Source organism: Marmota flaviventris, chromosome 14 (assembly GCF_047511675.1).
Source record: "Marmota flaviventris isolate mMarFla1 chromosome 14, mMarFla1.hap1, whole genome shotgun sequence".
Taxonomy (NCBI): domain Eukaryota; kingdom Metazoa; phylum Chordata; class Mammalia; order Rodentia; family Sciuridae; genus Marmota; species Marmota flaviventris.
In genome coordinates, this window is record NC_092511.1 from 29390262 (window position 1) to 29462350 (window position 72089).

General features: G+C 42.5%; 1 protein-coding gene across 1 annotated transcript; it reads right to left on the minus strand.

Moving 5' to 3' along the window:
• Positions 1 to 5665: 5665 nt before the first annotated feature.
• Cdc42ep3 (CDC42 effector protein 3) lies at positions 5666 to 37439 on the minus strand. The gene is made up of 2 exons (XM_027933419.3): positions 37163 to 37439; positions 5666 to 7695 (listed from the first exon to the last, which is right to left on the minus strand). The coding sequence occupies exon 2, from the start codon at positions 7457 to 7459 to the stop codon at positions 6695 to 6697; it is 765 nt and encodes a 254-aa protein (XP_027789220.1). The 5' UTR covers positions 7460 to 7695; positions 37163 to 37439; the 3' UTR covers positions 5666 to 6694.
• Between the last annotated feature and the right edge of the window lie 34650 nt (positions 37440 to 72089).

The window sequence follows — 72089 nt, forward strand, 5'->3', positions numbered from 1 at the left end:
CTGTCATCTCCATCTGGGCTGGAGGGGAAGGATGGGCACTGGGAGGAGAAGATGTTGGCATTCACAAGCAAGAAGAAGGTGGGAGATTTCCTCCTAGGCATTACTGCTCCATGGCTGGTTAGAAAGGTGGGCACCCTCTTGGAAGCCCTTTTGCTTTCCATACTCTGTTTACTTCTGCTTAGAGCAACCCCCAGGAGTATGAGCTCTGATGGGAAGATCCTGCTTCCCTTGTGTTTTGACTCCAAGTTTGCCTCTTTTCTGTGTTCTGCTGCTACACTTAATTTTTTCTCTCAATTACCTAAGGTAGCTGATGAATATTTAAGGTCTTTATCTAGAGGGCCAGCTGTGTTGAAAATGCATGATTTTAATCAACAGTGAACCCAGCGCTTTGTTTTTAAAAAAACAGAGGGGGTTTACTGCAGAGTGAAGCACAAACAGTGCTTTATTTGGGCACAGGAGCCATGGTCTGATACTGTAATGGGAGAACTTTATTGGATGCTAATCTAATATCTAAGATCGGGTTCATCTGCTCTTGTTTCTTGCCATTTATGGTGAAAATTATGCTGCCAGAGCATCATAAATGTTTTTCTTCTTGTTTTTAGTCCCCTCCCAATTACATTTTCATGAAATAGGAGTAGAAGTTACAAGATAATTAAAGATTTTCTTCTCCCACTTTTGGCAACACCCCTGCTTTCTTTACACAGGTATGTCTGAACATTGCTGCTGACTGTGAAAATTCAATATGTGATTTTTAATGCCACTTTAGGCTTTTTTTTTTTTTTTCAAGTTTCATGTGTTTCTGAGGCATTGCCAATGGGTTGCCTTAGAATACAGAATTCCAGCATAAAATCAAAATCTCAAGGAAATTATGTCACTAAAATACTGCTATTAAGAGGAGGGAAAGCTGGAGGAAATACCAGACAGTGATGTAGAAACATCAAAATTTGATGTCAGAGCCATAATGCCTTGAAGCCTTCTGGCCTGTAGGGTGACTGGAACCTTGTCAGTCATTGAGAGCAGTCATTGGGAGCTTTATATTAATCTCCATGTGTTAATCTAATGTGTTAATTTGGTTGGTTCAAAATTAGATTTAATTGCAATGGTTGCATGTGCTCTTCCAACATCGGACAGACCAGCCAACAATATCCTTTATTGTCTCCTCTGGTGAGGGCCAATTCAGTGACAAGCAAATCTCCTAGAAAAACCAATTTCATTGTGTGTGTGTGTGTGTGTGTGTGTGCCTGGAAAAATTATACATTGAGTGACATGACTGTTTCTCCTTTTCCTGGTCTCTCTTGCTCCCTTGGCCCAAGCCAGTTGCTAGAGATTTGTTCTGCTACAGTAGGCCTCTGATAAGCAAACTCATGTCCCATTGTTGGTGGTTTTCAGATGCTCTTAGTCCTGGGATTATTCTAAGGGGACTCTGTGCCAAATGTAATGTCTCATCCAGAGGAACTCACCTCCAGTTTTCTAGCTCTGGAGCCTTTTCATTTTCACTTAGGGTTTACCTATTTCTTTGGTAAACAAGGCCCAGCCAGGGGTATGAAGAGAACATCCTTTGGGGGCTTTAATGCATTCTTCCTGTGAATATATTAAAGAAGGAATTTTTCATGGAAGGAGTATCTCAAATGCTTTCTTTGTTGGAATTTCCAAGATCCCAAATGTAATGGAAGGATCTGTCCACCATTTTATGAGGTATTTGTAGTATAAATGTTGGGGACCTTTTGCTATGGTGAGATGAGCATTTTCCTGATATGCCCTGTAGGGTAAGGGGTCATCCTGGAAGTGAATGTGGTCTTCCTTGGGCGGGGGTGGGGGTGTGGGGGGGATGGGGGAGAACCATCCAGAAATCACTCCTGGGAAGAAGCTGGACCTCCTAAGTCCAGGACTTCTGCCTTTCTCTGGGCCTCAGTTTGGTGAGTCTGAATTTAAGGAATTTGAGAGAACTTCAGGGGACATTTGCTTCTACCCTGTTGAGTTGGTTTTCCTGTTCCATTAGCTAGAATCCCTGACTCTCTCACATTCTGGAGGCCCAGTTTAGAAAAAGAATTCTCAGCTGAGACTCTTTAGTGATATTTGGAACCTCCTTATTATTTTCTGAGGAGCTTTCTCTCTTGGTCCTGAGGATATTGGGTCAGAGGTGATAAGCCAGTCCTGAAAAAGATGGGTTGAGAGGGGTGTGAGGAAGTTCCTGGAGGGAACAGCGGCCTAAGAGTGTTCAAGTCCTGGGACAGTAATAAGAACTTGTTCCATCTGGTGGAGTGCCTCTCATTTCATCGTCATCATGAATGACTTCCTGGACTCTCATGTCAGCCTCACTAGTGGTGTCCCTACTCTGGCCTTCAGTTCACAGAATATGCACTATGGACAGGGCATGAGCTTTCCCAGGATGGTGGCTAATTTTATATAATCATTTGACCCTGGGAATCATCTATTTGATTTCAGAATCTTTTCTTCTTCCACAAAAGGGTCTTCTCTGGAGTGGGAACAGTATTTCATGCCCAGAAGTGAGTATTTTAAAATACCAATTCTAGGTGGGGTAGAGACCCTATTAGGATGGGAGTGTATCCTTTTGTTTGCTCACGATCTCCTTCCTCCTAAGAATGTCCCTCATTAAAAAATTTCATGGGTATCCCAAGGTCCTCTTCGGGTCCTTCTTTGGCATGAAGCTGCCCCTGGTATCTCCCTCCCCAGAACTCAAAGCTTTTTCTCCAGTGTTCCTTTTGGCAGTGAATCACGCACATGTTTTGTGACATATTCCAGTAATGATTTTATGGTGAGCATAATACACAATTCACTTATTCAGCGTTGCTAATTTTGATGTATGGCAGACATCTCTGCATGATGAATCTCTGGAATATTAACTCTACTCTGCACGATGGCTTTGATTTGGGCAGATGTTTTTATCTTTCACCCGTGTCAATCTGCTTTCCATGAAGGGAATTTGGCTGACCTTCAAAGGATGATTATTGACTTCCATTGAAAGCCAATGGAAGTGACATCATTATCGAATTTTTTAAAGTAAAAATGGAAGATAATTAAATGCAGCACAGTAGTTGTAAAACAGATTTCATCGTTACATATCACTTCATAAAGCAAGCATAATTCCTGATCCTCCACATGACATTCTTTGGAGCATTTTACCACAGAATGATGACGCCCTGACAACTCAAGCAGGAAATATTTAGACCTACTTGTGCTAAGAATAAGGTGAAAATTAAACATTCTCAGAAAGTTCGCTGGATGGAAATAGTGTACCCTTAGAATAAACCACATGCTGCTCTAGGTATAGTCAGATGAAACAAATGTGTTAAATCTACCAGGGGGACTTTTCTTCTTTAGAAAATAAATGTATTGCTCAGATAGTACCAATACATTAATGTGTGAGAACAGTTTTGTTGTTATGGCTATCCTGAAACTCAAATAGCCAAACAGCCTGAAGGCTACTTATGCAGCCCAATGGTGGCTTATCATCTGACATTCAGAAACCTTTCTCATTTTGCTGGATCTGGTCCAAAAGTGTGGGTGGGAACACAGAGCAACACCCTATTTACATGGCTTACAGACCTAAGGCGGGGGAACGAGTTGTTTACTCACAATCTGGGGGAATAATTCTAAAATCTGAGAATTTTATCTGAGACTAGGTTGCTAACTTAATTTCCAAAGGAGATATTCTTACTAGAGAAATATCAAATTACCATGTTCTATTGTTTATATATTTCACAGTAAAATGATCCAATCTCACCTGGCTGTACAGTAGGAGGGTTAGAATCATTATCTAATGTATACTTTAATGTATACTCTTCTAAAATATTTATCAACTTCATTCAGGGACTCCTACCTTTCCTCCATTCCATGACATCAAGTGTTTGCAGGGAGCCTTCAGAAAAAAGGCAGCTTGCAGTAATATAAAAAATGACTAGACTGTAATTCTGGAGAGTCAGCTTCTTTTTTCTGTTCAACCAATTTAGTCCTGTGTGCTTGCAGATAGTGCTACTGGCTCACAGAAATGTGATAATTAATGACTTTATATTTAAGAAGGGCTTAGTAGCTTAGTACTCTGATATGTGGACCTTTTCAAGCAGATGATTTTAGGCAGAAATAACATAGCTTGTCATTTGTTAGGCCTTGTGTTCAGTAAAAAGTTCAGCCCTAAGAATTTTGCCTACCTTAACAAGAAAGGTCCCTCCCTCTCTGTGTGAATTGCATGCATCTTTACTGGTTGTTGGATCACAGGAAGCTTGCCATTCTCTTTCAGTTTGCAAATACAGTGCATCTTAGATTTCCTTATCTTTAAACAAGTGAAGATAAATTAGGTTATAAATGGAAGAATGTTCAGGGCTTGAAAACATCAATTCAGCTCTTGGCAGATGTGAGTCTAAAAGGCTTCTTTGTAGAACAGAAAGTTACCACCAGTTGTGCACCTGCTCCCTAGAAAAGGGACCAGGGATCAAAGGCTGCCTTAGGAGAACTAACTCAATACATGCTGGAAGTGGCTTTGTTTCTTCTTCCTAATAGGTGGCATGTCTGTTCACCTAACAGGAGACAGTGTGTGTGAATGGGCTTGGAGAAAGTAAAATGGCTAACCACATGCATGATGTAGGATCACTTAGACAGTGGCAAACAAACTCAGTACCAGCAGAGATGTTCTGCGTGGTTTGTGGTTGTGAGAGGCAGCAGAGAAAATGCAGAGACCTTGTTCTCCTCTCACGTAACAGTTGACCTTTTCCTGCAACAGATAAAGGGTATAACAAGAGTCTGAATATGATCAATAATAATTAAGATAGGGAAGGGGTGGAAGGAACCTTGTTAATACTAACTACAAATTCTGAGCTCGTCAGACTTAGCCTCATTGACAAAATTTAGAAGAGGTTGGGAAGTCTATTGGGAACTGGGAACTGTACATAGTGGGGTGTCGTCTAATAGCAAAGGAACACTGGGTAAGCTGTGGGGTAAAGACATACAGTTGGAAAGCACTCAATGCTCCAGGGAATGTTTCCTCCTCTCCTTGGTTAGTTGTCCTCAGTGCATCTCACCCACAGTTCAAAAGTTATTTCAGGTGATCAGGTAATAAAAGTTCAAGAACTCCAAGCCTGGGGAAAGAATCACTGAGATGGTTGGGAGGGGAAGTCCTTTCAGGGATACATCTCAAGGAGAAACAGAAGTTTCTGAGAGAGAACTGGCAATTATTGTGTGCAAGTATTTTCTTTGGCAGGGAAAGAGTAGTTGACAAGACAAGAATCTGTGTTTCCAGTTCTTGTTTCCTTAATCAACACCCTCAGGGCATCTCAGAGGCTTAGGTAAAGGGAAGTCTCTCTACTGCCTTCCTTGAGGACAAATCTTTATCCTACAGGATGAGATGGGTTTGTAAGAATCTGCTGTGGAGGGTGTTCAAGGGAGGAGATGCACTGAAATGAGCACTGAGAAGTTGATAATAATAATTTTAAAAAATTTCTGATCTCACATGTTCATTTCTCCTAAAATTGAGGGCAGGGGCTTCAGAATCTCAAGCCTTAGGGAATTAATCAAAATTACAGAATGGATGGAAATAATTTCTTACCTTGTTTTAAAAGTTCAGGAACCTTTTAGAGAAGGAATTTTCCTAGCTGGACTTAAAGAAAATATTCTTATTCTCTTATGTTCTTGTTTATTATAAACAAGCAAATTCATTTTAACATTTACTCTTTATTGTGTTGTATGAAGTACCTAAGTAATGCAAGTATGTACTGTACTAAAATACTCATATTTCCAAATAGCATTATGTGGTGTAGCCCACAGTCTCTGTAGAAGCATCATGAGTAACCTGTGCCTTTACACTTTAAAATCCGTTGTTGGCTGCTGTTAGAAGTATGGTAACAGACGAAGAAAAAAAAAAAAAAAAGCCAAGAATGAATATGCTTGTCTAAACTCACACATACACAGCTTACAATGGAACCCTAATGGAAACAAGTCAAATGACATTTGATGTGTTATCTATAAAATGTAGACTCTGCAATAAAAAGCCAAAGGCACATAAAAATATATTTTAACTTTAAAAATAACTTAGTTACAGTAATACCTTGCTTGTGTCTTACCAACATGTAGCTGACAGTCAAAATTTTGCAATATAGATATAATATATAAGGGATATATAAGAACTACAAGAAAATCCCCCAAACCCATAAAATTGCTCAAATGTGAAAACAGAGAAAAGTTTTAACACTGGAGAATTTGCTATCATGAGCCCAAACAATATCATATACAAAAGAGTCTAGAAAAAAAGGCTTAGGTGTTAAAATTTTGACTTTCTCTTAACTCATAAACTGTTGGAGTACTGTGAAGTTTCTTAGTGTGACTTGCTCAGCTCTCCATAGCTAGTGCCAATCCCGGCCAAGGCAGATTTCTTATGTGTCTGCAAACCAAAAAAAATGTTAGCTGAACATCAATCAGCAGTGCCCGCCAAAAATGAGTTCTGACTCATTTCCTCTTTTTGCCAGGATAGGGTTTTTGTTGTTGCTTTTTCTAAACTGTTTTTGCAAACAGGGCATAACAGGTAAAAAAATATTTTGTAGGAACAATTATTTTAGAAAACACATCACGTAACTGCAAAAAAAACAGCCAGGGAAGCTCTTCTCTTCAACTGTGGTTAGCTGAGTTTCTGTTTTTTTGTTTATTTTGGTACCTTTTACCCCAAAGGAAAAGAGCTGGCATCCTGTTACTTATTTTTATCCATGACATTCAGCACCTCATCCAAAAGCGAGGGCCCAAGATCCAGCTGGAGGGAGAGAAGGGAACCTGTGAGGTCAGAGAGGGACTCCTGGGATTTGGTCTTTCCCTTCACCTGCTCGCATGGGGAGGGATGGTCAAACATGTCCTCGGCCGGCCAGTCAGCATACTGTTCGGACAGGCTGGAGGAGTGGCTGTCCCTGCCCTGGCTGGACTGCGATGCTGAGCCACTGGAGCCCCACGAGGCATCTCCCTGGTGGATAGTCCCATTCTCCAGCACACGGCTTTTCTCCTGAGCTTTCTCCTCCATGACGGGCTCACAGCTGAGCCTGGGCAGCTTTGGTGGCCCAAAGGACTCCTGTTTGGAATTAAATGTCACCGGTGACAATAAGGGCAACATAAGAGCTTGGGACCCTCCGATGGTGGGGAGGGAGATGGCGTTTTTGAGCACTGGGGAGGGCGTTTCTGTGAACACGGAGTCCGAGGTGCTGTTGGCCCGGAAGAACTCGTAGTGGGCGGGGAGCTGGCCCGAGTGGGCCTTCTCCTGGTTGCCAGGCAGAAGCTCGTAGTTCCCCTGAAGGAAGGAAATGTCCCCGAAGACATCGTGCTGGCCCTCTTTGCCGATGTGAATGGTGTGGCGAAAGTCTCCCAGGGGGGGACTAATCATATCAGGAGACAAGATGTCCCTCAGCTTGAACTTCTTCCCTTTCTTGTTGTTGGCAGCTTTAAGGTAGATCGGGGTCTTGGCTGGCATTTTGGAATTTGAGAATGTCTATTTCAAAAAAGGGGAAAAGGGCCACTTTCTGCACAGATGTTCAACGTTCCCCCAAAGTCCTTCTGGCTAGGAACTGTCACATCATTTTCCTTGAGTGGCTCAGAAGTGGCTCTGAAATGAGATGGGGTCTGAGACACCTGGTTGAGCTCACGGCCACCTGGGGCTTCCTGGAGAGTGGGTTACATCATCCAATCCCTTCCAGGGCGAGGAGAGACCTGGAGAAGAAACCAAAGTGGTTTTAATCTTTGGAAGCTTCAGGGTTCACTCTGGCCTGTACACAATGGCAGGGCCACTTTCCACCTACAGCCCAACTTTATCTTGTTTCGCCGTCCTCTAAGCAGGATAACAACTTTTAATCTTAGTAAGGGATTTATTAATCTCAGTTGACTTAGTTTCCTGAAAACAGGAAAAAAAAAAAAGAGAGAGAATGAGGGACTTAAAAAACTATAAAACTATGACATCAATGCCCTGGTAAATTAATTTTTTAGTTATACATAATATTAGGCTTCATTTGACCTAATTATGAAAGTATGGAATATAATTTGCCCTAATTCAGTCCCCAATACTTCCCATTTCCCTTCCCTCTTCCTTCCCCTGTTCCCTTCCCTCCACCCTACTGATCTTTCTGCTATTTATAGTTCTTCTTTTTTCTTTTTTTCACTAGTGTCTTCCAGATATACATAAAGGCGAGATTTACTATGGAATATTCACATATATACATAGGAAGGTTAGGTCAGATTCATTCTACTGTTCTTCCCTTTTTCGATCCCTCCTCCTTGCCCCCTCAATCCCCTTTTTCTATTCCACGGATCTCTCTTCTATTTTGGACATATTTAAATATGGCTATGGACACAATTTTCTGAACATGTCTAAGGTTTTAGTCCTTTCCTTCTATTCTAAGAAGAAAGTCTATGACAACTTGTTAAGTATATTTTCTCTCTTTTTCTTTTTTGTGCTTTGGTGTATGCACAGTAGCACTGTCAATAGTACTGTTTTGTTGAGTTATGTACATAAATAAAACTAATGCAATCAAATGAATAGTCTAACAGGAAAGAGGCTATATTTCGGTTTGGATATGAGGTACACCCCTCCACCAAAAGCTCATATCAGGCAATAGAGCAATGTTCAGAGGTGAAATGATCATATTTTAAGAGCTGAAACCTAATCGGTGGAGCAATTCATTTGCTGGATTAAGCATCTGAAGGCTGTACTGCATGGCAAGTGGGGCCTGGCTGGAGTAAGAAGGTCACCAGGGACATGACTTTGGGGTTTATATTTTGTCCCTGACACCTCTCTCTCTCTCTTTGCTTCCCAGCTGCCATGAGCTGAGTAATGTCCCTCTGCCATGCCCTTCCACCATGGGGGTTCTGCCTCACCTCAAGCCCAGAGCAAGAGAGTCAACTGACCACAGACTGAACCTCTGAAACTGTGAGCCCAAATCAACTTTTCCGCCTCTACGCTGTTCCTGTCAGGTATTTTGGTCATGTTAACAAAAAGCTAACACAAACTGAAGTGTTAGTGACAATGACTATTATGTAGGTGTCCAATAAAATCTTCTTAAGATGCATTCCTATAGATGAGAAAATGGAAATTAGAAGAAAAAAAATGACCCTTTTTCAATAATATAATCAAAAGAGCTAGAGTTGGAATCAAGCTGTGGCAGAGTACTGAGCTGACAAGGATTTGAGGATTTGAAGATATTTTGAGGTGGAAAAAACAAAACTGCTCCATTTCAAAGAAAATAAAAACCATTGTTATTATATAAAATAGACTGGGCCTTCATTTGGGAATATTCTGAAACATTATTGGTAAGGCTTGGCTCTCTCAATGGGGTAGGAATAATTCTAAGAAAATCCTGTGATCTGCCTGCTGATATTAATGCCTCTGTGGGTAGAACCTATGACTTCTTTCTGTACAAAATAGTATGGTAAAGGTGATATGCCATACCCCAGTTAGGTTACAATGAGAAGAACCTATCTGAGCTGATGGGAGAGAGACCGCCATTGCTGATTTTGAAGAAGTAAGCTGTCGTGCTATGTCAGGCCCATTAGATGAATTCTGACAATGATATTAGAGAACATGTCATTCCCCAGTCAAGTGTCAGATGAGACATAGCCCTGGCCCACAGAAACTGTAAGATAACATGAGATAACAAATAGGGGCTGTTGTAAGCCACTAGGTCTGTAGTAATTTGTTACCAGCATAGAAAACACACTCTCCCTGGCCATACAGCATGATAAGATTAGAAGAGAAGAGCTACATGAAGGCTTTGGGAATGTCAGGCCTTCATTACTGATGAGAAACTCTTATCTCTTGAAAATAATCTTCCGATTCTTCAGCTGCCTCAGTTGACATGGAGAGGCTAAATTCTTCTCTATCTTTGTTGCAACTTCTCCCATATGGCTTTCCAGTCTTGGAAGCAGAGCCTGCCAATAAATACTCAGAGGGTTGGTTAGATGGTGGCTTGAAGAGAGCCACATTTGTTTTGTAGCAGCTGGAGGCTGTCTGCATCTGCTCCATATTTCTTTCCTTTCAGCAAGAGTTTTAAATTGACTTGCCAGTGGCAGGTGACAAGAACGGTGCTCCACCACCCACTGACAAAGGTAACAACTAGCTCTGTTAGGAAAGTGGCCTGCCCAGGGTGCAGCAGGCTGTCCAGCAACTAGGCCTGAGAAGGCCGAGTTTGATGAGCTAGACACCCAGTCCCACTGTGGCTCTGGGTGTACAGAGGCCCGGGCAGCAGCAGGAACGTATGCTCCCACTCTGAATGGGCTGACCACAGAGCTGCCAAACAAGACAGGATCATAGTCCTAGTGTTAGTTTTAGCTCTGATTTGGGTCTTGTCCCAGTAACACAAGTTGAGACCTTGGGTCTTCCTGCTAAAACATCAGAACTTCCTGCCTGTTTAAAGGCTCAATGCTGGGTCCCAGCCTAGGGTTCCTGGTACCACTGTCCTGCTCTTTGGGCACAGGATGGATGACTGCCTGCAGGAGCCAAGACTGCAGGAGGTGGTGAGCAGCTCTGAAGAACAGCTGCGCATGGGAGCAGTGGTCCTCAGCACACCAGGCTGGACGCAGCTGCTGTGGAGACACTGCGACTCAGGGCCACACAAGGGCTGCTTGTGGCCAGCTGGTGAAGCTGGGTTACTCAAGGCGGGGACCTTTAGAGGAGCTTCCAAATAAGTTTTTAAAAATCCCATGACTATGTAGCCAGAGAGCAGCAGTTCTTTGCCTCTCTGCTTGGGTCGCTCACACCAGCCCTTCCTTTAACTGAAAAAGAATCTGGGATGGTGAGGACGATGAGGGGATGCTGCTCTCGGAGGCACAGGGGATGAGCTCTGCAGCCCTCCAGGCAGAGGCTCCTGCAGCTTAGCAAGAGTTGCATTTTATGTTAGTGGCAGGAAGACAAAGGTTGGAGGGACATGGCTGAAAGCAAGGGAAAAGGTAAGAGAGCTTAGAAGCTGTAGGTGGTGATTCTGCAGAGTTTTTTCTTTTCCTTCTTTTTTTTTTGGACTACTTTCCATAGTTTTTACTGCCTGACTTCTAGGCTTCTAGGACTTTAAAAATAATAATTTATATATATTTTTTTTTTTTTTAATTTTTTATTGTTGGCTGTTCAAAACATTACATAGTTCTTGATATATCATATTTCACAATTTGATTCAAGTGGGTTATGAGCTCCCATTTTTACCCCATATACAGATTGCAGAATCACGTCAGTTACACATCCATTGATTTACATATTGCCATACTAGTGTCTGTTGTATTCTGCTGTCTTTCCTATCCTCTACTATCCCCCCTCCCCTCCCCTCCCCTCCCCTCCCCTCCCCTCTTCTCTCTCTGCCCCCTTTACTGACATTCGTTTGTCCCCCTTGTATTATTTTTCCCCTTCCCCTCACTTCCTCTTGTATGTACTTTTGTATACCTCTGAGGGTCTCCTTCCATTTCCATGCATTTTCCCTTCTCTCTCCCTTTCCCTCCCACCTCTCATCCCTGTTTAATGTTAATCTTCTTCTCATGCTCTTCGACCCTACTCTGTTCTTAGCTACTCTCCTTATATCAAAGAAGACATTAGACATTTGTTTTTTAGGGATTGGCTAGCTTCACTTAGCATAATCTGCTCTAATGCCATCCATTTCCCTGTAAATTCTATGATTTTGTCATTTTTTAATGCAGAGTAATACTCCATTGTGTATAAATGCCACATTTTTTTTATCCATTCATCCATTGAAGGGCATCTAGGTTGGTTCCACAGTCTAGCTATTGTGAATTGTGCTGCTATGAACATCGATGTAGCAGTGTCCCTGTAGCATGCTCTTTTTAGGTCTTTAGGGAATAGACCGAGAAGGGGAATAGCTGGGTCAAATGGTGGCTCCATTCCCAGCTTTCCAAGAAATCTCCATACTGCTTTCCAAATTGGCTGCACCAATTTGCAGTCCCACCAGCAATGTGCAAGTGTACCCTTTTCCCCACATCCTCGCCAGCACTTGTTGTTGTTTGACTTCATAATGGCTGCCAATCTAACTGGAGTGAGATGGTATCTTAGGGTGGTTTTGATTTGCATTTCTCTGACTGCTAGAGATGGTGAGCATTTTTTCATGTACTTGTTGATTGACTGTATGTCCTCCTCTGAGAAGTGTCTGTTCAGGTCCTTGGCCCATTTGTTGATTACCGTTTGTTCTCTTATTGTCTAATTTTTTGAGCTCTTTGTATACTCTGGATATTAGGGCTCTATCTGAGGTGTGAGGAGTAAAGATTTGTTCCCAGGATGTAGGCTCTCTATTTACCTCTCTTATTGTATCTTTTGCTGAGAAAAAACTTTTTAGTTTGAGTAAGTCCCATTTGTTGATTCTAGTTATTAACTTTTGTGCTATGGGTGTCCTATTGAGGAATTTGGAGCCCGACCCCACAGTATGTAGATCGTAGCCAACTTTCTCTTCTATCAGACGGCGCGTCTCTGATTTGATATCAAGCTCCTTGATCCATTTTGAATTAACTTTTGTGCATGGCGAGAGAAAGGGATTCAGTTTCATTTTGTTGCATATGGATTTCCAGTTTTCCCAGCACCATTTGTTGAAGATGCTATCCTTCCTCCATTGCATGCTTTTAGACCCTTTATCAAATATAAGATAGTTGTAGTTTTGTGGATTGGTTTCTGTGTCCTCTATTCTGTACCATTGGTCCACCCGCCTGTTTTGGTACCAGTACCATGCTGTTTTTGTTACTATTGCTCTGTAATATAGTTTGAAGTCTGGTATCGCTATACCGCCTGATTCACACTTCCTGCTTAGCATTGTTTTTGCTATTCTGGGTCTTTTATTTTTCCATATGAATTTCATGATTGCTTTCTCTATTTCTACAAGAAATGCCGTTGGGATTTTGATTGGCATTGCATTAAACCTATAGAGAACTTTTGGTAATATCGCCATTTTGATGATGTTAGTTCTGCCTATCCATGAACAGGGTACATTTTTCCATCTTCTAAGATCTTCTTCTATTTCTCTCTTTAGGGTTCTGTAGTTTTCATTGTATAAGTCTTTCACCTCTTTTGTTAGGTTGATTCCCAAGTATTTTATTTTTTTTGAAGATATTGTGAATGGAGTGGTTGTCCTCATTTCCATTTCAGAGGATTTGTCGCTGATATACAGGAATGCCTTTGATTTATGCGTGTTGATTTTATATCCTGCCACTTTGCTGAATTCATTTATTAGCTCTAATAGTTTCTTTGTAGAGCCTTTTGGGTCTGCTAGGTATAGAATCATGTCATCTGCAAATAGTGATAATTTAAGTTCTTCTTTTCCTATTTTGATGCCTTTAATTTCTTTCGTCTGTCTAATTGCTCTGGCCAGTGTTTCGAGAACTATGTTGAACAGAAGTGGTGAGAGAGGGCATCCCTGTCTTGTTCCAGATTTTAGAGGGAATGCCTTCAATTTTTCTCCATTCAGAATGATGCTAGCCTGAGGCTTAGCATAGATTGCTTTTACAATATTGAGGTATGTTCCTGTTATCCCTAGTTTTTCTAGAGTTTTGAACATAAAGGGATGCTGTACTTTGTCGAATGCTTTTTCCGCATCTATCGAGATGATCATATGGTTCTTATTTTTAAGTCTATTGATGTGGTGAATAACATTTATTGATTTCCTTATATTGAACCAGCCTTGCATCCCAGGGATGAATCCTACTTGATCATGGTGCACAATTTTTTTGATGTGCCTTTGTATCCGAGTGGCCAGAATTTTATTGAGGATTTTTGCATCTAGGTTCATTAGAGATATTGGTCTGTAGTTTTCTTTCTTTGAAGTGTCTTTGTCTGGTTTAGGTATCAGGGTGATGTTGGCCTCGTAGAATGAATTTGGAAGTTCTCCCTCTTTTTCTATTTCCCGAAGTAGCTTGAAAAGTATTGGTATTAGTTCCTCTTTAAAGGTTTTGTAAAACTCTGCTGTATACCCATCCGGTCCTGGGCTTTTCTTAGTTGGTAGTCTTTTGATGGTTTCTTCTATTTCCTCAATTGATATTGGTCTGTTTAGGTTGTCTATATCCTCCTGACTCAATCTGGGCAGATCATATGACTTAAGAAATTTATCTATGCCTTCACTATCTTCTAATTTATTGGAGTATAAGGATTCAAAATAATTTTTGATTATCTTCTGTATTTCTGAAGTGTCTGTTGTGATATTGCCTCTTTCATCCCGTATGTTAGTGATTTGAGTTCTCTCTCTTCTTCTCTTCGCTAGCATGGCTAAGGGTCTGTCGATTTTGTTTATTTTTTCAAAGAACCAACTTTTAGTTTTGTCAATTTTTTCAATTGTTTCTTTTGTTTCGATTTCATTGATTTCAGCTCTGATTTTAATTATTTCTTGCCTTCTACTTCTTTTGCTGTTGTTTTGCTCTTCTTTTTCTAGGATTTTGAGATGAAGTATGAGATCATTTATTTGTTGGTTTTTTCTTTTTTTAAGGAATGAACTCCAAGCAATGAATTTTCCTCTTAGAACTGCTTTCAATGTGTCCCATAGATTCCGATATGTTGTGTCTGTGTTTTCATTAATCTCTAAGAATTTTTTAATTTCCTCCTTGATGTCTTCTATAACCCATTGATCATTCAGTAACCTATTGTTCATTCTCCAAGTGATATATTCTTTTTCCTTCCTTCTTTTATCGTTGATTTTCAGTTCCATTCCATTATGATCAGATAGGATGCATGGTATTATCTCTACTCCTTTGTATTGTCTAAGAGTTTCCCTGTGACATAATATATGATCTATTTTTGAGAAGGATCCATGTGCTGCTGAGAAAAAAGTGTAACTGTTTGATGTTGGGTGGTATATTCTATATATGTCAATTAAATCTAGGTTATTAATTGTGTTATTGAGTTCTATAGTTTCCTTATTCAACTTTTGTTTGGAAGATCTGTCCAGTGGTGAGAGAGGTGTGTTGAAGTCTCCCATGATTATTGTATGGTGGTCTATTAGACTCTTGAACTTGAGAAGAGTTTGTTTGATGAACATAGCTGCACCATTGTTTGGGGCATATATATTTATGATTGTTATGTCTTGTTGGTGTATGGTTCCCTTGAGCAGTATGTAGTGTCCCTCTTTATCCCTTTTGATTAACTTTGGCTTAAAATCTATTTTATTTGATATGAGTATGGATACTCCTGCTTGTTTCCGAAGTCCATATGAGTGATATGATTTTTCCCAACCTTTCACCTTCAGCCTATGTATGTCTTTTCCTATCAAATGCGTCTCCTGTAGGCAGCATATTGTTGGGTCTTGTTTTGTGATCCATTCTACTAGCCTGTGTCTCTTAATTGGTGAGTTTAAGCCATTAACATTTAGGGTTATTATTGAGATATGGGTTGTTCTTCCAGCCATATTTGTTTATTTATGTTACTAAACATGGTTTGTTTTCCACTTTGATTATTTTCCCCCCTTTAGTGTCCTACCTCCCACTGTTGGTTTTCATTGTTATTTTCCATTTCCTCTTCCTGTAATGTTTTGCCAAGGATGTTTTGAAGAGATGGTTTTCTAGCTGCAAATTCTTTTAACTTTTGTTTATCGTGGAAGGTTTTAATTTCATCTTCCATCCTGAAGCTTAATTTCGCTGGAAACACAATTCTTGGTTGGAACCCATTTTCTTTCAGTGTTTGAAGTATGTTATTCCAGGATCTTCTAGCTTTCAGAGTCTGTGTTGAAAGATCAGCTGTTATCCTGATTGGCTTACCCCTAAATGTGATCTGCTTCCTTTCTCTTGTAGCTTTTAAAATTCTCTCCTTGTTCTGTATGTTGGGCATCTTCATTATAATGTGTCTAGGTGTGGGTCTCTTATGATTTTGCACATTCGGCGTCCTGTAGGCTTCTAGGATTTGGGGTTCTGTCTCATTCTTCAAATCTGGGAAGTTTTCTCGAATTATTTCATTGAATAGATTGCTCATTCCTTTGGTTTGAAACTCTGTTCCTTCCTGTATCCCAATGACTCTTAAATTTGGTCTCTTGATGTTATCCCATATTTCTTGGATGTTCTGCTCATGGTTTCTTAACAGTCTTGCTGAGCTGTCTATGTTCTTTTCAAGTTGATATACTTTATCTTCATTGTCTGATGTTCTGTCTTCTAAGTGTTCTACTCTGCTGGTAGTATTCTCAATTGAGTTTTTAAGTTGGCTTATTGCTTCCTGCATTTCTAGGATTTCTGTTTGTTTGTTTTTTATAACCTCTATTTCCCTGTATAGTTGATCTTTTGCTTCTTGGATTTGTTTATGTAATTCATTGTTGAAGTGATCTTTCATTGTCTGATTTTGCTGTCTGATGTCTTCCTTGAGACTCCAGATCATCTGAAGCATGTATATCCTGAATTCTTTATCTGACATTCCATCAGCTGCAGCTATTACCTCTTCTAAAGTTGAGTTGACCTGCAATGCTTGTGGTCCTTTCTTTCCTTGTCTCTTCATACTGTTCGCGTTCCTTTCTTCTTGGTGAAACTGTTGTGCTATTGAATTTTCCCCCTATATATTTATATTGGTCTTGTATAGTTGCAAAGTCTCCCTCGCAGGCACGGGCGGCGGCTCTGCCCCTCCGCCAATTGGGGCAATGTGCCTACCACGCCGGCAGGCCGCTGGGCCTGCTCTGCCAGTCGGTAGCAGGTCCGCCGTCCTTGCAGGCGCGGGCAGCGGCTCTGTCCCTCTGCGGGCCGCTAGGCTTGTTCTGTCGGTGGTCGCAGTTCTGCCTACTTTGCAGGCGCAGGCAGCGGCACTGCCCCTCTGCAGGCCTCTGGGGCTGTACTGCCAGTGGGTCGCAGGTCCGCCTACTTTGCAGGCGTGTGGGGGGGGGGCGGCTCTACCCTTCCTCAGGCCACTGGGCCTGTTCTGTCTCTCGGTTGCAGGTCTGACCTGTTCTGATGGTGGTCTCAGTTCCGACTACCTTGCAGGCGCGGGGGGGAGGGGGCGGCTCTGCCTCCCAGCAGGCCGCTGCTCCTCTTCTGCCGGTGGGTCGCAGGCCCGCCTACCTTGCAGGAGTGATTGGAAGCTCTGTCCCGCCGCGGGCCACTGGGCCTTTTCTGTCGGTGGTCACCCTTCCCCTACCTGGCAGGCGAGGGGGGTGGGGGGCGGCTCTGCCCCTCAGCAGGCCGCTGGGCCTGCTCTGTGTTTGGTCCCAGTTCCCTCTACTATGCCGGCGCAGGGGGAGGGGGCGGCTCAGCCTCTCAGCAGGCGGCTGCTCCTCTTCTGCCAGTGGGTCGCAGGCCCGCCTACCTTGCAGGAGTGATTGGAAGCTCTGTCCCGCCCTGGGCCACTGGGCCTTTTCTGTCGGTGGTCACCCTTCCCCTACCTGGCAGGCGAGGGGGGTGGGGGGCGGCTCTGCCCCTCAGCAGGCCGCTGGGCCTGCTCTGTCTTTGGTCCCAGTTCCCTCTACTATGCCGGCGCAGGGGGAGGGGGCGGCTCAGCCTCTCAGCAGGCGACTGCTCCTCTTCTGCCGGTGGGTCGCAGGCCCGCCTACCTTGCAGGAGTGATTGGAAGCTCTGTCCCGCCCTGGGCCACTGGGCCTTTTCTGTCGGTGGTCACCCTTCCCCTACCTGGCAGGCGAGGGGGGTGGGGGGCGGCTCTGCCCCTCAGCAGGCCGCTGGGCCTGCTCTGTCTTTGGTCCCAGTTCCCTCTACTATGCCGGCGCAGGGGGAGGGGGCGGCTCAGCCTCTCAGCAGGCGACTGCTCCTCTTCTGCCGGTGGGTCGCAGGCCCGCCTACCTTGCAGGAGTGATTGGAAGCTCTGTCCCGCCCTGGGCCACTGGGCCTTTTCTGTCGGTGGTCACCCTTCCCCTACCTGGCAGGCGAGGGGGGTGGGGGGCGGCTCTGCCCCTCAGCAGGCCGCTGGGCCTGCTCTGTCTTTGGTCCCAGTTCCCTCTACTATGCCGGCGCAGGGGGAGGGGGCGGCTCAGCCTCTCAGCAGGCGACTGCTCCTCTTCTGCCAGTGGGTCGCAGGCCCGCCTACCTTGCAGGAGTGATTGGAAGCTCTGTCCCGCCCTGGGCCACTGGGCCTTTTCTGTCGGTGGTCACCCTTCCCCTACCTGGCAGGCAAGGGGGGTGGGGGGCGGCTCTGCCCCTCAGCAGGCCGCTGGGCCTGCTCTGTCTTTGGTCCCAGTTCCCTCTACTATGCCGGCGCAGGGGGAGGGGGCGGCTCAGCCTCTCAGCAGGCGACTGCTCCTCTTCTGCCGGTGGGTCGCAGGCCCGCCTACCTTGCAGGAGTGATTGGAAGCTCTGTCCCGCCCTGGGCCACTGGGCCTTTTCTGTCGGTGGTCACCCTTCCCCTACCTGGCAGGCGAGGGGGGTGGGGGGCGGCTCTGCCCCTCAGCAGGCCGCTGGGCCTGCTCTGTCTTTGGTCCCAGTTCCCTCTACTATGCCGGCGCAGGGGGAGGGGGCGGCTCAGCCTCTCAGCAGGCGACTGCTCCTCTTCTGCCGGTGGGTCGCAGGCCCGCCTACCTTGCAGGAGTGATTGGAAGCTCTGTCCCGCCCTGGGCCACTGGGCCTTTTCTGTCGGTGGTCACCCTTCCCCTACCTGGCAGGCGAGGGGGGTGGGGGGCGGCTCTGCCCCTCAGCAGGCCGCTGGGCCTGCTCTGTCTTTGGTCCCAGTTCCCTCTACTATGCCGGCGCAGGGGGAGGGGGCGGCTCAGCCTCTCAGCAGGCGACTGCTCCTCTTCTGCCAGTGGGTCGCAGGCCCGCCTACCTTGCAGGAGTGATTGGAAGCTCTGTCCCGCCCTGGGCCACTGGGCCTTTTCTGTCGGTGGTCACCCTTCCCCTACCTGGCAGGCAAGGGGGGTGGGGGGCGGCTCTGCCCCTCAGCAGGCCGCTGGGCCTGCTCTGTCTTTGGTCCCAGTTCCCTCTACTATGCCGGCGCAGGGGGAGGGGGCGGCTCAGCCTCTCAGCAGGCGACTGCTCCTCTTCTGCTGGTGGGTCGCAGGCCCGCCTACCTTGCAGGAGTGATTGGAAGCTCTGTCCCGCCCTGGGCCACTGGGCCTTTTCTGTCGGTGGTCACCCTTCCCCTACCTGGCAGGCGAGGGGGGTGGGGGGCGGCTCTGCCCCTCAGCAGGCCGCTGGGCCTGCTCTGTCTTTGGTCCCAGTTCCCTCTACTATGCCGGCGCAGGGGGAGGGGGCGGCTCAGCCTCTCAGCAGGCGACTGCTCCTCTTCTGCCGGTGGGTCGCAGGCCCGCCTACCTTGCAGGAGTGATTGGAAGCTCTGTCCCGCCCTGGGCCACTGGGCCTTTTCTGTCGGTGGTCACCCTTCCCCTACCTGGCAGGCGAGGGGGGTGGGGGGCGGCTCTGCCCCTCAGCAGGCCGCTGGGCCTGCTCTGTCTTTGGTCCCAGTTCCCTCTACTATGCCGGCGCAGGGGGAGGGGGCGGCTCAGCCTCTCAGCAGGCGACTGCTCCTCTTCTGCCGGTGGGTCGCAGGCCCGCCTACCTTGCAGGAGTGATTGGAAGCTCTGTCCCGCCCTGGGCCACTGGGCCTTTTCTGTCGGTGGTCACCCTTCCCCTACCTGGCAGGCGAGGGGGGTGGGGGGCGGCTCTGCCCCTCAGCAGGCCGCTGGGCCTGCTCTGTCTTTGGTCCCAGTTCCCTCTACTATGCCGGCGCAGGGGGAGGGGGCGGCTCAGCCTCTCAGCAGGCGACTGCTCCTCTTCTGCCGGTGGGTCGCAGGCCCGCCTACCTTGCAGGAGTGATTGGAAGCTCTGTCCCGCCCTGGGCCACTGGGCCTTTTCTGTCGGTGGTCACCCTTCCCCTACCTGGCAGGCGAGGGGGGTGGGGGGCGGCTCTGCCCCTCAGCAGGCCGCTGGGCCTGCTCTCAATAATTTATATTTAATGTCTACTCTGTGCCATTCCTAAGAGCTCCCAAATACATCTGAAGTTAAAAAAAAAAAAAAAAGGAATTCTGGGCAAATATGTCAGGCTTGCAACTTTAAATGAGTTGATGTCTGTGATGTTGTGGAAGCATCTGGGAGCTCTGACCTAGTCCCACTCTATCTTATCTGCTATCTGTCCTCCTCTCAGCTGGAGGCACCCAGTCTTCATCTTAGGAGAGGCGATCCAGTGCTGATGTCTCTTACTGACCACTTCCCCCTCTCCTTCCTGAACACTCTGGGCTCCCAGCTTATCAGCCAGTGGACGCCTACAAAGCTTGATGAGTTTTCCTCTTTTCCTTTCCAAGATGACTGCTCTTTTAACACCACCTCTGCCATGGCTTATGCAGCAACCTAATGAGGTGGCTTATCCACTAGTAAAAGGGACAGATCCTGGAGAGGGCATGTCAGTCTCGAAGGAGCCAGCAGCACCTTTGTATGACAGAGCAGCCTAGAAGTCAGGCACTATTCCAACCTTTGATGTAGAACCCAGGAGGATGCTGTTTCTAGTATATTAATTTCCTGATTTTACAAATGAGACACTACTGAGGCACACAGAAGTCAAGTCATCCTGCCAAGGTCACATGCTATCAAGCACTAAGCTAGGAGGCTGGGCTCTGGAGTTTAAGATCTTGACCTGTCATTGAATGAGCACACTCTCTGAGAATTCAATCAGCTCCCAAATCATGAAAGGGTCACATTTCAAAGCCTGTTTAAGACACAACTGTGTGGCAATGCAGTGAGCTGATGAGGACCAGGAACCCTCCTCCCCTGCCACACACCGACAGCAGAAGCATGAACAGGTCCAACTTCAATGGAAGACAGTTTGGCAATATCTATAAAAACTGCCAATCATGTGCTTTCTGATCCCAGATTCCCTAATAGGGACTTATTCCACTTATATATATGGGGGAAAAAGTATAGAGTGTTCAAACCAGCACAGTTTATAATAGCCGAGAGATGGAAACAACCTAACTATCCACCTTCAGAGGGCTGGTTAAATAAATTAAGTATATCCATGCAAATGAATACTAATTACATCTCAAAAAACGATAAAGTTTTTAACATGTACCAATGACAAGAAACCAAAGATGCGCATCTTCAAAGGAATAAAAAGGTGCAAAACTGTGTAAATATATTTGCTCTGGGTGGTATGTTCATACAATATTTCTGCAAGCATACATAAGAAGTTAATAATGGTGGTGACTGCTCTCAGGGGAAGTGGATGGAAAGGAATGAGGGTGAAAAAGAAAGTTTTCAGGCTATATCTTTTTATGATTTTGGATTTTCAAATCATTTGAATGAATTGACTACTTAATAAAAAAAAAATGCAGGGGCCTCAGATTATACTCTTTTGGAAAGCCTGTTTTACACATGGTACTTAGGTCCTACAAAGGCTGTGGAACTTAAGATTTATGGATCAGAACACCAACATTTCTACAAGAAAATGTGTTCAAAGGCAAAGCAGGCATGACAGTGTATAGACATGAAGCCCTCCCATGAGGGCTGAGCCTCCTGTCATTCAGGCTTGGCAAAGGGTCAGGCCTCTTCTTCCCATTGTGATCAGGCCTTTGCTGAAGAGGGCACTGAATGATACTGTGCGGAGTGGGAAAAGATTGCAGAAGTGTTTTTCGTCAGAAGAGAAATGAGAAAAGCCAAGAGGCAAGAGAGCACAGGATGCTGGAGGAATGGCAGGGCATCCTCACCGAGGGAGGACAGGCAGGTGGAGTTGCAGAGGCTCAGGGCACAGGTCTCAGCTTGGGAGGTGGCTAGTGACGCAGATGGTCACTCACACTCAGGCCTTCCCCTTCCCAACTCCATTGCTTTCCTGCAGTGAGGGCTCCCTTTTTCACTCTGCAATTCACTTTTGTGCATCTCCAGCTTTCTTTAGTCATCATTCTTCTACTCTTGTTCTCTTCCCTGAATCTTAGAAAGTCAGACAGAAAGAAAGGTTCCTATGCATAGCCCTTTCTCAAAAGCCCTGCCCTTGTCCCTGAAATCTGAACTCTCCATGATTGCTAATCCCTGTCTCCTAGTTCTTAGATCATGCTTTGCTTCTTTTTCCCCACTTAGATGGACACTCGAGATAATACTCTTTGGAAATTTAGATTCCTTTGAAAACAAACACTGCAGTTCCTGGGCACTGGAGACAAAAGCCTTGCCAACAACAAGGCCCAGCTCCCCAGGGAGTCACTTGGTGTCCTCTTGAGGTGAGAATGCCCAGCAGATGGATGTGGGATGCAGAGTCCAGCTGGGAATGGACATACTCCCACTTACAGGTATCTGTGAGAAATCCAAGGTGTCAAGACACACAGAATCCCAGAGGAAGACAGAGCCACCCTCTTATTTTTCTTTGTGGTGCCAGGGAACAAACCCAGGGCCTCACGCCTGCTCAGCAAGTGCTCTTCCATTAAACTACTCTGCTGGCCCAAAGCCACACTTTTGATAAAGAAGGCAGACAGCTGAATGGTCACTACTCATTAGGCTGGACAATTTTAGGTACTTGTGACTGCCTTTAGTTTAAATGGCAGCAATAGTAGAAATAATCATAGTAACAACAATTATATGAAGGAAAAATAATCCTGAAGCAGAACTTTGCTTCATTTCTCTATCATCCTTTTGGCAAATAAAATAATTACTTTAGATACCAAAACAGAGCAACAACTAAGAAGGGGAAAACAAGGGGTTATGAAAAAAAAACACAGACTGAAAAATCAGTTCCTGAATTACTCAGAGTTGACTGTATTGGCAGCTCACAGGGCTCTGAAAAGAACAAAGAGTTTGGGATTAAAAAAAAAATCCCATTTATTTTAAGAAAAGAATGTTTGATTTTTTTCTACTAATTGTTTTTAGATGAATTCTTAAGAGAGAAAGGGTACAAAAAATTTCATGCATCCTGCAAAACAGGTTGCTCTGTTAATTTAAAACGCACATGTGTGAAAACAGGGGCAGGTGGGGTGAGCAGGGTGCCACTGCCCCAAGGGACCAGAGGCCCTTTTCCTTTCTGCTTCTTGCAGGAAGTGAGCTGCATTCCACGCCCCTCTGGCTTAGCTGTCACATCCTTCAAGGTCATCCCAACTTCTGATCATGTTTCCCTTTGCCTCAGCGTTTGTGTACTTCTCCTACCAGCACCTGGCCACCTTCATCAGCATTCAGACAAAAATACGAAAGTTATTCCTCTTTCCTGACTGAATCAACAGTCCTAGGGAAGAACTATGACTCAGGCAAGCACCCTCCACTGCTTCCCCACCTCCATCTTTGGGGCATTTCTCTGCTGCCCACCAGGGAAAGAAGATAATTATTTCACTGTACTCAGATACTGGACAACCGAATTGGGCCCTGAGCTTCACACTTTAGAAGGGACAAACGCCACCTGGAACATGTTCCTACAAGTTCTAAGGAGGGCAGCTGGGAACACATGAGAAGTGGAAAGTATACTATAACAGCTTAATGAAAACTAATAGAGAGGGAAAATTAATCCTTAGGGATCTAAAGGATTCATTTAATCGTAATGGAAAAGGGATTAACTTGTTCTGGGAGGCCCGAGGGTTACTAAGCAAAAACTACAAGGAAACCGACTGTTTCTTGAAAGATGGAGTGGGCTTCTAGGAGCATGGGCTGAGGATCTTTGTAGGAGAGGAGCAGTTCCCTGGAACCCCCCATACTGCAGGAAGGATGGTATTCACCCTCTTTACAAAAGCACTATCACTGCTAATTTACATATGGTCCCATGTCACATTCCCACATGAATACTCACAGACTTCCCCTGGAAAAAGCTTTCTGTTTGAACATGGCTATGCTTTACTAATACAGCGATGACCGGCCAACTTTTGGTATCAGAAACATGAAAGTATTGCTACAATGTGGGCATTCGTGCCAATCCTTCTGCAAACCTCTGTAGGAGGGTTTTTCTAAATCAGAAAAAGAATTTCAAAACTCGGGGGTGGGGGGATCATAGTGTTAGAAATTTGACATTAAACTGAACTGAAAATCCAAGACAGAAATCAGTGTAACCAGAGAACACCCAGTCAACAGCATCCTACAGGACATGCTTTTCATACTTCTAGTCTGTTCCACTCCGCCCATTTGAAAAGATAAGATGGCTTTTCTATTTTTAGATTCTTATCCTCTCCCCAAAGCATCTAAACTGAGGACAGACCTATGTGTTCAAAACTGTGAAGCTCCATTAACTGAGTTCCCAGCGCTGAGCCCCGCCATGCAGATCTCAGGGTGAGCAGGATGTATTTTACGGACCCTCTCAGAAAGCCTGATACATCTCACCTTCAACTATTTATAAATGGACAGATGTTGATGATTCAGCTATAGCTAGTATTTACTTTCCTTTTACAACCCTGACTATATAGAGAACCATGAATACCATATGGGAGACTCACTGCTGATGAGTACACTCCTCACGTTTATAGGATCTAATTGTACTATTTGAAAGAACTTGTAGAAGCAAAATTGGATGACAGAACGTCCACCTCTCAAAGTACCAACACTTTTGAAGAGAGGCCATTAGAGCCTTTTTGCCTATAAAAAAATGAGTTATTGGGGAGGACTCAAAAGGGACATTGATCCCTGACAGTTATAATGAGGCAGGCGTAGGGCAGGTTCTTTCACGCTGGGTTCTTTGTGCATGACTGGCTTTACATGGGACTCTGCCTCAGGGCTGGTCAGAAGTGCCGAGCCAAGTGCTCCAGGCTTTTGTTTAGTGGGTAGGAATCTACTAAGGTCACTGCTGTGAAATGCTTCTGTGCTTTCCTAATGATGAATCCTATTTGGTCCAGTGCCACTAAAAAGTCAATATCAATACAGGAATAACCTTATTCATTCTAAACTGCTCAAAAGCAAAAAACTTTGGAAGCTGCTTAGTTGCTCATATAAAAACAGACATTTAAGTCAGCAATCATTCTGTGCAAAATTCCGCTTCTAACAATAGTAATGTCAAATGATCCAAAATGACAAGTTGACAGAAATTCGGAGTATGGTCTCTTGGTCCGTGCCACCTGAGATAGCCATGTTCCTAGTCCTTTGCCTTTATGCACATTCTCAGATTTTGGCCCTCTGAACACTCTTATTTCCCTACTGGGATGAGGGACAGATATGGGATTTCTATGCTCTTCCCCCATCCTGCTAGGGTCCTCTGCGATCATCCATGCTTCTTAGATAGGCTGAAACATGGCTTCTCTGCCTTACACCAGTGCCAGGTGACTTTGTAATTTGGTGGTGATCATTGTATTCTAAACCACTTCCACGACAGACCTCCCTGTGTTAGTTGTATACATGTCCATACACACATATTTCTAGCTAGGCTGAAAGCTCTTCTGTAAGCATAGACTGGGTCTTTCTCCTCCTTTTGCCTCCCACAACACACGGCATGCAGTGAAGTTCAAATTTGGAATTGTTAAACCCATCATGTTAGCTCTTCCATCACAAGACGCAGGTTGATTTGCTCCCAATACAGATCTACAGAGATTCCCTAAAAAGCAAATTCGAAATGCTTCGTTCTGTAAAGAATCTCCATGTGTGAAGAGTAATAGCTAAAATTTGAGTGCTTGCTCCAGGTCAGGCAGGTATTATCTCTTGCTATACAGAAAAGAGACTTCTTAGGAAATAGTTTCAGATTAAGCCCACATCTCAGGTTCATCAGACAAAATGTGGGGGAGCTAGGATTTCAGCCACAGCTGCACTTTAACCACTGAAGGCCTGATAACCTGAAAACTGCCAACAAACAAAACCTATTCTGAAATCTGGCAGTGTGAAGAGGAACGATGCATTCCTATCTCAACATCAAGGAGAGACAGAGATGCTAACCTGACCTCCACAGAAACCAGAAGCAAGTAAAAAAGGGTCCTAGACACTTGCTGCTCCAGCCTCCACTCACTAGGACTTCTCAGTATTTTTGCTATTGTCAAAAACAATCGCAGAAGGAATTTGACTTTGTGTTAAGGGTCAAAAGATTAAAATTTTAAACCAATAAAAAGCCCTCTGAGCCTCAAGGAAAAAAAACAAACATCCTGTTCTTAGAAAATATTGTTAAGTGCTATTAATTTTTTTCCCAGAGGAAGCACATGCATGTGACAGAGTGCAATCACACAGCTTTGACCAGGGACAATGACTCCCTTCCCTCACTTTGGACACTTCCCTCCTAACTTTCTAAAACTAAGAACCCTGTGTTCCTTATAGGGAATGTCCTCCTGCCTTCTTACCATCCGCCACTATGCACGACATCTTCCAGGACCTGTTTTGCTCACTTCCTTCCTGGAGGAAGTCTCTAATTCCCCTAGGGACACCAGGCTTGCTGATGCCTTGCTTGGAGGTTTTCTTGGGCTGTGTAACACTTACGTGATTTGTTAATTTCCTGTTTTGTGATTTTATGTCTAGTATGTCTAGGTAGATGGGAGGGACTGAAAGAATAAGGTAAGCAATGGTGCCGTACATGACAGCTTCTGTTGATACAAACCTCCCCTAGCCCTTCTTGAGTTTGGAATACAGAAGACTCTCAAATTTAACTGAATAAGCCTTTTTAGGTTTCCTTCTGCCCTCTCTTAAGTCAAGGATCCATAAACAACAGTGGGCAAGTCAAGTCTGGCCCCTTGCCTGATTTTGTAAGTAGCTTTATTAGAACATATTCATGGCCATTCATTTATGTATTGTCTGTCGCTTGGTGGTTCTCAACTGAGCATGATTCCCACATCCCTTCCCCGGTGACATCTGGCAATGTCTGGAGACATTTTTGATTCCATGACAGGAGGCGCTTCTGGCATTTTGTGAGTACATTTTGTAGGGATGTTGCTAAACATTCCTACAATGCCTAGGATGGTCCCTAGAACAGTAATCTGGGGTCAAATCTCAGTGGTGCTGAGACTGAGAAGTTCCAGCATAGTTGCTTTTGCCCTACAAGGTCAAAGTTGAGTATCTGGGATATGGATTGCATGTGGCTCTCCAAACCTAAATATTGACTAATTACAAAAAAAAAAAAAAAAAGTTTAAGCCCTGCTTTAGATGTTGGTATTTTTTTTTCCATAAAAAATGAGTTGGAGGGCTATCCATCTTCCTGCAATCATAGCCAGCATGTGTATTCAACTATCACTTCTAATGGTGACTTCCAAATTCGAACTTCAGCCCACACATGTCTACTTCAGTCTAGACCAGTGCTACTCAAAGTGCGTCCATGGACTAGGGCCAGACCATGACAACATAAGTAAAAATACCTATATAAACTTTTGACATTGCCTAACAATCAAACGTCATCAGTAAACTGCCCCCTCCACTCACTGAAGAGGCTACTGGCAAACCTGGGAGCTAGGTGTTGTTGGGCTTGTGTAGGAAGTACCTGTGGCCCACGCTGTACACTCAACTGTGCACAGTATCATTATACAATAGATTGGAAATTGAAACAAACAACAAAATGAAAAATAGTGGCCCTTCTCAGACAGTTTGAGAAGCCCTGGACTTTCCCCCTTTGGTGTTTTGGACTCCTCCACTTTGCTTCCCTTAGACACTCCATTTTTATTCTTTCTGCCTGCCTCCAACACTTTCCTCTCTTGAACAATGGCGGAAATCATCCAACTGCAAAACCCAGCTGTCATTCCAACTCCTTCCCCTGCCTCATTTTCCCAGTCAAGTCCTGTCATCTGTGTCTTCAGTTTAGCTGGACTGCTGTCTCTCCTTGTCCATCCTCCCTGCCTCCACCTGCCTCCTGGCCCTTACCATCTGCTGCACGAGGATATTTGCCTCCCCACCTGTCTCCCTGTACCCAGCCCCCCACCACTTTATCTTCCAAACCACACCAGGTGAGCTACGTAGAATTCTCAAGTCACCTTGTCACTGTCTACTTAGAACTCTTCAGGGACAGATCTGCCCTGAAAATCTGGGGCACTGCCCACCCAGCAGCAATACCTCCTGCCGGCTCACAAGGCCTCCTGAACTCCCAGTGCCAAGTGCATACCTTACACCTACCAATTACCACACGGTTCTGACTGTTCACCTGACCAACTCCTCCACTCAGCTATTATCTGGGAGAGAGAACTAGAACTTCATAGTAGGTGCTAAATAAATGTTTGTGGAATGGAACGAGCAGGTCAGAAGGCATGAAACAGATGCTGTGATTCTCTTCCTCATCAACCCTCCCCAACCTGCTGAAAACGTAAGGTGAAGTTTTTCTGTAACTTCTACAGGGGAAAAAAAGTCATTTAACAAAGCACTCCCACCTCTTTTGTTATGGCAAAAGCTCTTGTTCATTTTTACTCTCTTGTAAGACATTTTAAGTCTTCTTCTGTCATGCAGGGTAATAATTTAACAGTGTATCAATGCAAGCCAGAGTATTTCTACATGATGGTACAGATCTTTGGGATTAGGGCAAATATTTGTGGACATGCTGTTTAAATGGGAAATGACTTTATCCATGACTGCAATGTGCAAACAGTGTCTTAGTCAAGACTCAAGGAAAAATCTGAAACAGTCCCCTGCATGATTCTGATCCCCTGGTTATAGTCAAGTCATACTTGAAGAATGACACCCTGGAGAAACAATGGGCTTGCTCTCCTGCCATTTCCTTTCAAAAGGAAGTGGGTTGGGGGGAACTTGGCTAATGCAGCCTAAAATGTATTAGGAAATCTCAAGAAACTACAATGGACATTCTATAGAAAAGGGAAGCCCAAGGCAGAGCAATAATCACAGGAAAGGACTTCACACTGTGGGAGTCCAGATTTCCAGAGCCTGAGGAGTAAGTAACATCCTAAGGTCCTACAAATCTTTGCCTGCTGATCATAGAAACATTTTCTAGAACCTCTGGAAATCTATAGTTATTTAAGCAATACACATAGACAAATGATTTGATTTCTAGAGAGACAATTGCCAGGTATCACATCCATCTTCAGTGAAACTGTGTGGTTCCAACAGAGGAAATAAATGTTATGTAGGCACTGATAAGAAGTTCACTCAGCATGCAGGGAACTGCTAGAGGGTAGATTACATAGCAAATGCTGAGTTTAGCAAAGCATGAGAAGAATCTTATCCATAGGTCAACTGACTTGAAAGACACAGCAGATGCTCTTATCATGGATAACATGGGACTCCTGGGGAGCCTCCATGTGCTAGTGACAAAAGGGGGTCCAAAATTACCTTGATGGACTTGAGTAGGGGCAAGATGAAGTCCACAAGAATAAACTGAACTAACAAGTCAGAAATCCTGTGATTGGGTTGAAGTTAATTCTATAATCACACGAATGTGGCAGGATGTGGCTGGCAGTTCTTATGAAAACCGACCTGGGCATTCTGTTCACTGCAAGCTGTGAGCCAATAGTGTAAGGCGGAGGCTGGACGCTGCAGCCCTCTGAGCATCCCTGCACAGACCACACAGCACGGATCCTGCCACACCCAGCACGTCTGGAACTCATGGGGAACCCACCTTACAAGGAGCTCTGGAAGCCAGCGCCCACCAGAGGAAGGCAGCTAGATGGCACAAGTAGAGTGACAGCAGATGGAACTGGTGGTGGGTGAAAAGAAAGAAACCTGATAACACCTGACAAGCTGTTAGGTGACAGTTACAGCTACAGAGTCCCAAAGAAGAAACTAGTCATGTGATTAGGATGATCAGGAAGCCAGGTGGGGCTCTTAAGGAAGCAGTGTGAAGCAGCATGAGTTAGCAGCCCAAAGAGTGAGAGAGAGGCCATCTCAGGAAGTTGTGGCTAAGTCTCAGATGGCAGGTGGGACCCCTGAGGTGAGGGGTGGAGGGAGGGAAGGAGGAGCTTGAGAGAGCACTCCTGGGGACATCCTCTGGCCCAGGGTCTTCATTTAAAGGGGCAGCCCCTGGACTGCACATGCTTACACAAAGAGAATGGTAAAAACTGTATATTCATTTGTGCTCAAGATTTATTTATATTTAATATCAAAGACAAAGTATTTTAGGATAGTGGTTCTTCACAATCTATTCAGTGTCCCTTGGACTCAAGGAAAACACTTCTGGAACAGTGGTGAAGGGATGGAAGATGGAGGAGGGTGGGGCTGACCTCTGTTGCCTTTAGCCAAAGACATGTTACTATTTGCTGGAACAGTGGGCTGAACACTTTCTTTCTTTCCTTGCCTAAAAAAATGTTGGAAAGAGAACCAGGTTAAGAAAAGATTCTTGCTTCATGCTTCATGTCAGTAAAACTCTTAGGGCCTCAGTTTTTTTCATGTCAAAATGGAAGAGTAGGGCTGAGATAAAGTCCCTTTCAGCTATGAAATGTTAGGATCCTGTAGTTCTAAACATGTGTAGAAACATCAGGCTTCTAAGGAATTTCAAAGAAAAAATATAATCTATTTAATGAAAGTAAGACTATCCTAAGTATCAAAATATTTTTTTCTAGCAATAATTTTCATCATCCCTTCTCATGCTTCCTGGTAGTAACCTAAGGGTGCCAAGTGGTGTCAGGGACTTCCACTGGGAACCTCAGGCTCCTCATCTGTAAAGTAGAAAGATTAATGGCAGACATCTTCTTAGGAACAGAAAATAAGGTGTTTGACAAAGGCCTGGTTGGCAAAAAGCCCAAATCAATGGGGGTGGGGGGTAGTTATTATTAGTAATTACTAAAAAAAAAAAAAAAAAAAAAAAAAATTAAACAAAAACGACAAAAAACTCAAAACACTAGAGCTGTTGAAGGAATAAGAGGAACTGGAAACTCGCTGTGGAAGTTTCTTCCAAACTTCTTTCTTTTAGACCTTGGGGTTTGTTCACCTACTGGACTGTCTAATTATAATGTGAACAACTCACAAATGTTCTGGTTCTAATTCTATATCTCAGGGAAAAAAAAATATAGAACTCGAAGGAAGTCCTTGCTTTATTCTACCTGCCTTGGCCCTGAGATCTGCCTGCAGAATGGCATCGGAAGCAGCACCTTCCCCCAGGTGAGCCCCTGGCCTAACACTCTCACCAGGTATACAGAGCAGAACCACTGACATCCATGCATGCTAAATTTACTAGGAGGCTAAAATGCAACTATATTTCAGAAGACATTTCATTTCTTGAGAGCAAGAACTGTTTCCCAGTGCTGTGACATGTATACAGGGAGTCATGTGGCTCCAGCTGGTTCACCCAGTGAGATGTGGCTTCCATGTCCCTTCACCTACCCCAGCCTGGTCACCCATGTATTCATTTGACAACAAGCCCACTGAGGGCCTATCAAGTACTGGAAGTATGGAAAGACAGAGGGCAAATAAGCACACCCACAGGTAAATGGCTCACAATGGAGGCTGGTGAGAGGTCTAGGCCAGCACTAGGAAATACAATCACAATCACCCCTGGGGCACAGGAAACCTTGTTAGAGATGGCAACTACTCAGTTGTGAAGATGAAAAGGAAACAATTTCCACAGTACCCTTGGATGATCATTACCAGAAGAACCAAATGAGGGGGGTTCCTGCCCTTGAATATTTTGTAGCCTAGGAAGAAATAATTTTACTACAGCCTGAATTAAATAAGGATGTCATAGGAAGGAGTGGATAAATGGGTAGGACTAGACTGTCTACTTTTTCATTAGGTTCTTTTGTAAAACAGAAGAATACCAAGATAAAGGAGGTTCAGTCCCTGTTTCCCAGGTACTCCAATTAGGCAGCTACATGAGTCAACTAGTGACCACTGTAAACGTAATAAGTGTCGCGATAGAAGGCATCAGATCCTACAGCAATGCCACAGATAATGAAAAAGAGAATTTGAAGTATAGAAATTGAGAGCTTGGGGCTTAGAGAATACTGAGATACTCCATTTCCTCTCTTCCATTTCACAGATGAGAAGATGGAGCTGACCCAGACAAGGAGAGGGATTTGCCTATGACTAGCTGGTCACTCAAAAGCATGGAGCCTCATCTCCTGCTGGGGTAAAATCAATGTTTTGAGTCTGAATTGACCCGAGGCAAAGAGAAGTTTAAATAAATAAATAAATAAATAATAAAAAAGGGTAAGAAATCAAACACATTCCAAAACAGCAAAACCACATTTTACCAAATGTGCCTTTGCTTATTTTAAAAATGTGTGTAGCCTAAATGATGATGTGTTTGAATAGGTCTCTTTCAACTAAATACATGACAATGATCTATCATTGGCATGATGGTGTCTACAAGTCTGACCTTCAAGTTGTCACCAGAACATGACTGATTCCCAAATGTGTAGTCTGTCTAAATAGAGGTCTGCCTTTGAAGTTCCCTGCCTTCCAGTCTGCTCAGGCTGCTCTGCAGAGAACTACACTGGTCTGTTTTCCAAGCTTTCACATTATTATTAGTACGATAGTGCTGCTACCGTAGATCCTGGCTGATTGGATTCTAGAGCACCAAATGCCTCAAGTTTTTTAAAGGTGAAGAAAGACTCTGAAAGGTCAATTACACCATTTGGGTCAAACTAAGACTACTATCAGAAAGCTACGTTTTCTGATTTTCATGTCTTTTGATTGTTCTCAGACCAGCCTACAGTTGCTCTGGGGGCAAAACAACTGGAGAAACTCTGGATGGCATCTCCATGTTGAGATTCACAGTACACACTGCCATGATAAATGCTTTGAAAACTCTTGCAGAAAAGGGCCTTCATCAAACTGGTTTCCCACAGAACCCGCTTCTGATGCTAGTCAAGTCTCAATTTATTCAAGCGGTGGTGCCCCATTACCTAAATGCAGGCTGGTGACCACTGCCACACTTACAACAAAGAGCTAAAAACTAGAAAGCAAATCCTATCTTTCTCAAAATAGCAAATCATTTCCAAATCACTGACAATCCTTTATTTTTAACATTTTAAATTTGGGATTCTAGAGTTCTACTATTAATGCATGACTTAGGCAAGCAATAAGAACCAAGTGAAAACTAGTTTGGAACTCACTGACTTGACTACTTAGAAACAGTAATTTTTAAAATATCCAGTGTCATGCTTCATAGTAGAAAACTGTAGAGTTAAATTTTTAAAACTGCCTCTCCAACAGAAGTTCTGTCAGACTCAGTTCATTTGCATGCAACTCTGGTGAAACTTGGCATTGAACTATATGAAAAGGCAAAGAAGGCATTTTCTTAAGGAAGGATCTACCTGATTATTGCTATAGAACTGTCTGGCTACTTATTCATTAGAGTTTTGGGGGAGTGTAGTTTTCTTTTACAGACTAAAGGGAAGGGAAAGGAAAAGAGAAGGTTCTAAATGGAGGATGATAGCTCCAGGCCTACTGCTTTTGGTTTGGGGGCAACCTGTCCCTTCCAGAACCTCTACTGCAGTCTGCGCAGCCCCCTGCGCAGGTTTTCAGTTCATCACAAACTCAGAGCATCAAAGGTGATGAAGGCCAGGGGGCTGTACAAGGCACACTCCTCCCAAAGCCTCCTTGCTCTATCTTCCACACCAGAAGTTTATCTAGCAGCATGCAGGGCATGGGCAGAACTGTTACCAATCCCCCTTCCGCCCAGAATGGAGACCAGTGCCTTCCTGCCCAGCCTCCTTGTGGTTCCTGCCTTGTCCTTAGCTCCAGGACAATATCATGACCACACATGTGCTCAGCATCCCAAGTGCTGGGGACTGCAGGGTCAGGCCTCGTGGATATGGTGGCTGTCCAGACTTGGCCTCTGGACCTACAACCCCCAACTATGAAGCAAAGACACAAACCTACTTCTTTCCTGGCTGCTGAAATTCCCTGTCCCTGGCTGGGGCCTGGCTTGCTTTCCCATTCCAGAGTCCTACATTTTTTTACCTAATAAATCTCTTCATTCATTGTATAAACTGCTTGTGTCGACTTTGGCAGTTTTGTGCTGGACTGCTGTAGACCACTGTTGCCTTATGCATGGGACTGGACCATCTCTAATAAAATACTTTATGCTGTATTCCCTAAGGATGGCAATTATTGTCATTTTCCTTTGTGGGGTGACACTGTGAGATAGAGAGTAATATAAAATGAGTTCCTTGCCAGAGGCCAAAAGCTATAGCAATAATCAGATTTAGTAGCTTCCCTGCTCCCCCTCCTCCCTGGTGCTGGGGATATGGTATCAATACAAGGTCAAATCCACATGATTTCAAACTTGACTTTGCTACTTACTTAGCTGTGTGACCTTGGCTAAGTTACTGAACTGTCCTGAGCCTGTAGTCTCATCAGGAAAAGAAGCACTATACCATCTATTCGAAAAATGTTAAATGAGAGAAACAGTGTCAAGTCCTTAGTAAAACAACAGAAACAACAATGAAACATCATGATTGTGCCCCTACTCTAGGCCTGACACTGTTCTGAGTACATTATGTTATTCAACTCCTTTAATCCTCAGGGTGATATTATCATAATTTTTACTACTGATAAACTGAGACACACAAGCTAAGGAGCTTGCCCAAAGACACACAAATATTAAGTATCAGAAACAGGCCCTCTACCCAGGCAGTCTGACCTACATTATCTAATAACTTCATGGTTCTTTCCTATCCCTTTAACTCAAAGAGCTGCGGACTTTCATGTAGAATTACCCACTCACGCAAGCACACAATGTGTTGTTAAACTGCAGGTACACGTGTAGGTATGTTCCTTGCTGTATAACTTTAGGCAAGTTATGTACCCCATCTGTTCTCAGTCTCTACAACTGTAAAATTGGAATATTAACAGTTCTTTTTTTATAGAATGATTGTTGGCAATAAATGAGTTCGTCAAAGTAAAGGGCTAAGATGACCTCTTGGCACTTAGGACGAGCCTCATGGAGAAAGTACTTTTAACACCAAAAGCAATGAACAAAGTGGTGTATCAGGAGAATATTCTGGCTTCCAAGCTTGGTAGAGATTTTGTGGCTGGCTGAATCTACTAGTTTCAGATGGCTATACTTGTTCTCTGATAAACATACTGCACTTAAAATAGATTTTAAGCTCTTATTCAATCAATGAAAAGAAAAACAGATCCACAGGATTCTGGTTAAAAAAAAAAATTAGATGGGGCCTATATGAAATCAACTGAAAGAACAAGCCTATGTAATTGTTAAAAAAAAAAAAAAATCAGAGCAGTCTTCCCAGAGGCTTTTAGGTTGTGAATTGTGTTCCACCCACAGGATAAATGCTATGGCTAATGGGCAAAGAGCTTGTGAAAATTTTATGGCTTGCTAAAAATCTTTGGGTGATATAGGTTAAAGTATCTTTATCCCCAACACTGTTGAATACCAGGAATTTTATAAGTGAAAAAGGGCAGCTTTTGTGAACATGTTGGACATAAAACAAAACACCACATTAAAGGAAAAGCTGGAGAGCAGACAGGGCAAACTAGCTCAGGGGAGCCCTTGTGCATTTGTTGTACGGCTTTGTATTTATGCATCTTGCACCACATTTAAATTTGCAATAAAAAGCAAAAAGAAAAAAAAGTATTACGTATTACTCTAGCTGCCTTTACATATCCTACTGAGATACAAAAACAGAATTTTAGTGCTCAGAATGATTCGGGGGGAGTTCATCTTAATTCATGTCTGTTGGGGCTGCCACAGCCTCAGCACCATGTTCCAATCATGGAATTCATAATGTAAATCTCTAGCAGATGACACCACTGCAAAACAGAAACTGCCATGGACCCAGAAATGCATTCAAAATTTTCCTCTAAAGTTCTTATCTGTGAGCCAGGGGGCAGGGACTTTGGTAGTCCAGTTTTATGTGATGGATAGATAAGGCCTACCTTGGAAGACTTGGTGAAGGACTTTTAACTGTTCTTTAAATACAGAAAATGATCTTTATCAGGCCAGGGATGTAGCTAAGTGGTGGAGTGTTTGCCTGGCATGTGCCAGGCCCTGGGTTCCACCCCTAGCACTATAAAAAGAAATGATCTTTATCATTTATTTCACATGTGACAGTGCTAAACATTTCACAACTGCCCCACCTTATTTCTGAGTGCTTTATTTGGGAAAGGGTTTAGCTGCCAGTAAAAGCCCATACAAATTACAGGTGGTCTCAAAGGGATTTCTGGAACTATCCAGAAAAAGAAGTTACATTTCCTAGTTGTTAGATTGAAGGATCTTTTATAAGTTAGTATATTCCATGTATTTTAAATCTACTTAGGGATACCTCTGATAACATCCTGGATGCTTCCTGGTGAGGCTTTTCTTCCCTATGTATGTTTAGGTTAAGTCTCTCAGGCTGTCTTTGCTATTAAAGCAGGGACATCTGCTTCACTCCTCATTTTTTTTTCTTTTTTTCAAAGGCAGCACCTCCAAGAAACTCTGGGATACTGTGAGAACTAAGAGCTGGGGGATGGGGAAGGAATCTGTCTCCCTAACACATTCATCAGCTCCCTCCCCAGAGCCCCCTACACACTCAGCACACAGCAGCCCACTCTCCCAAATACCCAGGACTGGAAAGATTCATGTTGCAATACCCTCCTGACATTCCTCTTCCCGCCCTCATTTTAATTCACTCACTTAAAAAAAAAAAAAAAAAAAGGAAAATGTAATTACTTGACTGTCAGCCTGGGCTGCACTCTGGGGCTTTTACTCCTTTCAACACAGCTGTGCTCCCGGCTTTGATGCTGCTGTCCACGAAGCCTGTCCCAGCCACAGCCCAGCTCTCGGTAATGTAACATTCAAGTGCATATTTATTTTTAAACTGACCTCTCCTAGACTGTACTGTATAAAGGAGATCCTGCCAAAAAATATGCTACTTTCTATTTATAAGATGAAACACATGCCTCCCAAAGGCGAGAGGGGGATGGAGTATAATAATTCATAACGAAAAAATGACTGGCCAGATCCATTCGTCCTCACATGCCTGATACTTGTCTGTGTCAAGACAGTTTCAAGGAGAAAGAAAAAAAAAATCTTGTAAACGCTTCAGCTGTTCAGAAACCACAGTCAGGGGGAAAAAAATCAACTGCCAGATCGACAGGTTGGAGCCCCAGCAACAATGCCCTCCGTAAAGAGTGGGGAGAGCAACCGGGAGGGGGGTGGCGAGGCCACAGCAGGTCTGCACAGTGCACCCATGTGGGGCCCTGATGCAAATCCACAACGCGAGGGGCGCGGTAGCCAAGTACGGTTTATTCTCAGATGGAAAAATGCAACGCACGCCCAGAACGGTTCTGTCAATAGCTTGGAGGGTGAAGTGAAGCCACACAGCCCCACCCTGAAAAGTGATAGGCATAAATGGTGGAGCCCAGCGTCCTGGTTGCGCTGCCCGATCCCCCTCCAGGTTTGCCTTCTGTCCCCTTTGGTACCTCGGACACCAGATCAGCAGGCGAAGCCCTTGATATTCCCGCTCCCTGCAGGTTTCCAAGCCTAACACCAGCGCGTGCCGGAAGCAACCACGGCCGCGGGTCGGAAAGACTCAGGTAGAGAAGGAGCCCAGGGCTGGCATCGACTCACCAGCAGCCGCCAAGGATCCAGCCGCTACCACGGGGCCAGCCGGCCGGCACCGACGCCCGCCGCGGCGCACGCAGTGCCTGCCGGTGCGCGTAGATCCAGTGGGTCGGCCCTCTCGGCGCCGGCTCACAGCATTATCCGCTCGGGGACTGTGTGAAGACTCCCCAGGTTGGCATCCAGGCTGGCCCTGCCGGGGCCCCGCCGCTCCTCTGCGCAGCTCCGCGCCACTGGGCCGCGGTCGAAGAAGGTGCGAACCAGACTGAGCACCGGGCAGCCAGCCCCGAGCCCCGAACCTGCAGGAGGCGGGGCGGCGCGGGGCGGGGCCGGCAGCGCAGGGCGGACCGGCCGGGGCGGGGCGGGGCGGAGGGCGCGGGCGCCGGCTGGCCCTCCCGCGCGGTACCTGTACCACGGCCCCCGGCTGCCTGGCGCAAGCGCAGGGGTCAGCGGCGGCGGCGGGGCTGGTGGGCCCTCGGAGGACAATGGAAGCCCATTGTTCTCTTTCCTCTGCCACCTCCCGGGATGTGGCTTTCTCGGAGGAGAAGCCTCTTTCTGCTCCCGGGCACAAAGAAAGATCGCGGGACGCTCGGTTCCAAGAGGGTCCCGAGGTGATGCGGTCCGTATTGTGCTCGAAGACAAAAGGACTCCCCCCGCCGGGACACTCGCTCTAAACCTCGTGTTCCCACCTCCGCCGATCCCACCAAGCCAACCTAGCCGTGCCAGGCTCCGGCGCGGCGGCGGGCAGCCGAGGCTGGGGGAAGGGGAGCGGTGCCACCTGACTGCGCCGCTCTAGCCGGCCACAGTTCCCGGGGCCTTTCGCTGCCGGGGCTCGTGGGAGAAGGGGAGGGTCGCGTTCTGTCAATTTCCACTTTGCTCCCCTCGCAGTTGCAGCTAAAACCCGGAGAGCGGATCTGGCTCCCTGGAGACGCCAGGGCTCCGGGCTGGAATAGTGGGCGCGCGAAGAAACGCAGACGCTGCAGGTTTTTCCTGTCCAGAGGGCCGCGTTTCCTCTTTCCCTCAAAGAGGTTTACCTAAAGCTGAGGAGGCGGGTGGCGTCTGCCCCAGATGCACCGTGGGGCGCAAGTGGCGCAGCTGCGGGGCCGCGAGCGTAAAATTCCGCCTGTAGAGACACCTGCGCCCGTCGGTCATTCCGGCCGCCCGCGCGGCACGTCCCGCCCCTCCGCCCTGGGGCGGGAGGTGAACCCGGTGAATTAATGTTAATTTTCTTAATCGGCCTCCGTCTTTTCCTCCGCGATTCGTCCGCCTAGGGAAGGACTCAGAGGCAGGAAAGGGAGGCGTTTCCGGTTGTGAAGTCGCAGCCCTTAGGGTTGGCTTGGAGGGGTGGCTGGGACTCCCCGGAGACGACGCTTTGGGTCGGGCCCTAGCCCTGGGACTCTCAGGTTGCATGGAAATCCTGGCACAAAGCTGAGACCCTCTGGGAGACTTTGGCTTTCCCAAGCAGTATCAACTTCAGGTCATCACCGCGATGCCCCGGGCCTGTCTGAAACCTTAGAGGGTACACGTTAAGCCAACGTTGTAAACCACGGCCCACGATAAGGTGAAGTTGAAAAGGAAGCGGACACAACTGCTGGAAAGCAAAATACTTGGGTGGAGTGTTAAAAGCCTCAAAGAAAATAATAGTTGGCGGGTCAAATGGCCATGAGGCCTGAAGTCAAATACAAAACTCTGCTGAAGTGATGTTAGAAATTTAACAAGCAAAACAGTCCATGTAGATAAGAGACCTGGCATTGTTTCCTTTCTTCAAATGACAAGGGTTCGAAGTTTCCTTTGGCAGTTACCTGTGTTCTATTCCAGATTCCTGAGTTTTACATAGTGATCATATTTCAAAATATATGTTCCATTTGGCACTCTTGTGTATGTTTTACATATGAATTTATTGAAAAATATTAAATGTTACAGGCCTACTTAGATAAAGGTATTTTTGTAAATATTTATGCATAGCTTTCGTTACATATGGTATTTTTAAAAGTACAAATATGTATGCGTATATGTATATACCTATATATAATTCTAAGTGAAAAATTTCTTTATACACACAAGCATTCCTTACACACATGTCTTGTATGTGAATTTTTTTCATTATATTTCCATATGACTAGATAAATAACTTTTTTACAGTTTCTGCAAAATATAGAGTCCAGGTGTTGCATTTTTTCCCCCTAAAACCCTATTTTCACTCTTCCACACCATTCTAGAGGGGTTTGTTTTATTTTTAATAAAACTTCACTTCTAGACTCTAATTTACTCAGAACCTACCCATTCAAGGGCCTGGTGGTACTGGTGGGTCTGGCTTCTTTGATGGATGCCTAATCATTTATTTGTACTGAACATCTTCTGTGAGAAAACATGCCCTCATATAGTGAATTGGTCTTACAAATTAGTGAATTTCCTGTATAGCTTAGAGGGCTTTTAGGTTTGATGGATTTAGATTTCAGTATGTTAGGGGCTCTACTACTAGATGAGAGGAAAGTTTTGCTTCAGGAAGATTTTAGTGATTCTAAGATTTCTGCTCTGAATTTTGGAAAGGGTTAGCCTTGAAAAAAATTGGTGGTAACCTTAGAAACCTAACTGAGACTAACACTTGTAGAACACCTGTCAGGCCCAATAGTGGACTATTTTACTATTAGTCCAATTCAGGAGAAGAGCCAAGGAGTATTAGCAGTATCCTTAATATCCAGAAAGCAATCCACTTGCAGGGTGGAGAGCAACTAGTGGCTGTATACAAGCAAGTACTGACTAGACTTTAGCCACTTGTTACCAAGTGTGGTGCAGAGACCAACCGTACCAAGTCCACCAGATGCCTGCTCCATTGGAATCTTCATTTTAATGAGCTGTAAATGGTTTGCATGCTATTTAATGTTCAAGAAGCACTGACCATGAGTAGGGGTCTCTACCTCTTAATGCACAAACTCATTTTAAAAGCTCACAGGATTCATGAACCCCCTTCTGGGAAAACCAACAATTACACAGAAGCTTTCTCAAACAATTTTAGCCTTCCCCTGAAGACCTATCTATTAAGGGCAAGGAAATCCTACATTAGATCTCCAGTAACAAATCAAGGAGAGTCACTCAACTGTAGTCAGAGAAGTTAGGGGAGGATTCTTAGAGGAAACAACTTTAAGTGAGCCTTGAGACATGAGAACAATTGGGTAGGGAGAGGAGTAGTGGAGGGTATTTCAGGCAGGTGGAATGCTTAGGTGAACGGCCTAGAAGAGAAAAGAATACACCCACGTATCCATTTTTATGCGGGTTAATGTGAAATTTAACAAGGAAATTGTAATTTCACAGCAGATTCACCTTGCAATTCATTATCATCTCTTGAACCTTCAAAAAATGAAGCCAGACTGTAGTAGAGCAGTGGTCATTTCATTTTGGGGGATGAGAAAGAACCCTGTGATATGGGGTTTTTTGTAAGACCTCATTTCCCATTACTTTCTCTTCTTGCTCACTCAGCCCTGGCCACATTGGCCTTCAAGTGATTCCATACTCAATCTATCTGCTGGGGCACTTCCCCAAATCACCCAATCCTCTCTTCTCAGTTCATTAAGGTCCTTATTCAATGAGATTGCAAAGGAATGGCTTTCCCTTCCCTATAGCAGCAGCCCTACCCACATTCCCTTTCCCTGAATAAAGCAGGAGGAACAATTTCTTCATGACCTGACCGTGGCATCATATTTATTTATAGACTCAGTTCTGTCCTGTGTTCCATAATGTGTGGACTTGATGTGCTGTTATAGCTTCTGTACCTAAAACAGGGCCTGGGCACATAGTAGGTACTCAAATAGTTATTAAATAAAAAACCCTTAACTACCATAAGCAATGAGTGTAAAAGCCTTGTTTACAAACTCCATAGCTATAGAGTAATATTATATTAAACATTCCTAGGATACACCGCATGTATGCTGAGGCTGAAATTTCAATCACTTCTCTTTAATCTAACTGAAGAAGAAATATAAAACACATGGAACATTTTAAGTTCTAAAATTCAAACATTTTAAAGTAAGGCTTACAAAAAATGTCTTTATAGTCTATGTATAATGCATAACTATTTTTCTTCTGGCAAAGCTGAAACATACTCGTGTGTGCTCAGCTGGGGTTTTCCTCCAAAATGCCACATTCGGGCTGAACTTGCATGTGTATGTTCTCCATTATCCCCTGAGTTAGATTTAAGAAAAAATGTAAGAGAAGCTGGAAGATTATAACTTTTTTCCCAGTGTTGTGGATGGAACTCAGGGCCTTGCACATGCTAGGCACATGCTCTACCAATGAACTACATCCCGTCTTGTTGAAACTTAAGTAGGACCCTCCTCTCCTTGGTATCCAATTAGAATTTCGCCCATAGAGAAAACATGTTAACCTGTGCTAATTTGGCTGATTAGTTGCCAAAGTCTAAGGAATTTTCTAACCAGTGATTTCCTTATAAATAAAGAAGTTCAAGTCACATCCTGGTTAGGAGATTTGAGTTTCACCTAATCAAATGCAGCAGGAAATAGTGTACTATAAGACTATGTTTGCTTGCAGACTTAGTCTAGCATGTAGTTCTGAGCAGGTCAGAGTCATTCACCATAACCACCAAATCCTAGGACATTTTTGGCATTCATATTAGCTCTTCAACCCAGGCCAGCACCAATTTAATTTGTGGATAAGGCCTTCAAATATCAACGCATACATGATCTGATTGCTAATAGAGATAAGTGACTAATAAATAGAATTACCTGAGATTTATATAGCCTGCCATGCTTTTAAAAATCCTTTCACATTTATCTCATTTCATCCTCATATTAGGTCGTCTTGTTCATATTGAGTAAGTTAAGCACTTATTGTTGAATTATACTTTTCTTCTTTCCAGATGGGCTATGAGGCAACGTAGAAGGCCTTTGTGTATAATGAGTCATTTTCCTGCTCACAGCTTACTGAAGTGGAATTGATTCATTCTTATACTCTTTCTCCAGATACCTGTACATCTCCCCCTGAGCTTTCTTCAGGTTTCTACTTGAGTGTTGGCTCTCTAGAGACCTTCTAAGCCATCCCATGTAAGGCATCACCCATGATACTTCTTATCACTCTGCTTTCTTTATTCATAGCACTTACTACCTGATATATTGATTGCATATTTATTTGTTTTTCCCCTTGCCCCACACCACTGGAATATAAGCTCTGTAGGATAGAAATCTTGTCTATTTTGTGCACTCCTATATCCCAACCTCTTGAACAGTGCTTGGCACATAACAGGAATTTTTTTTAAAAAAATATTTTTTAGTTGTTAATGGACTTTTAATTTATTTATTTATATGTGTTGCTAAGAATCAAAATCAATGCCTCACACACGCTAAGCAAGCGCTCTTCCACTGAGCTACAACTCCAGGCCCCATAACAGGGATTTAAATACTTGTTGAATGAATGAATGAATCCCTAATGCTTAGTACAGGTATTTGTTGCATAAAACAATGCTTTGATAAATTAACTAGAGAAAGTCTGTGAATCATCCAAAAATTATATGGATAATGATAGTTTATTTTATTTACATTTCAATCCCCACTAATTATTTCTCTGAGCCCTCTTAATTTGTATACCTGGGGGCAAATCCTGACTGTTATATTGTCAGAATTCTTTGTTCACCCTATTTGGTACCTGACAAATGAAGGTAATAAAGCCAAGACAGTGATTATGAGGTGAGAAGGAAGATATGATTATTTCAGTTCATGTTCTGGGTTAGTGAGAAACAGGATAAAGAAGAGAGAGGGGAAAAGAAAAGTCTGCCATGATACTCCTGCCCTCGTTTCTCCGGCCCTCCCCAAAGGCTTTCATACACATGCACAGATGCACACAGGCCCATCAGCCTTCCCCTGACATCCACATCAAACTCACCCTTACACCTGAGGGTACTTGATGCCCCATGGTCTCTCTGCCACCAGAGTCACCTTTCTTGATACCCAGTGCGAGAAGTCCCTGTGCACAAAGGACTAATTACAGGTGACTTAATTTGGACTTCCACGAGAAAAGCAGGAAATTCACAATAGGGGACACCCAGGACTTTCCTTGCATTTATAACACACACACACACACACACACACACACACACACACATACACACACACACACACCAAAGATATGGGCCATGTCTGACAATGGCCTACACCTCCTTTTAGGCCCTTGGTGGCTTTTCTTCAGGGCCAGGATCCTTTGCTGTAGCTCACCTTGCTGATGTGCTGGGCTCTCGAGTGTGGCTCTCCCACCTGGTGGAGTGGTTGCTTGAAGCCACTCTGCTAGATTTTTGCCTGGTCATCAACTCTCTAGAAATAATAGTTGCAGTGTTTTCCTCAAGAAGGATGACAACAGATAGAGTTTGAGGCCTTGACAATGCTTTGTGCTACCTAGCCACTGACTGGACAGGTTGGAGCAGAAGAGGACTCACGTCTCACATTCAACAACCATTTATTGGGTACCTACTTTGTGCCAAGGAATTGGGCTAACTTGCTGGCACTGTCCTCGGGCTGCCCTATGTTTCTCTCATCTCTCCAACCCCGCTTGACTGAATGTGGAAACTGTTCTCAAAAGCCTAAAGCAAAACCTTCCAGGGACATCTTGGTGCTCCTGGCTAGTCTGAGTCAGGATATGTCATTTAAATTGGGCTCTATATGAGAGTCAGCATTTGGAAAGTGTGTGTTTTGCATCTTAGCCCAGAAATGCTGTGAGACTTAAGAAATGAATGCTGAGCTGCTTCGAAGGTAGTTGGTTTCTTCTGTGGCCCGATATTAAAATCTTTGTTCCTAAGAGTGGCCTAGGACCTTCTTTATGGCTTGTAAAGTCTTATCTTTAATTTGTTTCTAATTGTGATCTGTCTAGAAAGCAGAGATAAGAATCTTGCAAGTTTGTTCCATTATATTGTAACCGTTGTGATTTACTGGCTAAATCTGCTTGCTAGTGAACATGACCAACATTCTTACTGTCATTCAACTTGTATTTGCTAAATGCCAGAATGTAAGGCACTGTGACAGGTATTCTAAAGGACACAAAGGTGAATACACTTCCTCCACATAAGCTATTTAAATTTGTAGAGATGATAAAACAAGCACTCAAATACCTCTAATGCAGGGCGGTATGTGATAAATGTCATCAACTTCTTATGTTCCAAATGCCAAGTGGTGACACATATTCTGATATGTTATCTGACAATGGGACATTGTGTATTGAATTTGGAACTATATGGATCATTTGAGATCTATGGCCCACTAATACTGATGTTTTGTTGTGCATTAATGGTTTTGAAGGCTTTTTCCCTTTAAAATTGAGATATATATTATAAGCAAAAGTGCAGCTGCTCTGGTTGATCTCCAGTGGGGAGCCCTTCCCTCTTAGCACCTTTCACTAGAGGGTTCTTGAAACTCCTTTCTGACTCTCTGGGCTCTGTTATGAGCTGAATATTTGTGTTTCTCCCAAATTAATATTTTGAATATCCTAACTCCCAAGGTATTAAGTGTATAAGAAGCTCAGACCTTTGAGAGGTGATGAGGTCATGAGGCTGGAGCCCGGGTGATAAGGATTAGTGCACTCATCAATGGGTCATGAGAGAGTCGCTCCTTCTGCCCTGTGAGAACCCAGCCCCGCCAATGAACCAGGAGTGGGCCCTCACCAGACACTGCTGTTGGCCTTAATACTGCACTTCTCAGTCAGATTCTTCAGAATTTATTTCTCCAAATTCTTTAAGACTGGGAGAAATAAATGTTTGTTGATTAAATCACCAAATTTGTGGTGCAGTGTTTTTGCTATAGCAGACCAAACAGACCAAGATAGACTCCAAGAAACACAGTTGAAACCACATTGAGATGATCGACAAGTGGAGAGATGAAATTTAGTTAGAGTGATCAGGATGACCTGATTAACATGGGATAATAGACTTTTCATTGTACAGGGCTGGGGCATGTCATCTGAGTGCATCGCTACGTGATCCAGATCTTCACATGCAGATAAATGGCCAACATGGAGTGTGTCTGCAAGGATTCAGGACTTGATTAGTTTCATGGCCTACATGGGTTCCAGGTACAGTGATGAAGGATCTGAGGTTCATTTCTGGCCTCTTCTTCCATGCTCCTCTCTATCCCACTACAAGTGACTTCCTGCCTTCCCTGTCTCAGCTCACAAGGCTGGCTTCCTTGGATTCTTTTCTTTTGTCAGCAGCAGCACTAGTAGAGGATCCTAACATCTCTTTCTTTAGCGTTGGACCCCGGAAGCACACATTCCAATCACTGCAATGATGGGTGGACAGTACCATCCTCCAAGAACACTGTTTTGCTTCCAAGAAAGTCAGATTTGGAAAGAGGACATGCTCCAGAGCCACAGAGCCAATGGACTGGAATCTCCTTCCTTTGTGTAGCTATTCTGCGCAGCTCTTCTGGCTACTCATGATGTCACCATGGAGTACAGTTAATAAGCTTCACACATACTGGGAAGATGGCTTCCGATTCTCAGGTTCATGCTGTCCTGAAATCTGCATATGTCAGAATTATGATGGAGGAAGACTGTGTCTCAGACACCATTCTTGTCCTTAATTGCTTGGCATATCTTATCGGGCTAGTGACCTAGGTAGCTATAAAAGAAAGGAGGGCTTATGAAAAACCCAAAGATGGAAGTCAGACCCAAATTTCTTAAAATGTGAGGGTTGTGCAAAGCATCCAACTCAATTAAAAAGTATGTTTGTTGATTTTCCCTTTTAAAAGTTTTTCATTCGGGGGAGTCAATTTTAGGTTCACAGCAAAATGGAGCAGTAAGAATAGTTTCCAAATATTTCCTGTTGCTACATATGTGCAGCCTCCCACACTAAGGCACTAAGCTACATGCCATTTAGAGATATAAAAAGACATTGCTCATAAAACAAGACATTGTTTAGTAGACATTTACGGAGAGTACTCTCTCTTAGGTCCTTAGTTAAGTGGTGGGATTATAAGGAAGGAGAGATTACAACTAGTTAAACTTCAGAGTTCTGGAAGGAAAAATGTATTTGAGGAGGACTTAGAAGTATAGATAGGATTTCAACCTTACTATTACTGTGCTCCCCCATCTCAAATTCATATGTTGAAGTTCTAACCCCTAATGCTTCATAATGACTGCATTTGGTGACAGAGTCTTTAAAGAGGTAATTAACATTAAATGAGATCCTGTAAACAAACTTGAGTCCAATCTAACTGCTGTCCTTATAAGAAGAGGAAATTTGGACACACCATGAGACACCAGAGTGCCTGTGCAGGACACTCTGTGCAGGATCATGTGAAAACCCAGTAAGATGTTGGCTATCTATAAGGCAAGAAAAGAGGACTCAGAGAAACCATCTCTGCTGGCATCTTGATGGTAGACTTCCAGGGAGTCCAAGAAGGTGTCAGGATGGGTTGGGCCCCTAGGATTGCCCTTCTGAGTTCAGGCAGCTTTGGAGGAGGTGGCTTGGTCAGAGTAGGTGTTTGTATTGCATATACTTTCTGGTTAATGAAAGTTGGTCTTCTTTAAAAGATGTTGGCTTTCTGTTTATTCCTGATGCCATCGTACAATGGTTTTGGTGCATTGAATTTGCAATGCTGAAAGATACATATCGACAAGGAAACACCAGGTAGGAAGATTTTGAGATGTTTCTCATAGGAGGTGAGCACCATGTCTTCCTTGGATTTCTGTCTGTATCTCTCAACTTCAAAACAAAATGGGTCTCCAAAACAGAGGTACAGATGCAGATACATCTAATTGTCATCATCAGAGCTTAATGATACCTTAGAGGTCATCTAGTCCTGCCTTCTCACTTTACATCAGAGAAAACTAAAGCCAAAAGAAAGTTAGTGAGTTCTGAAGTTTGGATGTTGAATGTCACCTACAGGCCCATGTGTTAGAGGATTGGCCCTCAGCATGGTCTAGTGGGAGCAGCTTTGGATCTTTAGGAGGTAGGCCTTCTGGGGAGGTCTTCAGGTCACTGGGGCATGCCGTCCACAGGGATTATGGGACCCTGGCCCCTTCCTGTTTCTCTTTATTCCTGGCCATGAAGCGAGCAGTTTGATCTACCATGAACTTCCTGCCATTGCCATCCAGCATTCCCACCAAAAGTTCAAAGCCATGGGTCCATCCTATCTTGGACTGGAACCTCCAGAACAATGAGGTAATAAACCTTTTTTTCTATTAATTATCTTGGGTATTTCGTTATAGTAATTGATAGCTAACAGTAATTTTCTCAAGATCATCTAGTTGTTTGTAGTAGAGGTTCTTAGAGTAGAGAGCAAGTAGTTTTGATTTTTTTGTTTTTCTTCAAAATAATGTCACTTCTGTTTGAAAAAAAACCTCATCATCTCAAAGATTAGGAAGGGAAAGTGTTCTGACTTATGTCTATGGAAAGGTCAGGGCACCCAGAAAAATTCATACCCACATATTCTGGAGCCAGTCAACTGTCCATTGGCTAGCCATGCAACCTTGGTTCATGACTTAAGCTCTCTAAACCTTACTTTTAATCTATAAGAATGGTGGGTATTATAAAACTCACTTTGAGAGTGATATGAAGATGGATGTAACTGCTACATTATCAGAACTCAAAACATATGTTCACATCTATTTTTCCTATCACACAGAGATTGCCTTATTCATCTCTGTGTCCCTTGGACCTGGCATAGTTCCTATTACTGAGTCTGTGCAACAAATGTGTGTTGGTTGAAGGAAGCATCAGGAGCAGCTGAGAAGAAAAGACAGCACGTAAAGCTGAGAAAAGAAACAGGGAAACAGAACACAGATACAGGGTGATAGATGGATAAGGGGTCTGTAAATATTTAGATTCTCTAGTAAACTGAGAGATTTGAGAAATTGGTAAATGGCAGTAAAAGTACTGGACAAATCTTCCACCTCCAGAGAGGTCACACTGAGTCATACAACAGATGCATTGACATGCTTTGCAAAGCATGAAGTACAAAACAGGTGAAAAGGCACTATTAATATTAAAAGCGACCACACCTTTCTAGAACTTGAAGGAGGAAATATTGCCCCAAGAATCTGGGGAGGCTTCCAAACAGCTCAGTCCTCAGGAACCAGGAAGATCAAGCAGCCTCAGGCAGTTCCAGAAAAAAAAAAAAACAGACCTAACAATAAAATCTAAGCAAGAAGGAGTGTCTTAAGCATGTATTTTATTCAAATACTCTAACATCATGCAAGTTTTCCTCAGGGTTAGCAAATTCCTAGAGACAGGGAACTTGTCTAGGAGTCTGCCTTGCTAGATGCAAACCAACCAAGCCAAAGTTCACATCTCTACCACACCTTTATCAGACCAGGGCCAGATACCACCGGACTGGAGACAACCCTACCCCTGAGCCTGCTGAACTTATTCAAACTAGCCAATCCTAAACTTATTTATCCTATCTTGCCTTAATTTTCCTATGAAACCACAACAAAGGCTCTTGCCCACATTTCTCCATACTCTTTCTGCTCCCTGACCTTAGTGCTTCTCCATGTGGCCCTATGGGCATGTCCTACCACCTGTTTTTAGGGTTCTATAAATATACAAGCTTCTTCTTTTGTCATCATCTTTTTTTTGTGTGGCTGTGTGTCTTACCATATCGGATCTAAACAAATCCTTGGTTCCCTTACAAAAAGGAGCCATCAGGGTTTTTATGATTGTCCCGACTACTCAGATGGCAGCCCTCTCTTCCCTTATTGAGCATGTTTTTTCATTTTGGAAATTATATTCTCCTGTGTTTTGAGAAGTTATTTTCTGTATCTCTCACCCAAACACACATTTCTTTTACATGAAGTATTATATTAAGTGTTAAGTATTAGCTCACACATCTTTTTTGTTCTCTTATTTGAGGATGAAGAACATAGGAGCTAAAGTCATATGGAGGAAACAAATTGATGGTTCTATATCCCATTCCTAATAGGACCCCAAAGAGTACCATCTCTTCTCCTGTAGTCTGAGCTACTTTCAACTGTGTCAGTGATTTATGCCAGTGACCCAGATCTCTTTTTTCAGTTTTACTGCCCACTCCTGATAGACTTTAATTATTTTTAAAAGTGGTCAAACAACAATAGAGGCATTATTACACACTGATTAAAATGACCAAAATACAAAACAACAACAACAACAAACTCTAACAGTACAATTTGCTGACAAGAATTGACAGAACTTTGTGGAACAAAAGAAACTCTCATTCATTGCTGGTGTGAATTCAAAATGTTAACAGCGACTTTGGAAAACAGATAGGCAGTTTCTTACAAAGTTAAACACAGTCTTAACCATAGAACCCACCAATCACATTCCTAAGTATTTATCCAACTGAGTTGAGACTGTATGCCTATGAAAAAATTGGCATCAGAATGTCTGTAATGATTTTGTTCATAATTACCAAAACCCAAAATCAAATCAGTAGGTGAATTATTAAGCAGACTTTGGTACGTCCATACAATGGAGCGAGCTATCGAATCACACTGACGTGCATGAATCTATGAATCTTAAATGCATCCTGCTAAGTGAAAGAAGCCAGTCTTAAAAGGTTTCCTAATATGTAACTCCACGCATCTGACATTCTAAAAAAGGCAAAACTCTATTTTAAATAGATAGTAAGTATATCAGTAATTTCCAAGGGCTTGTAGAAAAAGCAACAGTTTTTAATAGGTAAACCATTAGGGAATTTTTTTAGGGTGTTGAAACTCTTCTTTATGATATTGCATTCAGGTGGATACATGACACTCTGTACTTGTCAAAGCCCATAGAAATGAGAGAACAAAGAAAGAACCTTAGTTATGCAAAATTTTAAAACCATTTAGGAGGTTTGAGGACCTCAGGATGGAATATAAAATATGACAAAAGAATCTAACTATGTTACAAATGCATGAAACAACCTCACAGAACAGGGATGGAAAAAAAATGCTAGCCTCCGTAAATTCAGAAGTGAATGAAGTGTGTAAGATTAAAGGCACTCCAGGTTACCAGGTTATTTTCTATAACATTATGAGTTACAATTCTGGACATACTATACAGTACATTGGTACTGAATCATTAAGAAAATGGATGGTTGATGGTGAGATCCAGGCTCCATTGCAAGAGGGAGAGGATACAGATGAGCAAGGGAGAAGACTAGAATTATCTATGAGGAACTAGGTTGGAGCTGAAGATGTCAGTATCAACTCATATTTACCTCCAATATAGATAGAGATTTACATATAGAAATATTTATAGATCTACATGTAGATACACGATTATACATATATATGTAAAATCATGAGATATAACATGAGATTATATATATTATATAACATACATTTATATATAATGTATTTGTATATTATATATACAATATATTTATATATAGCATATATTATATATAAAATTTTATATATATATGCATATATATAATCTCTCTGCCAGTTGAGTAAGGGTGTCTAGAAGCCATAGCACCCCAGTGACAAAGAGCACACCCATGTCTTGGTACCTAATACCATTCTCCAATAAAAGTGCCAGGAGAGATCCTTGTAGAAACAGCTGATTCTGGAGGGAAGAGGGGGAAACTATACAAGATGACCTGGTGCATCTTGTAGTTCTAGAAACCAAAACCTCACAATGTCAGGACTATGGGAGCCAACTGAATGAACTCTTGATGGCTAAAGCTAGAACCAATTTGAGCATTAAAATAAAGTAGAATTGAGTTATAACAGAGCATAAAATAAGTATCCATGTGTTTATATTAATACAGAAATGATTGAATAAATAAATAAATGGGCAACAATAGACAAATCTCACATGCAGGAGAATTTCAAGTCATTTTTGTGGCTATTTTTCCATCAAAGAAGTTAGCATACAAGACACTTCTGGCTGTAGAACATATTTGGAAATGGAAGGTTTTAGGGAATCCTGGTCAATCTGAACTCTTAGGTGTTGTTAAATAGGTGAGTGTCTTGAACCTTTGATAAGGCTCTCCTGTTCACGTTGGCCCTGGCACTGGTCAGTGTTATCCTGGTGGACAGGTGACTCATAAATTCAGATCATTTTCAAATGTCTGGCAGTATACTTTGGAGTCTTTTAGAAATTACATGGACTTTTATGCCCAGCAGGGCACAGGGAGAGGGATACTTTGAAGCCTCTGAAAGTCTCTGGTGGGCCCCAAGTGTCGGATGTGCAGGAAGACAGAGAAAGAAACCTCTTTGCAAAGGAGGGAATTGCAGGGCTTTTTCTTGGTTTAAATACTGACCCTGGCACCTCTTGTCCCTAACACATATAAATCTTGTGTTTTCTATTTATTCAACCAATATTTACAGAGTGGTTGATATACATACATAAGGATTGTGCTAAACACTGCACAACACAAAGATGAGTTAGACACAGATCTCTCCTCTGAAAAGAGGAGGTAACTTGTATAAATAATCAAACAAGGGGAGAGTGCTCATTGAAAAATAATATTTCTGAGTAGATAAGAGAATTATTTCATTTTCTCTTCTTGCCTCATGAGGGATCCCATGAGGCTATTTGTCAGTTACACCTAATTATACCTTTGGTTGAAGCTCTCATCATGTATCACCTGGATCCTTCATCTACACTCTCCCCTCAGGCCCAGTTAGTCACCAAGCCAACTAGATGGACCACCTTGTGTGGCTTCTTACAGCCATCAGGATAAAATACAAAGTACTTATTTGGCTGAAAAAAAATTCTGTTTTGCCTTGGCTCTGCCTACTTTTCCAGACTCATCTACAGGTTGCAAACACAGTGAGTTATGTGGGTGGTATCCCAAACTGCCACATTCTTTCACCTGGGTGTGTTCAGGGTGCCCATTTTCTAGAAATGCCCTTCCTCCTGCCTCTCCATAGCCTTCCCAGTTCAGCAAAGCATCACCTCCTCTATGACATGCTCCTGTCCACTGGGCTCTTCCCCATCCTCTGTGTTATTATAGCTCCTTGTCCATGGCTCTGTCCCATTTATTATTTCCTGGAATGTGCACCCTTCCTTCATATATTCTTTCTCAGTAGTCTTCCTTCCCTTAGTCAGAGTTAATCATCCCCTCCTCTGGTGAGTCATTAAGATTTTGTTTATCCCCCATCATAGTACCGAGTCCTCTCTGTCCTGTGTGTTAGTTGCTGGCATGTTTTGTCTGGATTTTTCACCTGCTTGCAAATCATTTCAAAAGAGGCAGCTTATCTTCATCATTTATTCGAGCACAATGTCTGGCAAAACACCTGTTGATTAAGACAATTACCCTTTCTGTGGTTCCTTAGGCCTCTAGGCAACCAAACATCTCAAGGCAGGTGAGAGGCTGCTCCATTTGGCCCCATTTCCGGACATTCTAACAGGCAGGTCAAGCCAGTCTGTATATGACTTAGGGAGCCTCACACAACCAGGAGTTGGACTTGAGAGCCCGTTTATTTCTTCTCTCTAGATACCTGTTCTGCATTCATGGCCAAGCAGAAAGAATACATCTGGAACAGAATCTGAAATGTAAAAAGGCAACTTGTCAACCACATCATTGTTTTCTGCTGGAGCTAGCAGGGCAGCCTCGGCTGCACATTCCTGGGACGTGAATAATATCAGTTGTGATTACACTTCAGTATCTCATCCATCACCAGCCCTCTGCACACTGAATATAACCTAATTAGGAAATGTGAAGGGCCCTTTGCTGGGAATGAGTGCTGGGGGAGCGCAGTTCTCTCTGACACCGGTGGGGCTTGCTAAGGGTCCTCACATAAGCACCTTGAAGGGCAGACCTCATCAGCCAAGTCCACATTCCTCTCATAAGCACCAGGAAGCCAGAGCACAACACCTTAGATTCCATCCTATAGCACTCTGCTTCAGTGCATTGTGAAGGAGGTATGCCAGGATTGATAAGTCAGTCCTTTTCAAATATGTATTCATGTATTAAAGTATTAATGAAGTCATTAACTCTCCTGCCTAAAACAGTTGTTGAATACTGGTTTTGACAGGCCTGGAAGAGGAATCCTGGGTTTATGTTGATGACTGGTTTCTTGTCTTTCATTGAGTTCTTTTCAGCTTGTTTTTCTTTTTCCTACAGGGTATTTAACTGGCGCTCAGAGAGTTGCCTTCTGGCTTTCAAAGTTCAGAGAGTGAGGACTAAGAGGATCTGCTGGCTAAATTGCAAAGGATGAGACACTGCCCTTTATGTTCCATGACTTCTCTTTGCACACAAAGGAACACTTGTTCAATCTCTCCATCCATTCATCCAACCCTTGTTGAGCACCTGCTATGTTGACAATTCATCCCATGACCCTGGTGCCCTGGCATCCAGGATTTACAGAGCAACTGGTAGGAGCAAAGAAGAGGCCTATGGCCACGAGGCAGTGAAACAATCACCTGTTGTAGGAGTTGAGCTACCAGCCAAGCAAGAGTCCCAATCAACTGGGCTAACTGATGGGCCGACCTCAACTACTTCAGAATTTTTTTCCCCAAAAACTATCCTCTGCTGACTGTATGTTCAGTCATGTAATCCATATCTTATTCTGACATTGTGTGAGTGTCAATGTCATGGCCCAAGTTTCCTTCACTACTAAGACATGGGATCTCAGGGATGATTACTAGAATCCTTTGTCTTGAATTACAGTTTAGCTAACCTATTGCATTTCTGACATTTGCCACCTAAGTTTCCAAGAGTCCTCTGTCCCCCTCATTTCACAGAACTGGTCTTCCCTTGACTTTCCATTCTGGGTATCTAGTCCTTACAATTTTTACTGCTCTTCCCAAGGTATAAAGCCTGGGTGAAGGTCCTGGCGTGGACCTCCATGAAATACTGGGATTCCAGATAGCACTCACTCGATTTTGTTAACCACCCCTAACCACGAGTGAGGCCATCCTGCTTACTTCTGTCCTCTAACCTTGCTCAGTGACCTTGGTGCCATGCCTGACTTCCTTGTCTGAATTTCTGTTGTCACTTTGGTCTGTCCTATTTCAGCAGCTCCACCCTGACTCCCAATGTGTCTTGCTGCTGTGCCTTACTGAAAAGTCTTAAAATCTGATAGGGTGGATAGTGCTGTTGCTGTTACTATGTTGCCTTCCTTTTAGGAAAGCTAAGGCTCAGAGATATTGAGTGACTGGGCCAAGTACATATCTAATAACAGCAGAGCCAGACCTCAAGCTAAGACTCCTGTCTCTAAGTGGTTTGATCTTTGTCCAAATGCTATATATGCTATTTTGCTCTAAAAATCTTAAGGGTGGTTTTAAGATTTAAATGTGATAAAAAGCTGAAAATATTCAGGACATAAATGTCTTTTTGTGATTATCAACAGTCAATGGGCTTCCTCCAGTTTGCAGTAATGTATTTCTTCTGGATGTGTCCAGGGTCTTTGAAACAGAAAAGCTGCTACTCCCTGCGTAAGATGAAGCCTGCACATGGGTGGGAAATTATGGCAATGTCTACAGATGCCAGGTGTGAACAAGTCACATTCCAAAAGTTCATTTGTGGTCATGTAGAATGGAGGCCTCATTTTCCCAAACAGATAGTTCTATAAATGGTGGTTAGATTCTTGGGCTGGCCTACAACAGCTGTTTAACTGATGATGCAGCTGGAGCACATTTCTTATTCACCAAGTACTGAAGTAATGTATTTATTATGCTCTTGCAACATAATAATCAAGTTCCTGATCAAATAAGAATGTTTGTTTTCAGTCTTGGTCTCTGTGGAGATGGGTCCTGATAGCAATAGTGATTTGGTCACTAGTGTCTGGAACAGGGGTCATTCAAAAATTTCCCTGAGTTTTCATAGTTAAAGGAGCTGGTTTGCCAAGTAAGAAATGAGAAGCTAGTCTAGAAAGAGGTCAGGTGTCTGGAAAAAATAAAAAGTGCAGATATGAAATAGAGAAAGGGCAGGAGAAGAGGACATTGGAAAAGAAAATGCTGTGAAGTGGAGGAATCAGAACAAATGAGAGATTAAACAATCATTGGAATCAAAATGAGCTGAGGATGAGAAGCACAATCTGACAAGGAATTGTGAACGAATAAAGGGACCTAGACAATGTGGAGTTAGACAGTGAGGGGTTTTGTTTTAGTCAGCTTCTCATCACTTTGATCAAAAGACACAACAAGCTTTAAAAGAAGAAAATTTTATTTTGGGCTCATGGTTTCAGAGGTTCAGTCCGTGGACTTCATTACTCTGGCCTATGGGGAGGCAGAACTTCATGGCTTAAGGTAATGGTGGAGGAAAGGAGTCCAGAACATGGCAACCAGGAAACAGAGAGAGCGAGAGCGCTTATCACCACAGATCAAATATAAACCCTAGGGGAATGCCCTCAGTGGCCTACATCTTCCAGCCACACCCTACAGGTCTAAAGTTACCGCCCACTTAATCCCTATCAGTGGATTAATCCATTGATTAGATAATAGTTCTCATAATCTAATCATTTCACCTCTGAAAATTATTGCATTGCCTCACACGTGAGATATATGAGGGATCCCTCATATCTATACTATAACAGGTTTACAATGTGAGAGACACAATTTTGCCAGGTGATTTTGAATGGCTTTGAACAGAGATGTTTTAAAGAAAAAGTTCTACTAGTAGTGTTTGTGTAACTTAATTCTAGGTGTAGCCAATGGGCTCTCAGATTAGCCACGAATTTTCACAGATGGGTACAAAGTATGACCCAGGAGAACATTAAGTCTGAGGAAGGATGGGGAAAAGAATCTTGCAGGAAACTGAAATTACTCCATGCCCAGCATAATTGAAAAAAGGCAACTTAACAGAGAAGAAACAGATAGCTCTGGTGAAGTACACATCTTTATTTTGGTGTTTGCCCTCTTACTAAGACATCTGAGAGAGAGAGAGAGAGAGAGAGAGAGAGAGAGAGAGAGAGAGAGAGAGAGAGAGAGAGAGAGAAATATGGCTGAAGGTCCCAGATTGAAAACTCAGTAGTCTGGGGGGAGATACTATTGTGAGCTCTCATGCCTCAGGATTGGTTTATCAAGGAATGAGAGATTATATTTTAGGACATGACCAACACCCTTAAATAGAGAGATAATTGTCCTAAAGGAAGGTAGAGATTTACAACATAAAAGATTTAAGAATGTTCTTTATCTCCAAGGTGGGACCAGGGAGCCAGGCTATGAACTGGGAGACCCAAGTGTATCTATATGATGGATTTAACTTGCTCTTTAACTTTTTTTTTTTTCATAGATTTTGGAAACAGGATGTTCAGTGTTATTTTTAATATTAAAAGTTTTAATTTCCAAATCCTTAGTCAAGTCCCACAACCTCGTTATAGATGGACTGGATGAATGAAGGAATGTGGCAGAAGAGGGAAATGTCACCTTCTATCGAGGTCATAGACTGCAGCAGAGTTCTAAGGAGGGGAAAGTGCCCTGAAGATCCGAGCAGTGAACTAACAGTGAGGAGCCAGAGGCCCAAGGTGGAGCTGGGAGACTTCAAGAGCAGACAGGAATGGGAGTGACCTTCCATGGGGGAAGTGTCCCCTGGGATTACACAAATTAAAGAATGGAGACTTTTCTATCTGACCTTCCATTAAGATGTTGGAAGGGCAGATTTCTCAGAATCCCACATAACTGAGTACATATGTGGCTGGGCTGTCTCAGGAATGCAAAGCAGTTGAAGACTGTTCCAGAAGGATTGAAGATACATTGAGGTGAGAGCCAGGAGGGACCCATCAGAAGACCCTTGACAGAAGCCAGTGGGGAAGCCAAGCCAGAAAGACTTTCTACCTCGTTAATCATTTTAGTGAGGTAGGGAAAAAAAATGCATATATACAGATGTAGGAGTTAGGCAGGACTAGGAATTGTGTTTGCCTTTTTCTGATACTATTTATTGTGTTGCTTCCTATTAATTAAACTTCTATTATGATAATCTCATAATGAGAGTATGGCAAGAGAAATACCTGTTCTTTATGTCAGATACTCTTAGGCAAGTTGGGGCTGTTGGCAGAATATTCCAGCCAAAGCAATATTTTGTGAAATTAATTATCTAGAAAGCTTTTGGAAGAGTTTGCTATAGTAAATGTGAGACTTAGGAGAAGAAAATTTTCAGAAACTGTGGAAGTCTCAAAGGATTTATTTTTTAGTTGATATAGCCGGAGCAGTAGAAGTCAACAGTTTCTGATGGAAGCAGACCCTGAGATAGTATTGTTCGTGCAAAATTAAAACAAGGCTTTGGCATTACTTCCAACCACATCATATAATTAGGTAGGAGGCTTGGTGAGGAAAAAGACTTGGAATTTGGCTTTAATTGTATTGCAATTTTGCTAATCCTTTTTTGTACAACGTCCTATAGTTTTATCACATTCAGGTGTTTCTTACCCCTAATAAGACTTTAACAAAAGTCTAGATAATTTTTATGTTTCTGTCTCAGTGTTATGTGCTATATCCTATAGTTAGCAGCTAGCCAAATTGCCTTCAAATATGGTTTTCCAGTTTCATTCATATACCCCATTTCTGGCTTCTGTTCATGTATTCATTTCAGTTTTTTTCCCAGTATGACTGCTTACCTACACTATGCCTGTATAGCCACTCGGAAATTAAAAAATACAGTATTTCTTGTGTTGATAGAATGTTCATCAACACATTTCTGTGATTCACATTAGTTTATATATGACTAGTAAGTAGAAAAATAATAAGAGTAGTATAAATTTATGTGTGTCCCTTATAACATTTTTTTGTGAAGCCTAAATAATAGTGTTGAATACTTGGAACACAAAGGACACCACCACAATGCACAACAAGCCAGTGCAATCCACAATGCCAAATCCCTGCATGCTTTTGCTCTTTCCTCAGTTTGGCTACATGTTATGTCTTGGAAGGGTTTGTTAGTGGAAGAGTTCCTGATTTTTGTGCATGTGCTTTTTTTTTTTTTTTGAAAAAAGTGTTTTTAATTTTGAGTTAATTGTAGACTCACATGCAGCCCTATGAAACAGTACAAAGAGGACATGTACAAACATTTACCCAGTTTCCCCCAGTGATAACATCTGGCAAAATTATAATACAATACCCACGTTAAGATGTTGATGTTGATATAAAGAAGATGCAGAACTTTTTCTTCACCATAGGATCCCTCCTGTTTGCTTTCCCCACCTACTCTGACCATGAGTCCCTGTCATCACTGATTTGTTCTCTAATCCTATAGTGGTGTCATTGTGGAATTCAAACCTTATACGTGGAATCATATATACACCGAAGCATATATACACAACCTTGGGAATTGCTCCTTTTTTTCACTTAGCATAATTCTGTGGAGATTCAAGTGGTGTGTGTGCGTGTGTGTCTAGTTCATTCCTTTTACTGCTGTATCCCATGGTATTTAACCTTGTACCCCCTGAAGACAGCTGGGATATTTCCAGTTTGAGGTAATTATGAATAGAATTTTTATAAAACTTTGTGTTCAGGCTTTTGTGTGAACAAAAATCTTCATTTTTCTAGGATAAATGTCCAGGAGTACAATTGCCAGGTTACGTGAGAGTGACATGTTGTTTTGTAAAAACGGCCAAATTGTTTTCCAGTGTGGTTCTGCTATTTTACATTTCAACCAGCAATGTGCGAGCTACCCAGTTTTCCTGCATGCCTCCTGATATTTGCTGTTGTCACTATTTTTTTTTTCATTTTAGTTTTTCAGATAGGTGTGAAGTGATATTGTAGTTTTAGAGCACATTTCCCCTGTGTTTGATGATGTTGAACAATTTTTCATGTGTTTAATTGCCAGTGGTATGTCTTCTACAGTGAAATGGCTCTTCGTGTCTTTTGTCCATTTTCTAATGAGATTTTTTTAACTGATTAATTTTGAAAGCCCTTTGTATATTCTAGATTCTAGTACTTTGTCATAGATGTGGTTTGCAAATATTTTTTTTTCCATTCTGTACTTTGCTTTTGGATTCTCTCCACTGAGCAAACATCTTTAATTTTGAGGAAGTTCATTTAATCTTCTTTCTTATAGATAGTGCTTTTGGAATCAAGTCTAACTTCGTTCCCGGCCATGAATCCTATAGAATTTCTATTTTTAAAATAAAAGTTTTACATTTGACATTTAAGTTTGTGATTAATTTGGGGTTAATTGTTGTATTGCATGCGAGTTTATGTCAAGGTTTTTTTCTTGTTTTGTCTGTGGATGTCCAATTGTTCCAGCACCATTATTTGAAAAAGCCATCATTTCCTCCATTGAATTGTTTTTGCACCTTGGTCAAAAATCAATTGGACATAGTAGTGTGAGATTATTTCCAAGTTCTCTACTCGGTTCCACTGATATGTGTTTCTATTCCTTTGTTAATACCACACCATCTTGATTATATAGATTGCATTTGGGTAGATGGATTTCTCCCAATTTATTCTCCTTTGTCAAGGTAATTTTTAGCTATTTCAATTACTTTTCTATATAATTTTTTTTGTCTATCTGCAAAAAAAACTCGTTGAGACATTGATAGAAATTGTGTTAAACTGTATTTCACTTTCACTCAACTATGTTGAGTCTTCCAATCCATGAACATATTTTGTCTCTCCTTTTATTTAGATCTTCTGTGATTCCTTTCATTTGAACTTTGTAGTTTTCAGTGTACAAGTGCTTTATATGTTTTGTTATATTTACACCAAAGTATTTTCTTTTTGAGCTGTTTTAAATGGTATTGTATTTTTAATATCTGTCTTTCTAGGCTTTCCCTTTTCTGATCCTTTGACTAAAAACGCAAGATTTTGTTTGGGGCCTTTTTGTCTGTGCCCAGTGGTGTTTCTGGGATTGTTGGCTTCTTCAGCTCCAGGTTTAACATATATGAGGTAGAAAGAAAACCTGGGAAACTCACTACTGTGTTATTCCTTAGATCACAAGGTCTCTAGCTAGTTTAATAATCTCTTTTACGTTTTTTTAAAATAATTTTTTAGATCTCAAGGTTTTTACATATACATATATTTATTTTAGTCGAGATGCATAAATATTAAATCAGAATCCTTCCCTTCAAGAACTTATTATTTAGAGTGCTCCAAATTTCTCTCCACATTAACCCTACACAGTAAATTAACAGAAACAAAGGCAAAATTTTTAGTTGCTAAATAGTTCCTCTAGTTATACTTAAAGCTACTATCTGTAGGTATACATAAAGCTTCACTATTTGCACTGCATTCTACTAGACTTTGTTCCTTTTACCAATAGAATATAATTACTACCCATGTCTCAGGAGAGTTCAAACAACCTCTTCCTCGGGGAAAAGGGAATAAAAGTAGATCTGGCAACTCTTTACTACACTTGGCCCCAATGACTCATTCTAAATTCCTAAATTTGTTTTGTGCAGGTCCTACAGGCTAACCACTTCTTCTCTTTCCCTAGCTCAGATCCTGTAGTTCGGTCAAGAAAATGGCCTTGTTATTTTTCTCAATAGTGCTTTTATCTTTCTTTTGCACATTACTCTTTTAACCTGAAATGTATTTTCCTTCTTTAAACCATTCATGTTTACTGAGTGTTTGCATTGAAGACAACCCTGACCTTCTGCAGCTGGTTCTGATTAAATTCACCTAGTACTGACCATTTCATTTTTCCTTTCTGAGTTCTCCAGTCATTTAGAGACTATAGTGTGTGTCGCATTAATTTACATTTGTTGAAAAGTCTTTAAGAAACTAGGTATTGCCAAACACTGCATATGTATATAGTCAATTCAGCTTGTAAATTCCATTAGTATGGGGCTGTCCTAATCTTGTCTCTTCTCAGATCACCAATGTCAGTTATTTTACGTAAGTCAGATGCTACAGTTCACATGAGATGGTGCTTCTGAGTGAAACTGACAGCCATTTCAAAAAATCACAGCATATTGAAACAGCAGAGAGGTCAAGAACACCAGGTAAATAGGACCTAAATATTTAGTAGGTGTTCTATTGCTGAATGAATAAGAAATGAAATGAATGCCTGCATGCATAAGGACCACTGGGGCTCAGCAAATCCATTTCCAGTGGAAATTATTTTGGTGCATCAAATATTTATTAAGCTCCCAATAAGTTCCTGTCATTTTGCTAGGTGCACAGATAGGAATGTAACAATTGTAAAAAATTCAGTTTACCACTTCAGGAAAAACAGTGAAGAAAGACACGTATGCACATGGTTAATACAATCCAAGAAAAGCACGCTGATAGCCCAGGGATAGCTGCCAAGCTTAGCATGATTATTCAGGAAATGATTCTGAGATAAAATGAGACCCATCAAAGCTTAGCATGGAAGAGACCACCAGGCAAAGAAAGGGTGGAAGGGGAAGGGTACTTCCGGGAAGGGGAACTGCATGGGGCAAGGCCTGGGAGCATTTTAGCATGACTAGTCCAGTGAATGACCAGTTGTTTGGTACTATTAGAGGTAAGAATAGAGAAGTATATAGGCATGGACCATGAAGGACCTGTTCTTCCTGAGAGTGAAAGAGAGTTTAGCCAGGTTTGAGGGAGTCCCTAGACCATGGCAGGCGAAAGAGTAACAGGGTTAGAATCATCCCTCTGGCTGGAGGATGAAGTTTTTGAGTGAATTAAAAGCAGGAAAATAGTGTGATAATCTAGGAAGGAAATGACAGAGTCCTTTAACTGGGCTATCATAATAGAAATGAGGGAGACGGAATGCATTAGAGAACTAGTTAGCATGAAAAACTGTCAGGGGCTGGGGATGTGGCTCAAGCGGTAGCGCGCTCACCTGGCATGCGTGCGGCCCGGGTTCGATCCTCAGCACCACATACAAACAAAGATGTTGTGTCCGCCGAAAACTAAAAAAAAAAAAAAAAAAATATTAAAAAAAATTCTCTCTCTCTCTCTCTTAAAAAAAAAAAGAAAAACTGTCAGGAAGTGGTGATGATAGAATATGGAAGATGAAAGAGAAAGAAGACTCTAGGCAGATCTCAGAGCCCTACTTTGGGTCATTGTGTCTCTTATTGTGTCACAGAAGAAAGGGAAGAGAATGGATAATGGAGATGAGATAATAAATTCGTTTTTGAGTTTGATATAACCATGGGAATATTCAAATGAATATAGGATCATCTTCAACTGGAGAAAGCTACTTGGGAGAGCCATGTCCTCAAGGGAGAGATGAGTTTCAGTTAAGGACAGGAATGGAAGGAGCCTCTACCAAGAAGTTGAAGTGTAGGATGGTTAGATTGCCATGAAAATAAAATTTCAGGGAACAGCTTTGAGGTTGCGGTAGAGGTGGGCTTAGACACAGACAGGAGTTACAGTCTTATGAGATGAATGTGTGGGAAGGTCATGGGATCATCCCTGGCATTCTTCTGGTGACCAAGGATAACATAGCTTACAGGCTTAATATGGTCAGCCAGCTTTGAGTATTCCATTTGGAATTTACGATTTAGTCAAGGAAAGGTCTGAGTTTGGCCTTGAACAACTCCAGTCAAGGGTGAGTGGTGGTTTTAGTTTCCTGTGATAATAGAGAATGTGATGATGATCTCCAGATAATAGCTGCCATGAATCTATAAGCCCTGGAGTGAGTGGAAGTCAGACTGGCAAAAACTGGCCCCAACATATCTGTCTGTGATTTTTTCCAAAAGTATACACCAAACAGAAAGTTAACCAGAAGATGCATATTTGGCTAATTGGATTATTTCAATTTTTTTTTCTGCATTGGTAGTGGAGACAAGGTAGGAAAAAACAGATTGAGGAAACAAATAAATGCCAAGACACAAAAAAAGTAAATGGTTCCCAAAATGATTTCGAAGTCATTTGTAAGAGTAAAATGAGTTTTTATAAGAGGTGCCTTTTTCTCAGCCATCCAACTTTTTTAAAGACTTCTGATTTTTTTTTCTGAGTGCTACTGGTATGGATATTATAGCTGGACATCTGATCAATTATAAGGCTCAACACAGGTACACACTCTAAAATGGAAAGCCATTTCAGCTGTGCTCAGAGCAGCAGGCATTCAAGAGATGAACCTCAAATAGGAAAAGGAAATCATAGAAGTGAAAGTGATTTGAAAGATGTAAAAGCTGTATATGTTTAAAAGTTCGTTCTAATATGATTATGTTTTGCTGTATCATCTCTCCTTTAGTGTCAGGAATTTCTGTTCCTAAAACTCAGGTTCCTTAATACCTGGTGTAAGATTTCTCTAACTCCCAACTGCCTTCTTCAGTACTGCTTATGACCAGTACCACCCCTGACTGAATATTTACCTTCCACCTCAAAGTGATGTTCCTTCATGTTAGGCACACCCTGAAATTAAGGACTCTATCTCCAACCTCCCTCTTCTTGTGTTTCTGGACTTAAAGAAACAATGATTTCCATTGGCATCTCCTGGCCTGGCTCATTCTGTCATCTTCTATGTATTGGAACCATTCTCTTCCATCAAATAGCCTTCATTGTCAGGATACTGATGACCTTGGTCTGAAAGAGAAACAGTCATCTCACCCAAATCTAGAATACTGTCATCAAGTCCTGTACAAAAGTAAATGAACAGGAAGAAGTGGAGTTCATTTAGTAAGCCAGAAAAAGGTATTCAGGTGAATGAAGAGAAACAAGACAGATATTGAGATGTGGAGTTTAGAGATTGGATTTAGATGGCCTAGTGGGCCAGGGTGAGGAATAGAAGATTCCACCACCTGGAATAGGATTGTTGGTTGATTGGCTTCTACATGTTCTCCTACATGGTGCTTGGGTGTGTGCTGGCTGCATTTAAAGGTCAGGGAGGCAGAAGGTACCCTGGTTTGAGAGTTACTCTGTCCTACTCAACAAACCTTCCATGAATTCCATAGAAGTCCACAGCGAAATTCCACACTCCTCACCTGGTGCAACCATTGAGTTCAGTTCTTACTGGCTTGGGGATTAAGATGGTCACATTTCCTTTAATGACGAATTCTGATGATACACAAATGGCAAACAGTCCAAAATGCTTCCAGGTTCTCTGCCCTTTGGAGCTGAGAAGTTTCTGTCCCCAATCTCAGGCCCATTCTTTAAATCCTCACTTTCTTTTTCTTTCTCCTTTTAGGGTGTGACTGATAGGGGCAATGGTCCCAAGAGAATTATTGCAAGAATATTTGCTTTTCCTCAAACAGAAATAATGGCATGGGCAATGAGCATAAGAGATGGTCAGGGACATGCTGAGTGGGGAGAGGTAGGAGAGTGAAGAAAGAGAATGCTTCATGTTTTAGTTACCTGCTGCTGTGTGATATGCTATCTCAAAACTCAGTGGCTTAAATCAACAATCATTTAATATTTTCCATTATCCCACAGATTTACTGGGCCCAGTCGGGTTTGGGGCTCATTGTATTCTCTACATATGACGCCAGTTGGAGTCATTCACGAGACTGCACTCAATTGGGGGTTTCATCCATGATGGCCTCTCATCCTCCAGGGCCTCTGTGGTGCAGACTCAGATCACTGAGTGCTCTCCTCTGAGTTTCTCAAATAGTGCTTGGAAGCAAGAGGGTAGCAGCAGAACTCTCAGCTTTCCTGAGATGTAGGACTGGGACTAGTAAGGTATCATTTCTGTCACATTGCACTCACCAAAACAAGCCGTGTAGCCAGGCAAGCTCAAAGGGAGGGAAGACAGACTCCAACTCTTGGTGGAAACAGTAACAGGCCTGTACAGGAACAGGGGTTGGGGGAGTGGGGGCAGGCTTTGTCTCAGCCATATTTGCAGACAAACTACCATGAAGGAAGAGAAAGGTTGTACACAGTGCCTTGATTGATTGTGGTCCAATAGGTGTATTTAATGCAGACAGCTAGGCCAGTGTCTATTATTAAGAGAAATGTAACTGTCCAAGACTATTAAGAGTAAATATGTCTTTATCACTTATATCTCTAAATCAAAAATTGCCTTATCCTGAACACTATTGTCTGCACCCAACAGGGCTTTCCAAGATAGCTAAGGGTAAATAAAATAAAGATATTCAGCTATGACAACTTTTCTTTAGAGAGTGCTAGGGCTTTAAATGAAAGCAGTAAATTTTCCTCCTCTGCAATAACGAGAAACCCTCAAACCATTTATGTAGCATAATTCAGAAATTACAGCATAGTTTACAATAAAGCAATTTTTGGAGCAGTCGAGTGTAGCAGTCAAAAGATTTTTTTCTTCGCAGCCACACTGAGCAAAAGACGAAAAGGAAAGGAGTCGGTAGGGGAAAGAATTGAAGCTCTGGGTTCCTCTGTAACCTCTACTGTGCTCAGGGCTGGTCACCAGCTGCTCCTGGTTCTGTTTCTTCATGTTTCAAGGAGGGATAACAAAGTTAGGAGCTGCCTTGCCTGACCCTGCCCACTTCAGAGGGTTGTTGAGGGGCTGCTCTATGATAGGTGAAAGCATTGTCAACACTCCAAAATGCTCTGAATGTTGTTATGGTTATTACTATGTTATTTCAGTAAATATACACTCCCCAGTAAAATATCTGTCGATATCAAAGGTGAATGTGTTGATTTCTTTGTCAAGGCTTCTTTGTGGTATGTATGTATGTGTTTGTTTGTTTATTTATTTATTTTGCAGTGCTGGGGAGAGAACCCAAGGCCTCACGCATGCAAGGCAAGCATTCTACCCCTGAGCTACATCCCCAGTCCATGTAGTATTTATTTTTAATTACAAAGTTCATACATGAGTGAAAGCTAATTGTAAAAAGATCAGGCATATTTATAGAAAAATAATAACAAAGCCTCCTCTAGGTCCTAATGCTCTCCCATCTCACTCTCTTTTTAGAGGTAACCAGCATTGAGCTTGTGTGTTCTTCCAGGTCAGTTCAATATTTTAAAAAATTCATACAAAGATAGATACATATAGTTTTTACATAAATGATATCTGTGAGTATGAATGTTCGCAAAATGTATAGATTGTTATTTCAGAAGTCAGTAAACCTATTTTTTATTCTTGCCAAATTCAAGTACAGACTGACAGTAGATACTTCTTGCAGATTGCATATATATAAATTGTCTTCCTCGTAGCCATTATTTATTGTGAATATATTCTATTTTACCATATTGAATATATTTTTGAAAAAGCTCTTTAAAACACTTCAGAACAAGTTTTGAAATATGTCAGAAAACTCATAATAAAATCATTGCATTTTGAATCATACGCAGTGGCGCATGCCTGTAATCCCAGCAGCTCAGGAGGCTGAGACAGGAGGATCATGAGTGCAAAGCCAGCTTCAGCAAAAGCGAGGCACTAAGCAACCCAGTGAGACCCTCTTTCTAAATAAAATACAAAATAGGGCTGGGGATGTGGCTCAGTGATCTAGTGCCCCTGAGTTCAATCCCCAGTTACTCAGCACCTCCCCTCCCCGCCAAATCTTTGCATTTTGGTCGCTTCTGCCTCTCCTTCCTTTCCCTTGATTGTTTTGCCTTTTCCAAACCCTTAAGCTGATAATTGCAAGCAACTCCTCCCCTTCCACTGCCTTCAATATTTTTGGGGGGTCATTCACAGTTCATAGATTCATTCACATATCATTGAGTGACTTTTACATCAAGGTAAAAGTCACTCGATGATATGTGAATGAATCTAAAAGTCACTCGATGATATTTTTCATATCCAAATCCAGGACTGCCTTTGACTTCCTCTAACATTCTTAATACTGCCTCAGGGAACTCTTTGCTCTTCAGCCCCTCTCCCATTCCCTCACCTGCCTATGAAACATAGCCCCTATTTGACTTATACTTTTGATTAATCTGTATGAATGAAAAAGTCTGTTGGTTAATTTTTCATGCCACAGATACTTCTAGAGTGACTATTGTGTAAGTGGCACCATGGACAAGCATGCATCAGGAGGCCTGGTCCATGCTGGATCATGGAAGGTTTATTGAAAGAAATGTGAATTTGAACTGAGATCTGAGAGAGAAGATAACTAAGTTAATACTCTCTGTGTGTGTGTATGTGTGTGTGTGTTCACATAGGGAATACCTGTTCCAGGCAGAGACTGACCATACCAGAGGTCCTGCGGTGGGGCAAAACCTAGCACTTTCATGGACTCAAAAGAACATTGTGATCAGACCATAGAAAAGAAGGGATAAAGATGAGAATTTAGGTTGAGTCATGCGTCTTAGATCATGTAATGTAGATCAGTTGAAGATATTGAGGACATTGAGAATATTAGCCTTCAACTCTAAGGGAATAAATAGGCACTGAAAGATTCTGTACAGGAGTCCGTGTGTGTGTTTGTGTGTTTATATGCAAGTGTGTGTGCTTTGGTGTATGCTTGTATACATACCAGAGACAGCGCTGATCAGGTTTGCATTTTGAAACAATACTTTCTGACTGTGGTAAGGATAACAGTTTGGAGAGGAGCGAACATGGAGCAAGGAAACCAATTTTAAAAGGTTCCAATAAACCTAGAAGGTACATTAATAAGAATTAATAGCCTTTGATATTCCTTAAAATCTTCAAAAATGCCCATTTACCACCTCATACTCTGATAATTAAATCCATTACAAATATTCAAATATAATTTACAATAAAACTCTGAAGAGACTATTGCTCGAGTATGATTATCTGTATTAAAACAAGAAAATTTTCTACTATTGACACTGTAAAGCTATGGCAGTTCTGCTCCCTGATGCCCTTCCAGGGAAGGTAGAGAGCAAGAAGGTCCCACTGAGCCTGGGATGGAGGGCTTCAGGGAGAGGGGTCACTGTCTGACAGCCAGGAGGCACTCAAGGTGGTCTTCCATGAATTTATGGTGGTCTAGGTCATGGTCCCTGGAAACTTGATTTGTTACCTTCCTGTACCTACAGTCTTAGATTTTCCCAATTCAATTCATGTACTCATGATCCAGACTTTACTATGGCCATATTTATCAATAAATACTTATGAGCCATTTGTTATACAAAAAGCCATTTGTTGAGAAGGCAGTAATAAAAACATTCTATGCATTATGACCCAGAATTCCCAAAGCACATGATTTGGCAGTGACAGAGGCTTATAAAACTCAGGAACATATTTCATTGCTGTCTTCAGTGAGAGGCTTAAAAGGGCAATATTGACTAAAATGGAGATGAACAGATTCTCACAAACAAGAATCAACAGCAAATGCCATTTAAGGCTTTTCTCTGAAAGGGATTCTGTCTTCTAAAATTTAATTATTCTGATTTAATCCACACATTAAAATATTTAAAAATAAAACCCGCTGAAGAAAACAGAGAAGGGTGCTATCCAGATAACATTGTTAAAGTGAATCTTCGCTTGCTTTTGTTTCATGGGATACTGATTTCTAAGTGTTTGTTTTAAAGCTATGATTTGATGTATTTATGTTTTTTAGTCCCCAGATTCTTTTCCTTTTCTGCAATATTTCTGGTCTGGGCTTCCCTTTCCAATGTTTAAATAATTTGCAATGGATCATATGAAGAAATGGATTTTTGAAATGAGGAACAGTTTTTAGGACGGTAAATGGTTCTGCCTGGGAACACACCCCCCATGAGATGGGGGAAAGTGAGGAAAAGCGAGAACATGGAGGAAAGCAAAGCAAAAAAAGAAGCAAGGTTTTACGGATAAGCAATAAACAAGTTTGTTTACTGGGGAAAGGGGATCATTCTGTGTGCCTTCTACAAGTGTGGCCAGCTGAGAATAACCCATTCTTCTACTCCACATATGGCGGCTTCTCCAGACTTACCTTGGAGGAAAGAAATTAGGTTGGAGATGTTACATGCAAGCATTTATAGTCTGGATTTCTCACTAAAACGTGGAACGGAAATGGGAGACAAAGATGTCAAGAGCATTTGCTTTGAAGTCATCCAAACCTGCTTTGACTAACAGTTGTACAATGTTTTATTTTTGTTTTTTGAATTCCATAGGCTTTTGTTTCCTCATTTATAAAATAGAATTATTTTCAAGTCTATGGTGAAAAAATATGTGGTGTGTGTGTGTGTGTGTGTGTGTGTGTGTAATCTATGGATTTAAATTTATAGATATATACCTATATAGATTACCTCTTCATATCTATGTATTTATATTTATGTCACTATTTCTATTTATAACCTCATGGTAAGCACTCAGTGCTAGATGATCTTGCTATTATAGTTTGGAGCTAAGATTGGCTTAGACTTCTTGTGGTAGGCTGAAGGGCCCCGCCAAAGATATCTGGATCTTAAGCCTTGGAACCTGTGTTACTTTATGTAGCAAAATAGGCTTTGCAGATATGATCAAGGTAAGGCTCTTGAGACAGGAGATTATTCTAGATTATCTGACAGGGTTCAGTGCAAACCCAGGGGTCCTTATAAGAGAGAAGGAGTGAGAGTCAGACAGAAGGTGGTATGGTGACAGAGCAGAACAGAGAGGAAGAGATTTGTAGATGCTGGCTGCAATGGTGGAGGGCGAGTCAAAAGATATGGGCTGCTTTTGAAAGCTGGAAAGGGAAAGGAAATAGATTCTTTTCTGAAGCCTCCCAGAAAAGACCCTACAGATCCATTTTGGATATTTTTATCTCTGGAACTTAGGATAATATATTTGTGATGTTTTAAGCCACTAAATCTCTGGCAACTTGTTAAAGCAGCCGTACGAAACTGATACAGTTGTGCCTAGAAAGGTCCTGTCAGAGCTTCCCCTGCAGCTACCTCTCTCTCCATTTGTTGAGAGTCACAGGCAGTCCTGCAGGAGCTGGAACTTTGAAGGGACACTCGGAGAAAGGCTCCCAGGGCTGTCTTGGAGACTTGCAGTCAGGTGCCTAATCTTCTGCTTTGTCAGCAAGCAAACTGTACCTGGCCTTTCACTATCTTTTGAACAGATCTGGGATTTGGGGAAAGCTCAAGAGAACAAACAAACAAACAAAAACGGAAAAGCAGGGAAAAGCAGGAACCCACCCACACACATTGCAAGCCGTGGCTAGCTGGACTGTGGTGGTGTTTTCCCCAGAAGGCTCTTAAATGGCTTTAAACAGAACAGTTTCTGTTGTTGTTGGGGCCCTACATTCTTTGTCAGGGTTGTCATGGACCCAAGGGGTGTGACCTGCAAGCCACATCCTCTGGGGTGTTCTGTGGGCAACTCTGCAGCATGGCGTAGGGACCTTGACTTGAGAGCGCTGCTTCCCTCTAACCCTATTGCTCATCAAGAATTTGACCTTTTAATGCTTATTTTTGAGATTAAAAGATCTCCCTAGTCTCCCTCTGTGAAAAAATACTTTGTCCTAAAGTTATGGGGAACTGTTACTTCAACCCCTCATACCTGCTAGAATGTCACCCTTTGTCCCAAACAGAAAAAACAAAAAATTTCTACCCTCTCCCCAAGCAATGGTCACACAAGGGACCATTATCTCATTCTGGAACATTGTACTCACTCTCTGCTCTGTAGCTGGATTAAAGCACTTGTTCCAACATGTTGGAATCCTTTGTGCGTCCCCCCACCCAAGAATCAGTGTGTTCTTCAGTGCTAGAATCAGGTCTGGTAGAGCTTAGTATTCCCAGAGATTAGCAGGGTGCTTGGTACATAAAAAGTTATTGATAAGTGTTTGTTGAATAAATGAACTTTAGCTTATGTAGTGCTCTATTCACCATATGTATTTGTTTTTTTTTAAATTGATATATAATTTGCATAAGTCCACTAGAAAGCCTTTACACAGTTAAATTATTATACCTTCACTTATTTTTGGAAATATTGAAATTGCTGGGTTGAAAGATAGAGACATAATGATTAAAAGTCTGGCAAACTATTTTCTTAAGTGGCTATACCATTTCCATTTCTACCAGCAATGTTTAAGGGTATAGTTTCTTCACATACCCTTCAACTTTTGGTATTGTCATTGTTATAGTTCAGATATTAGGTGTACCCCAAAAACTCATGTGTGAGACAATGAAAGAAGGTTTAGAGGTAAAATGATTGCATTATGAAAGTCTTAACCCAATCAGTGAATTAATTCCCTAATAGGGTTTAACCAAGTGGTAACTGTAGACTGGTAAGGTGTGGCTGGAGGAGGTGGATCATTGTGGGTGTGCCTTTGGGGTATACACTTGATGAGCTGAGCTTAATCTCTTTCTCTGCTTTCTAGTGATGTCCTGAGCCACTTTTCTCCACCACACTCCTCCTCCATGATATTCTACCTCATCTTGGGCCTAGAGCTATGGAGTCAGCCAACCCATAGACTGCACCTCTGAAACCATGAGTCAAAATAAACTTTTCTTTCTTTAAGTTGTTCTTGTTAGATCAGTGGTATTTTAAGTTTTCTAACTTGATTCTTTTTCAAGATTGTTTTTCCAAATCAATTTTAGTATTAGTTTGTAAATTTCTCTTTTAAAAAGCTGCTGGAATTTTGATAAAGATTTTATCAAGTCTGCAAATAAGCCTAGGGAGAATGGACACTGACTCTTAATTCATGAGCATGGTATGTCTTCCCATTTTATCTGCCTTAGTTTCTCACAGTAATGTTTTATAGCTTTTTATTATATTTTATAGCTTTTTATTATATCTCTTAAAGACTTTTCCTAAGTATTTGACATTTTTGATACTATTGCAAATGGTATTTTAAAATTTTGTTTTCTAATTGTCTATTGCTGTAATATAGGAATAGAATTGATTTTTTTTTTTTTTTTGCATGCTGACCTTGGTAAATTCACTAATTAGTTCTCATAGTTGTGCACCCACAGATTTTTCTATACATGCAATCTTGTCATCTTTCAAGAATCCCAATGCCTGACCCACTTCTGAAATGGGAGGACACTGGGAATGCATCTCACTCTGCTGGAGTAACCAGGTCACACTGTCCATGTGCTGCAGTCTTCCTCAGTAGCTTCCTAAGTTTTTCTGATGTTTCTGACCCACCATTGGTCTTACATTGTGATGGGTTTTCTCAATCTACTGAAATGCTTCAGCTCCATGTTTTCTTCATATTTTTGCTCCAAGTTCTTATAGCCCATAGTTCAGAAGACAAAACAGTTATCAGAAACCCCCTATGCATCTATGGCCAGGAGGAATTTCTGCTCATGTGACCGGGGCAGTGCACTGCTGTTCTTGTTTCTGTACTGTGGGGAAGCCTTCCTCAGTTTCGTCATCATCAAAAAGATATGCTTCTCATGGAATCAGAGCTGAGCACAGAGCAGCATGCTGGAGTGTGG

What these genes read in the sequence shown, in the direction of transcription:
- Cdc42ep3 (XM_027933419.3), bottom strand. Translation starts at nt 7,459, where the DNA reads ATGCCAGCCAAGACCCCGATCTACCTTAAAGCTGCCAACAACAAGAAA.